This window comes from Denticeps clupeoides, chromosome 13 (assembly GCF_900700375.1).
Source record: "Denticeps clupeoides chromosome 13, fDenClu1.1, whole genome shotgun sequence".
In the NCBI taxonomy this organism is placed as follows: Eukaryota; Metazoa; Chordata; class Actinopteri; order Clupeiformes; family Denticipitidae; genus Denticeps; species Denticeps clupeoides.
In genome coordinates this window covers 11,282,964-11,355,052 of record NC_041719.1, presented here as the reverse complement: position 1 = coordinate 11,355,052, position 72,089 = coordinate 11,282,964, and the positions used below count along the sequence as shown (strand labels likewise).

General features: G+C 41.2%; 1 protein-coding gene across 1 annotated transcript; it reads right to left on the bottom strand.

Moving 5' to 3' along the window:
* Positions 1–36,246: 36,246 nt before the first annotated feature.
* On the bottom strand, positions 36,247–61,578 carry brinp3a.1 (bone morphogenetic protein/retinoic acid inducible neural-specific 3a, tandem duplicate 1). Its single transcript, XM_029001597.1, has 7 exons — positions 60,974–61,578; positions 50,713–50,903; positions 50,331–50,515; positions 43,515–43,620; positions 43,172–43,408; positions 40,590–40,812; positions 36,247–38,511 (listed from the first exon to the last, which is right to left on the bottom strand). Exons 1-7 carry the CDS (start codon positions 61,201–61,203, stop codon positions 37,395–37,397), a joined length of 2,289 nt encoding a protein of 762 aa, XP_028857430.1. The 5' UTR covers positions 61,204–61,578; the 3' UTR covers positions 36,247–37,394.
* Between the last annotated feature and the right edge of the window lie 10,511 nt (positions 61,579–72,089).

The window sequence follows — 72,089 nt, the reverse complement described above, 5'->3', positions numbered from 1 at the left end:
AACACAGCTAATGAGTTTTAAGCTGATGTCTTTTACAGCAGTAGGTCAGTTTTTGACATCTGTAGTGCGCTGACCTCCAATGCTTTATTTGCCTCAGTGCCTCTGACATTTTTTTTTTCTATCTGAACAGTTGAACAAATAAAAGAACAAACGTATCAATGTGTCCATTTTCAGGTCATTTAAGAAGTTCCTCGTAGTGAGAAACTGAGAAACTGCCCTGTCTTCCATCAAAAAGTGACTAATGAACCTACATCAGATAATGACTCTAGCTCCCTCATGGTGTCTTCATGGAACATTTCATGCTGTCTTGTGGCGGCAGCATGAACAAAAAAAAAAAAAAAAAGTCCCCACAATCCGTTTTGACAGCATGGAGAATGGTTTCAGCGGCACCCTAGGAGAAAGAGCGCTCCCCTTCCCGTGGCTCCCAGCGGCGCTGACAGAGACTGGCAGTTGAGTCTCGCAAGGTCGTCAGTGCATTAGAGCAACAGCAAAGGTTAGAGTTTACTGCACGGAGTCCAGTCTCAACAGGCTCCGGGCCGTTTCATCAGCCCTGTCCTCTCAGATTTGTCCTGTTGAAGTCACTTTTTTTTTTTTTCCCCCACCGACTGCAGCGTGCTGCTATAAATGAGTCACACGGCCGGTGTCAGAGACTGGCTGATTGCGGCGGGAGGAACGATTTATTTTTTAAGCACTTAAATGCTTGAGTGCAACGTGCGTTGCTAGGCTTAAGTGTGTATTGAATTGACATTTTAGTGGTGGCTTGAGAGTTTTAATAGAAGCACAATGTGTCAGAGTGCGATTACCAGAACGTGGAGTGACGGATTCCCCGGCGTGCTCTTCACTGATGAGAGGGACGAGAGGTTTTGTCAGCACAAACGGATATTGCGCTCAGCCTCCGCCGAGGAGATTCTGACTACGTCCGCCGTTATCCCTGTTAGTGGAAGTGGGCCTCGTCCTACACAGAAACGAGAACTAGTGTTTGAAAGGAAAGTCAGTGGCTGTCACAGTTTATTTCGTTTTTTGCTGAAGAATGGAGGAAGAAGCCAGTGCACCCCAAAAAAATATTATATTTTGGAAAAATTCAAATAGGTAAACATTCTGCCATGGAAGAGTTTAGGGGAGAAGTAGGAAGTGCAATCGTGCAGTAAATATGCTTTAATTCCAAGCTGCAAAAGGGTGTAGAATTGCATGTGCTCACCAATATCCAGCGATTGCCAAATTGTCCTTACCAGTTACTTTCATTACTGCTCATGGGGTGGCGGCTTCCCAAACAGCTTAGTGGGTGCAGGACTAGTTGTTTTACCCAAAGACTATAAAACATCACACACAAACATATGCCAAACATAAGCCTGAATAGTGTGGGGGGAGTTTTGTGTGCCATTGTCTCCTCCGTTACAGGACTCCCAGGTCATAGATTCCACACTGTGTACCTTATAGTGACTGTCTCAGACATGGAGCCTTCCTATTGACACTAATTAGGTGGTGTAAAATGGGGGTATTGAGGAGTAATTAGGACTGGGGTGGGGTAAACAGAGTCATGTACCCCGAGACAACAAAGTGCAATTGTCAGGATTGTCCGGTCCTGAAGGAGCAACTTCATGTTCGTCCTGTGATGTTCTCATCCGTGTATGATTGTATAAAGCTGCCCTGTTTTTGACTGTTCTCCGCTGGGTCCATTTTTTTTATACAAATTTCTGAAATTGTTCAATGTTTGGTAGTGTTGTAGTCAAGACTGCCAAAACCGAGACCAAGACATTGCCAACACCAGGACCGAGACCACTAAGGCGAGACCAAGACCAAGGCTAGTTCAGACCAAAACCAAGGTCAGAACAGACTAGGGCAAGAGTCGACATCACATTACTCAGACTAACTATAGAGAAAAAAGCCAATACTTGTTATCTTTTCAATTATATTGTCCATATGTCTCTCATTTAAAATCTCCCAGATTTGTCATAGTTACAATGCCTGATGGAAAACAACATTCTCAGCAATCCTCTTCTATATCCATTTTTTCTGACCTTGTCAAAAGAAAGAGATGGGATGTGCCAGAAATATGTTCATGTTAAGAGACAGAGGCCTTGGGTAAGCTATTGATATGGCTATGTAATGATCCCTGTAATGACTGTGGTACAGAAACAAGATGACAACTTGCACGCACAGGAGGATTTTTTTTTTTATTTCATGGTACTGTAGTAGTGAACAAAAACATCTCGACTGTACTATGCGTGCATACACAACATTCTTTGTCAGATTTAGAAGTTTTTCCTCATAGTTAGTCATCAATCTTGTAGTTAGTTATATTACATTTCATGGTGCTTTCTCTCCAGATACCTGGTGAATGTAGATGTTATCCCAGCTGTCTCCGTCACAGTGGTTCCACAAAATCGGCATACAGCCAGGCGTTGTTCTAGCCGTCCCAGACTCCGCTCCCTATCCTCGCATGCACACCTCGCAAATGGGCGATAAAAAACAGGCATGCAAAGAACAACTGGAAAATATACTCTTTATGCTCTGTAAAGCCAAAGTTAATTGCTGCCAACTTCTGGACGTTTCATAGCCAGCTTCGATAGGGTTCGATGTGTATGATGTGTGTGGACTGTGACGGGTTGCCAGTGTCCGGTGAAAAAATGTATACAATGTAACGTTTTTAAAATACATGCATCTGACTGGTTGCATTTGAATTTAGGCGCATAATAAATAATGATAGTGTTCTGTGAGGAATCGCTGTTTTCTCTAAAAAGAGACCTAAAAAAACTGGCCACGAGACCGCTCTCGAGAACTACAGCGCTAATGTTTGATTTGGGCTGAAGTCCTGAAATTAGTTGTGAAAACAAATGACCTTTTTCGATGTTTGGAGCCGCAATAACACATAAATCTCAACTCTCAAATCTCTGCATTTCTCCCGAAGAGGTCAAACATTTAAAGTGGTAAACAAGCGCCTGGTAAACAAGCCGTCAAGTCTGTCAAAGTCAGGCGGCTGCATCAGCCTCACATTTTGGCCTCAAGGTCTCGGGGAAGAGAGACCCCCGCAGTGTCTGATCAGCATGCGTCCCTCCCCGCATGGCCGTCCACTTTGTAAAAAACCAGCAGATGCAAAAACTGGTCCTGAGGCGTGACTGGGCGGGAAGCGAGGAAGGGTAGTCAGGGCAGCCTGTCCGCCGCTGCTTCCCAGGCTCTGCCTGTCCGTCCTTTCAAGACGACAGTGACAGTGATGCAGACAGATTTCCCCTGACTGGAGACTCCTACTTCTTGACTGGCTCAGTGACCCTTAAGGGGACAGCATCACAGGTCACATTAAAAAACTGCTTGAGCAGAGTGTTGAGGTGACTGAAAGCTATATGTGTTTTTTTTCTTTTGCTTTTTTTGTGATGTGATGACATCTGCGGGCCAAATATGATGACATCTTTGGGCCATATTAAATATTACTATTAGCAAAAGTGGCAAAATACATTATTCATAATTTTGTGCTTATTTTGGCAAATGCTAATTAATAAAGGCCTTTGGTCTTCCTACGTTTCCATTTTGATTTATCCAGAGACACAAAAATGCTGATAAAATCTGAAAAGGCTGAAAAGGAGGCTGGCAAAAAAGGTAATGTAATTCAGTATCCTGCGAGAAGTGATATGACTGTCACAGAACCCTGACATTAAATGGCACGGTTCGGGCAAGGAATAATGAACACCCTGCATTTCTCCCCCATCTCTACAGCCCCACTCTTTTTAATGCATAGTTTAGGTGACGAAATCAAGTCATATTATTTATTCAAAAGCACGCCAAGGTTATTATCAAAGGCACGCTCAGAAATCCAAGGAAAGGACTGATAAAAAAAAAATCTATACAAATGATTATTACCTGGCTGTTGCCTTTTAAAAATAAATTGCACTGTCAGGTCTATAATTAACCCGTGCAATTAGCAACAATTAATATCTTTTTATGCCCGCAAGAGTTGCTTTTTGCTGCACTGATTGATCTTGACCCCAAAAGCAGCGTTAATGCCTCTGAAGGTGCCAGAAAAGTGCTGAAGTGGCTATGCAAATCTAGCGTGAAATGAAGTATACATATACTGGCCCCCCTCATACATACAAACGGAGGCCAGAGCTCAGTTGTTTGCATACATTGTAATGATACAGGCCTGCTGCAATCTGACCGTACTGAAGCAAGACAAAACCATTTTAGGTCTGAAAAATCTAAAAAAGAAAATGAAAAAAAAGAAGCCGTGCTTTGCTGCGTTCCAGCTCCTCTCCTCACATTGCTGTTTCAACCAGACTGCTGATAATCTACTGTTCTTGTTTGCTTTTACATGGAACAATCTATTCCCAAGAATCCAGATTTAATCCATTAATCCAAATTATAATTTTTATTATTACCTGTGCTTTTTCTGAATAATTCATATAATTACCAACACTTGGTCATTGTTACCTATTATATATTTTTAAGGATCCTTTGTTAATGTTTCACAAATCATGTGCTCAAGGCTGATTGTGAATAATGATTGTGTTATAAGAGTATTCAGTTATTTTAACAATAATTTTGCAGCAAAAAAATACCCTCAAATATATATACTGGGACAGACATGGTCTTACATCATTGCCTTTCTATTTTCATGATACTTGTGAGTCTGTTCTTTCAACTTGCAGGTCGAACAGCTGTTACCATAGTAACAAAGCAATGGCATGACAGCTTTTTCCCTATAATGACATTTATTAAGGACCTTCTGTGACCCTGAATTGATCCCGGCAATTTGTTAGGACCAGCATATTTACATTTTTTTGTACATTTGAATGTTTTCGAACAGACACAACTTCATCACATTTACATAGGCTAAAAACAGTTATAGACAAGAGGAAGAAAATGACTGAAAATAAAGAAATAACAAATACATATGTAATTGTCACCTGAACATGTTATAGAACCTTTACATTGACTTACATTATCCTGTGGGCACTGATCACTAAGGGTGATGTGTTCAATGCAGAGGACACATTTTGTTGTGTGCATTATGTGCTATTTTAGTTATCACCATGACAAAAGCAATCTCAATTTACATTGTACATTTTAACATCATGTTAATAAGTGACTCTCTCTCTCTCTCTCTCTCTCTCTCTCTCTCTCTCTCTATATATATATATATATATATATATATATATTTTACCAGCACTTCTAGACTTCTGTTGTTAAAATGTAATCTAATTGAAACACCTTTTTACAAGCACAAACTTTTAACAAATCTAACAGATTTGTTTTGCTTGCTTTTAAACATTAATGTCACCTGATTTGCTTGGCATGTTGTGTCAGATTGCATGCCGCGGTGTGCAGCATGTCCTCCAGTAAGGACCATAACCATGTGATGGCATCACTCCTTCTGAAAAATGGTGGTCCAGTTAGATGATGTCAGGGGGGCTGCTCCCACTGAGTCGGTCTGTGAATTATTCAGTCAGGCCACAAGGACACCTGCTGTCCCAACAACACAGCTGGAGCGCTTCCTCTGTACCTGCCAGGCCTAACCGATCTCTCACTCTAATTGTAGTTTGGGGGTAAGAGAGCAGAGCATCTGGGAATCTGGGCGAAGGAAGGAAAAACCATTTGCTATGTTATGCCACCGTCTCAGCAGGCTAATCTTCATGTGGCCCTTCCAGGGCCAATAAGTGTGTATTGATCTGAATGTGATGTATGGTCATTTCAGAGCATACATAGGGTCCAACAAAAATGAGGTACCAAAATGATATTTTCAGCATTAAATGAAGTCAGGTCAATGTCACAATGAAAGTCTGCTGTTTTACACCAGGCAGAATGATATTAATGTAAAGCATATACACCAGTACATGCACAAAGAATAAATGAATAATTTAATGTACAATTACATTGCTTGCAATGGGGTTCAAAATCTAAAATATGGTAATATCAGACTTTTTGGAGGTTAATTGGTTAAACTGGTTGGGGCAGTGGTTGGCCTAGCACAGGGGTGAGCAAACTTTTTAGCTCACAGGCCACACTGACTTTTAAAATTTGTCAGACAGGCCGGGCCAGCACCAGATGCATAAACATCAGACATAAACATTAAAAAAGGCATTACATTCCATTAAAGGCATCATTTCCATTAACGTTTAGTGGGAACTATGTTGCTCAGGATGGTAGTAGCCTAGTGGGTAACACATTTGACTATGACTCAGAAGAAAGTTCAAATCCCACTTACTACCATTGTGACCCTGAGCAAGACACTTAACCCTATGTTGCTCCAGTGGGACTGTCCCTGTAACTACTGATTGTTAGTCACTCTGGATAATTGTGATGGGTCACTAAGGGTGATGGGTTAAAAGCAGAGGACACATTTTGTTGTGTCACCGTGTGCTGCTGTGTTTCACAATGTCAATCACTTTTCTAAATCAGGTGTGAGGCCATGGTATTCATGGCCCACCAGGTGGCACTATTTTGACGATGTGAATGTCTTGGTTATGCGTCGGTGCATTTTGTTAAGTGGAGCTAAATAGGACTGTTATTGAGATATAACCATCTCTCACTCATGGTCTTTGTCTTGGTTTTGCCAAATTCATGAATACCGTGTTTCTTTTCAATTATTAAAAACTGCACTTAAATATGTAGTGTGCCTGTGAACAATATTCTTTTTTTTTTTACAAGCTCAAATAGATTATGAGCTACACAATAAAAATTTAATGGCCAATTTTATGAATGAATTTGCTATTCATTTTGGTCACACTTCTAGTCTCACTTCCTTGTTAATGTTCGACCTCCATCCAGGAAAGACTTTGGTGCATTCGGAATTGTGGCTCCGCGTCGTTATTTCCATGTTCTTTTTTCAGCTAATATTGGGTATTGAATGAATCATTTGAGACTGTGCTTTAGTACAAAGCAGGGATGAGACACTTCGGTACTGGCAACTCTGCTTGTGCTGCACACTACCCTCTTTTTTATGATTTTTGTACACCTATTTTCGTTAACTGTGCAGCTCATCATTAATATATTAGTTTCTCATGCGTAACACATGTGGCTTAATGCATTACATTATACAAATTTCATATAGGGTCCATAACAGCTCAGACTGTATGGTTGCAGTGACATTTCGCAACTTTATGATTTGTCTGAAGAAGAAAAATATAGTCGGCTCCCTGACATTGCATCAGTGTGTCTTGCGGTGCATTGTAAGCTGCACTTGGCAGCTGGCTCTTGTTTTCTACAGGGCTTTGCACTGGCACTATTTTCAGTGTGATGACTGCCTACTTAGAGTCATATTCCTGTCACTCTGAAACTGACAGGATGATAAGGGGTACATTTTTGGAGGTTCTAGTGGTGCTCTCTGAGACAGAAACTGTATCTAAATATATAAAGAGAAGGGTGCTTTGCACACAGTAGACCTATGTAAAAGCTTGCCATTCAGTGGAAGCTATTAATTTTTAAATCCCAATGTCACTCAAAACATTTGTTCAATTGTCATCAGGATGAGATGTGAGATTTATCCACAGCTATGCAAGAAGCAGGCCAATATATTGTGCAGGAAATCACACCTGCTGTTCACCAAGGGAGATGGGATAAATGCAGAGGACACATTTTGTTGTGTGCACCGTGCTGCCCTGCTTCACCATGCTTCACAATGACAATCGCTTCACTTTCACTTTCACTGGTGCGTAAAAGTATATACACACGTGCTCTCCCATTATAAATAACCAAAAGAGCACAGTGTAGCCATTGTGGAAGATCTACACAGAATGTAGATTCCTGGCATCTTAAACATTTCTGCCTTGGCCAAAATAAATTTATCTGAACAAAATTGTTGTATTAGTATTATTGTGGGTATGTGCAATCTGCACAGCTTTAAACATCTGGATCAAAAAACAGGTATGATCACACACTCAGAGCAAACAGTGGCTTTTAGTAGCTACAGCATTATTAATGCAGTGGCATGATATTTCAGTGATACTGTCATTTACGGTTTATTAATAAACAAATACGCATGATGTTCCCTCAGCTGTTGATGCTAAATAACTGACCCCTCAGTTTAAATTAAAATATATAAAAAAATGGCATTTCTTAACAAATTACAGTGTAATTCATAGTATATCGCATTTACATCCACAGCTGAATGAGCCCAGTACAAAAGGAATCAATCCAAAAGTTTTCTGAGCTTTTAGAATGTGCAGAAATGGGTGTCTCTTGGCGGGGCCCCGTCTTGAGGGACAGGCTGCGGTTTTTGTTTGCTCCACTGATGTGTCCGCCTCGAGTGACCTGTGCAGCTCAGGTCATCAGTCCTGGGGATAGCAGGTGTGTCTTGTTTAATCCGGTGTTCGAGTGATTTAAAGTGCCGCGGTGTGTCTGCTCTGCGGCGCAGCACAGAAAACCGAGGCGGCGATGCCCCACACCTGCACCCTTCCTCCCTGACCTACTTGCAACCTCATTTGCGCTGGGTGCATGTCCATTTTCACTCAAATGGAGCCGACACTTAAGGGTTGTGAGGTCATGCATTTCTGCAAGGGGCTTGAGGAAAAGGAAGCAAAAAAAAGCATTAGCTGCATCAACATTGCGGTTAAAACGAGTTTTTGGTTAACAGTCGTGGCGAGTGGGTGGATTCGGGTGTCATGTTTGCAGCTTCGCTGAAGTTAACTCCAATTTCTCGGCAAAACAGTTAGGTTGACGTCCAGGCTGAGAGATGCGCGAAATCGGCGGTGGAACTCGCAATTAGGGGATATTAAATTAGGGCCCGGATTTACAGGAATGGCGAGGCACGTTGCGACACTGTGAGGAAGACTAGCGTTAGGAATAGATGGTGACAGATCGGGGTGGCAGCGCCGCTGCTCAAAAGTGAACTAATGAGTAGTGATTTGGGGTGAAGCCCAAGATATAATTACTGTAGCCACCTCTTCTGTTCAATGAGGCCTGGTCCCTGTGGGAGAAGCCCATTTGTAGGAGGTAATGGGGGATGGGGTCCAGGCTGCCTGATCAAATTGTCTGCGCTGTGGCAGCTTTTTGCTTTCCTGATTGTCCCGAAAGACATAAAGAGCTGACCCAGGGATCTTTCTTTCTGTGGGAGCGCAGTGAATTTAAAAGTAAAGCTCTCCCCAGATGCACTGTTTGTGTTCCAGCTCTGCTACTTTTGATTTATGTGGGGCTACGGGGAGGCACGAGAGTAATGCACTCCTTACAAATCCATGTTTGGGCTCGGAGGAGTGTGTGCACCCCGAATAAAATGCATATCTAACTGGTTCATCATTGCCCCAGCATGTTGTAACATAACAAATGTTCTATAGTGTGAACAGGGGTAACCCAGTTTGCCAAAGAACCATGGCTATACCATCTGGAAGTAGGTCCCTAGTGCTTTCCTCTAAAGGCCTGAAATATTTTGTTATGCAAAATTCAGTCAAATCATTCCCAATTTCTAATTCAGGGTCCACACCATTACGATTTATTTTAGGAAGCTGTTCTAGCCTAGCTAGCGGAAGACAAAGGAATGGATTTCTGGATAGTTTTATTCGTTTTGGAATAAAATCTATGCGTTTATGACAAATTTTTTTTTTACCTTTTTTAGGTTATAATCCCTGTATAGCTATGTTTGCCACAGTTGAGACTTTTATTCCTCTTTAATTCTGTCAGGTCTGTATTTTTGGATAATAATGAGGTATATTTTTTATATTCAACTTGTAACACAACCCAGCCACTGGGGACCCAAGTGACTATATTTCTTGGTGCCGGTCCCAAGGCCAGGTAAATGGAGAGGGTTGCATCAGTAAGGGCATTCGGCGTAAGACCTTTGCAGACCACCATCCGTTGGGAAGAAAACCACAGAAAGAAGAAGAAGTTGTAATACAGAATTGTTGCAGCTCTCAACACAGTACAGTGCAGTCCATTGTTTGTGATGGTTCAATAGCACGGATCTTAAATCTATTTTCTCCCTTCTCACAAGCACCCCGGGATTTCAGGACCATTCTGCTTCGACCCTTTTTGTCACTGTCATGACAACATGAGTGAACACCCTTTTCCCCTCTGTTGGATTGTCTTTAGATCCCTGTGGAAATTAATATCAAGCATTTCCAAAAATAAAACACATTTTATATGTCATAATTGAAATATACTTTAAAATGTAATTAAAAACCATAACAAAATATACAGCTTTAATTTAAATGCATCCAATCAGTTGACTTTGTCCTGTTTTATGTCCAATGCACTGGCCCATTGTTCGTAAAGGTCGTGAGTGGAAGTGAGTGCCTTCATTCTGAGTGGATGCCCCTTATGCCCCTGTGGCCCAGATGAGTATCAGGTGAGAAGATCCATGCGTCTGAAATGCTGCATATCCGCTGTCTCACACCATTCATCATCTTCCCCATAATGTCTGGAAGAAATATGCTGCTGGAAGTGTCATATTTCATTGGAGTCACAAGTTTTGAAGACCCCATTTGTTTTGTGGACATAAAGTTCTTCTAATTCTATTTGAAGAACCCACAGGGCTGTGGGGCCCCCGGTTAAACACCTTAACTGAAAAGGACAACCACTAGCATAAGGTATGGCAGGGAGCCACAAGATAATAAAAGTGGAGCTACAACTGATCAGTTGTATTTCTCGGGTACAGTATAACCTGATGAAAGTTTTGTGTTTTTGTGACTGGAATATATTTTATGGGTCTCGTCCGGACTCCGGCTTTGCTGTACACGAATGTGAATGCATTTGTGAATGCATGTCTGTGTTTTTGTAGGCTTTCGGTGAATGTTTCTTTGGCAACTGACAGCCGTGTTCTCCTGTCTGAGGCCTGACACCGCGTGGATCGACTGGAGCAGCGATATTCCGACAGATGTAGGGGAGCTTGAAAGCGCAGTTCTCGGTAAGCATACAACTCAGGTGATGTAACTGAAAGAGCCTTGATCAGCAAACAACTTGATAACTCTGCAAATTGTAGAGCAAATAGAAACCATGCAAAGAAATGTAGAAAAAAGACAAAACAATTGGAGAAAAAAAAAAAAAAGATCTCAGTGAAGCACAAAATACATCAAGAGCTAATTGCAAGAAGACGAGCATTCGCAGAAGCACTCTTCACATCTCAGGAGGAAACGGATCTGAGCGAGATGACAATACAAGAAAAACAGACGGAGAATGGCTGGCATTTACATTCAGTTTTTTTGTCATTAAGTGATGCTGGTTTATCACTTAATGTGTTTTTTTTGGTTCACACACAAGATGAGATATAAGCGCATGTCCCATCTGTACTTTTTTAATGTTTTGTAGTGTATTATTCAGTATTAGTTAATATAATAGTATTTTGGTATAAATGACCTTGCAAAATGAAAGCTGTAGTCCTGGGTTTCTGGTTCTGGTATTTTTGCCTTGTCTTGATTTGAATTTTACCTTGATTGTTTGCAACTTCTCATAAGTTGGTATAAATGTGTCCATACTGTGTCTCGTCTATGTCTTTGTAATGGCCCTTATTCCATGTATGGTTATAAAACACTGTGATCTCGGTTGAGAAAATGCGTCATTGTGAATAAATGTATTTCTCTTTTTTACTTCAGGCTTTTGAGACAGTATATGGCATGGTTTCCTAGCACTGCTACACGTCAAGGTTCTAATCTTAGCTCCAATGTCTTTTCAGGATGTGTTTAAAGCTGCACTGACCTATGTTGGGATGGGATTTCAGTGTGTTTATATTGCCGGTTGATATACTGTTTGGTATGCCCGGCACATACACACACACACCCAATCATTTTCCACAGAATTCTAATCATTCAGCCATCACCAGCCACACCCACTTCACACAGAGCACCTGTGCCAGATCCACTCACTCCCACTACAAATCCCCGGCGAGCCCGTCACTGGGTGTCCATTCTTCCGTGTGCAAGTTCAAGCCAGCATTTGTGGGTCTAGTCCAGATTTTTTGCTTTTTTGCAAATTAACTGCTGCTGCATTTGGGTCTCTTGCTTTGCTCGTTCAGCATTACACAGTTCAGGTAAAAATTTATATTCTTAGGACTCTGCAACATTATTTATAATAATGAAATTATTGAACACCCTGATTTTACACATAATGAAATTGTAAGCATTAACATATACAATTGCCGTAATGTTAGATTTCAGAAATATACTACTATCTTTTCCATTTATGTTTTGTACTTTTTTTTGGACAGCATACTTCCCGATCTTGCCAAGTGAAATTTCATCTTGTCAATAATTACAGAGAACATTTTAATTCCCCATTTCAGCATTTTCCAGTATATACAGTATAGTAAGTGAAATTCTAACAAAAATCTCTAGGACTGTATACAACATAAACAAGAAATGCTATAAATGCCAGAATGGGAATGTTTGCTACCAACTAGATGGATGGATCCCTAGAGCAGCAGGAATGGATAAAACCATAAGCGCAATTAAACCTAAGCGCCTATACCGATGCTTGCTGTGTTTTTCTATTCTACACAGCCTCCCAAGATTAGTGACCTGTGAAGGCTCCAGCAGTAATATCCCAGAATGGCCACCAACATGGTCAAAGGTGTGCGTCATACACCAGTGTGCAGGCGGACCTCTCCTTCTGCTTGACCTTTTCAGAGAACATGGCTCCCGTAGTCTGTAATTATGCATATGAAACCGTTCTGTTGGAACAGTCACATCTAGTCTTTATGGGGATTTTTTTTTTAAATCTTACTTTTCAAAAATCATTTGTATTTACTTTCTATAGCGATTATAAAAACAACAGTGTGTCCTTTTTGTGTATTTTGATCTAATAATGGATCTTCACGTATGGATATTAAAAATCTGGTTTTCGCAGTTTCCTCTGTGGATATAAATAGTCATTTGTCTTATTTGCTCTGTGGGTGGACTTTGAGTGACTCGCAAGACATTAAAACATGACTGCCTCTATATCAATCTCAACAGCAGGAATATATTGCCTTAATAAGAAAAATGGCTCATCCAGGAGCGGATGGTTATGAATTACCATTTCTGAGCATCAAGAATTCTCATTACGTGGGTAATCCAAAATAAGCAAATGAGATCAGACAGCCTGTCAGATATTTCATTTGCCTGTCAGTTCAGAGTTTTCATTTAATCCAGAGTCGAAACAATAACTTTTTCAGAGACAAAACATATAGAAATATAATCAGAGATTATTTTTTACATATAATGACAATTAATTACAAATTCTTATTTTTTAACACAATATATATATATATATATATGAAATAATGCATTATATAGCAATATAAATGGTTAAATAGATAACTTTGGATTAATTACTGCACATTATATACCATGCATTGTTGTTGGTTAAAGGTTATTTTATATGGTTCTCACCATAACACCATTCAAAAATCTTGGAACTTGAGGATTCTAGAGATGGCTAATCATCATTCTACTCATCATTGAGATCTTGAGGATCCACATCAGAAGAGAGAATCTTCATCGCTTTTGGAATGGACCTTGAGTTGTGAGAGAGTCACCCCCCCTTCTTGGTAAAATCTGTGCTGATCTGGGGTTGTGACCTTGCACTCTCTGGACACTTGTGGTTAGTGACTGGGTTTGCGGAACCTGCAACCCACTTTGTGTCACTTGTCTTTTGCTATTTTGGGTGTTATGCATTACTGTGACATGGGGGCATTTCTGGTTTGCGGCTGTTGTGCTCTACTTACTTGCGGTCTCTTGGGTAGCACTATCTTGTTGATGGGAACCCGTTAGCTCACCTTGCAGGTTGCCTTTCTGGATTTTGTCAGATTGTGCTCTTGGTAAGTTGCTTTTGTGGCCTGAATGACAATCATTTTTCTAACTTTCTGACAGGCCTGTGTTTTCCTTTTTTTGTGCAATTTATTGAAATGACACTATCCTTTCAAGATGTTCTTTGAACCACATATTCTGTGATTGAAAAAATTGGTAATTGAAAACATTTGGCTGTGTATTCAATTGATTTTGTACTTGTGTGCAATTTGTGAGGTTTTGGGGGAGATTTTCACAGCATTTTCACCCATGTACAGTGTTCATTATGAGCTAAGAAAACAGGGAAAGAGTGGAGAAAGAGAGAAGACGGGACCTGTAAAGTACTACCGGGGCAGATTTAAATCCAGAATGAGGCTGAAGGATTTTTCTTCGCATAGAGCTGGATGAGTAGTTTCCTGTCTTCAGCACACTGAAAATTAGCAAGCTGTTCTTTCTTGTTTCGTGTATCATGCAAAGCCAAAATATATACTTGATGATATATTAGCAATCACTTCCTGTGCTCTACCAATCCAACTTTATTTATATGACACTTTCAAACCACAAGTAGGCCAAAGAGCTGGACTAAAAACAATAAACAAAGTAAAAACGCACAATAAATCTAAAATAAGAAATACAATAATGCATCCACCTCAATGCATGTCAAAAGGAAAAAGCTTGATTTTACTACTAGCCTGATCTGACTGTCAAGCTTAAGCTTGGGGCAGTGGTGGCCTAGCGGTTAAGGAAGCGCCCACAAAATCAGAAGGTTGCCGAATCCCGATCGAATCCCGATCCGCCAAGGTGCCACTGAGCAAATCACCAAGAGTGATGGGTTAAATGCAGAGGACAAATTTCACTGTGTGCACTGTGTGCTGTGTATCACAAGTGACAATCACTTCACACTTTATCACTTTTATCAGGGTCCATTTTAACACATTGATTTGCAATGACTGTCAATGTACTGTGCCAAAGAGCCCAGATTGATAGCAATTATTTGTCATATGTGATAAACAGCACTCAGTGAACAGAATGAAATTCTTCCTCTCCAATTGTGAACAGTGGGCAGCCAACAACCAGGGGAGCAGGTGCGTGGGGACCTCAGTGGCACCTTGATGGTTTGGGGATTCAGTCTTGGTTTGTGAACCTGCAAACTTCCAAATATACTTCCTTAAAACCACTAGACCACCACTGCTCTTAAACTCTTAATTATATTGGGGAATCAAACCCGGCCTCCAGAGTGGACGGTAAACCCATCCACAAATGTCTTTTTTTTTTTTTTAATTATTAATTTTTTTACATTTTAAATGCCATCCAGGGCTTCATATTCCAGTAAAAACAGACAGAGGACACCTGTCTAATGTTTAATGTCTTTCCAGAGTATCAGCCCAGTTCTCTCTAAGCTTAAGCTTGGTTTTAGGCATATCCAAGAGCAGCTGATCAGCAGGTAAATCCACAATTTTTTTTCTTATTAATTTTTTACATTTTAAGGTCTATACAGGGCTTCATATCAGAAAGACACCTGAGCAATGGTCTCACAGTGTACATATCTTTCTTTTTGAGAGGTACATAAATCTGGCTGTCGTCTGTGTAGCAGTGGACCGTAATGCCATGTTTCCTGAAAATGGAGCCAAAAGGGAGTAAGTAGTGCGGGAAGAGAAGGGGGCCTAGAATGAAGCCCTGTGAGACTCCACCTGTGAGAGGTGCAGAGGAGGACATACGATTTCCAAGGCTAACACAGATGGTGCGCTCTGCCAAGTACAATATGAACCATTTCTGGGATGTGCCCCTGACATCCATCCAATGTTCTGACTGAGAAGCTAGAATTCTGTGACGGGTAAATCTAAAAGCATAAGAAAAACACAATCAGTTGAGCCTTGTTGCTAAAAATGTGATGTTACGCAAAGTTGAAATATGATTTTTTTCTTCAGAAAGGAATTGACTACATCTTCTCCAAAACATTTAATAGAAAGGGGATCTTTGAAATTGGTCTTATGTTTTTTTTGTTCTTCTTGGACTCAAGGATTCTATTTTCTTGAACTACAGCTGACCACACCCTTCAGTTGTTAACTGAAGACCACTGTTTTTTTTTTTCAGAGGAATCATGAATGTCAATAAAAAATTTTTTTAATCATTGTAAAATATCCTTTTATTTGATCACTGCTATGGTAAGAGGTGGCTTATTGTTTGCCCCTAGAGTGCAGCATAGCATTCAGTCTTATAGTAGCCGTTTGCTTTTAAATTGGTGTGTGTATCTGTGGTGCACAGCATCAATTCTTATTCCAGGCAAAAGTGAGAGTGACCACCTTGTTAAATCGTGCTCCTCCATTCGCTTTGTTACAAACTGAACTGAGGGGAAAAAAGAAAAGAAAAAAAAAGCCTTGTGCTTCCTGGGACGTCTGAGACTCCAAAGCGCATCTCCCCATCAGTAAAGAGCACTCTGCGAAGACGTATGCTGAGCACTACCCTTCACCTCCGCTGCAGCAAGCACCAGAGTGCTCTCCTTCACATTTTAATTATTTCACATGGCTTTAGCTCGCAGCCTGTGTCTGTGCCCTGCATGCCTGCCACGCTGGTGGAAAATGCGGCCGTAAGGAACAGACTGGCTGAGCGTGAACTGACAGCTGTCGCAACAGGAGGTGGAGGGTGGCGCTCTCTCTTTTTTTTTTTCTCTTGCTTCCCCCCCCCCAGACAGACTGGAAGGCCCAGGGAGTCTCAGACAGGCCCCCTCTGCTCCCCAGGACCATTGCACACCCTGTGAAAGAAGGTGCGAACAACTCGCGACTGGACAGCGCGGGCACTGGGGGGTCATGGAGCCATCCTCTTGCAAAGCAGCCTGCTCTTTCCTGTAGGCACCATTGGGTTCATCCTCCCAGTATGGTGCAGAAGGGGAAAAACAGTCCCAGGGCATGTCAAAGTCCCACACCCACCCAAGCCCTGGCCAGCCACGAACAGAAAACACTTGTCAAACAAGGATAAACATACAGGCTTATGGATCCATAATGCACGACAGGGAACTAAGGCATATATGAAGTCCACATGTTTCCTGTGTAGATGCAAGTTAAGAAAGCATTTCTGGGTGCACGGGGCCTAAAACAAATGGTAGAATTTACCAAAAATATCTATTTTTTCATTGTGTTTTAAGCATTCATATCTCAAATAGAGTAAATTCCCAGATGACCCATGATATTATGCTGAAACAAATGTCCATTGAGCGACTATATTGTACATTAAATATTCCTGCGGGGCGGGATGAGGAAGGAGAGGCGCAAATGCCTTGTGTGATTCTTGGACATTCACTCTAATCTGCCAGTGGCATAAGAAATTGTGCAAAGGCACTTTCCTTGGACTCTGGAGATCAGGAAGTCCATGGATTCATTAGTGGAGAATAAAGATAAGCAGCGAACAGAACTGCGCAAATGCATCATGCTGGGACACATTCACAGCAGGACTTTTATTATTAAAAACTCAATTTCACCTACTGAACATTGGTTTTATTTCAGAAAGCAGTATGGACAGCTGTGTATGATCCTGCCTGGGGGTCTCATTAAAGTGTTGTATGAGGTCAGTGTGTAATCTGCAGAGCACATTAAAAGTCAGTTACCAATAAGCAATCTGTATTCTGCGAACAGATGGTCATCTCGCAGATGCAATTGGAAATATTCTAATCTCTCTAAGCCAGTAATGTGGACCACATTTTCTGCCCATAATTCTAAATTGTTGAGCTTGTTGGAAGATGAACAAAATGTTGTTCGCAATATTGCATGATTACGGATGCATAAAGAATTTTACTATTTGGAATGAGTTACAGTGTATTTTGGTCCTTGGTACCTAGTACAGAGACATGGAATCTGGACGATGTCATGATTCAAATATTTGTATATTTCAGTATATTTCAATTCACCATTGTGAAATTAAAAACAATCATCCCCTAATGAGTTGGATCCTTGACTGATTATTGCTTCACAGACAAGACAGCACAGTGATCATTTGACAATGCACGTGGGGGAAACAGAATTCTGGGCATTGTTGAATCATGAGCTCTTCCCAAGAAGGAAGTAATAAAAATAGCATTCATTAAGATTCATTCAACCTCACTTGGGGTACAAGGGTCAGACTGAGCCCCAAACAACAAATGAAGAAGCAGGTTGAACGTAAGGTTTCTGAGAATCGGATACTTGCTCTTTCCAACAGACTCTGCTGACAACACAGCAGACAGCAGTGGATTTGTGACCTTTAAAAAGTCTTGGTTAGATGTTATTGAAGAAAGCTGAGAGGATGGATAAGCCAATAAAGTACTACTCAGTTGGTCAGTGGCAACACATGGGCTTCTGTTGCGAAAGAAGCTGTGAGACAAAGACAGAGCGTGCTCAACAGTTCTATAACATTTTTGCTTAGCTCTGTTTTTCAAAAAGTAATAAACCTTTATAAATAAACAATGAATTATTTGAACAGTAAACAACTTAATCCATCAATGTAGTTTGTACAATTATTTTGTGCAATTAACAGTTTCAAAAGGTCAAGCAGTGAGTAGTATAAAAAAAGAAGTTATTTGCAAGGTCCACAAGGTACAAAAGATATTCATTCTGCAATGTCATGTGCCTCAAATTTTGTTTAATGTTAATTTAAGTTTTGATTATTATTATTTTTTGTCTTCAGTTTACAATCCATTGTCACACCCGAGATGTATACGGAGCCAATTGACACCAAGGGGTATAACAAAAAAGTTTAAAATTACACAGGGACCATCTCGGTTAACGTGAGAGAAAACAGCTCTGATGATCTTTGGATCACGCTATCTTAAATTGGGGAGCCGATTCGATATAACAGGTCACACCTGACACTGAGGACCCCTATCCGTGCTGCAGGATCCTGAATTGTGAGTAGGAGCCGACAACGGCAAGTGCACACGACGGGATGAGGACTTACCAGGGACACACGACACACGGGTACAGATATAAACCCTAATACTCAGGGGAAGGGGGCGTGTCGTGGGGGGTGGAGCCGACGCGGACGTGACATCCATTTTCAGTCTCAGTTTGGAGGTGCAAGACTCAGTGCAAAGTTTTTAGAAAGTGAACTTTGTGCTTCACTGTGAGTACAACAATCTCCCATAATGTCCCACAGCCTCGCCAGGCTGTCATAAAAATCTGTTTCACCCAACCAACGTGTACTTCATCTGTGCAGAGAAACTTAATTGGACAGATTGCTCCCGGCAAGGAATCCCAGGGTACATGCTTTTTCATAGCATGCAGTGATCGGCAAGTGTAGTGTGTTCTATTGCCTGCAACGTAAACAGCCCTTTTCACTACCACCCTGCAGGTGCCTCCAAACAAAAAGATGCTTCTTAGGCATGAGATGGCGCTACATTTGTACCCTGCCGGGAAATGCACTTGGAATTCCCAGACTTCTCATCCATGCCACTTCTGTTGATAGCCCATTGTCACACATACCTCTGGAGTACAGTTTCCATCTTCCAAATATCGAGCTGTTTCCTGGCACATCTCCTCCTCCCAGAAACCAGAGGGATGGAGAAGTAAATGTCAAAACTCCTCTAGACATGTTGGATTCTAGAGGATCTGGGTCTGCAAGTGAAGGTCAGGTGCCACCATTGTTCCATATTCAGCAGTGGCTTGGGCCTTTCATGGCTGCCCACTGCTCACCAAGGGTGATGGGTTAAAAGCAGAGGACACGTTGCACCGTGTGCTGTGCTGTGTTTCACAATGATAATCACTTCACTTTCACTTCAAATACACGTCACTGTTGCTAGTTTCTTCAAGATACTGACCAGTCTACCTGCATTTAGTCCATCCTGCCAACCCAGTGCACGAGTTGATCTAATTATAGGCTGTTCTTATTGGGGATCTTCAACAATAAGAACAATATAACCCAGATTAAACCTTAACCCGTAATGGAGTCTGCCATCTATAAACTCTATAAATCGATACATTTTACACTTGTTTTTGTATTACGGATCAAAGAAGATTTAAAGGTTAAATTGTTCTACAAATAAATTACAGCCCTTCTGCTGCTCTTCTTGGTTGACAAACCTGGCATGTCGCTATGAAATGGGAGTTTTTCCTTTAACTGTAAATTTGCCACAAAGGGATTTTCATTTATCTTGAGTTGACGGCATTTAAAATCATTTCACATTCTTTCTTTCCCCTGACATTCCTCCCTCTGTTTTCCAAACCAAAATACCTTATACTGTCCCGGGGCTATTTTGTCCCAGAAGTGTTTCTTGTGGGACCTTTAGTAAAAAAACTCCGTATTGCACCTTCATTAAGATGATGGTATGCATTTTTTCAGAACTTGATTTAGAACGATAGGATAAGTAGAGGATGTACTTTCTGAGACAACTGAAAAAGCTCTTGTAAGATGGGGCCTTCTGCAGGACCACGGTACTTCTGCAACTTTTGTCTTGTGGAGAGGCAAACACCTCATTGTTCTCGTGGCCATTTGGTGGTGATGGTCCATGGGGGTTGGTCTCCTGTTCTTTGTTCTTGTGACCATTTGGTAAATAATAGGTGTGAAGCGCCAGCCATGTTTTTTGAGATGGCCTGCTCTCTTTGTCTGCCCCAGAAGGGAGACTCAGAGGGCGTGGCGACAGAAACAACAAATTCTGATTGGTCTGTATCAACTTCCTGTGGGTCAAATGTATAAAGAATGTTCACTTGTGCTTTTTGGGGAATTCCATTTTTTCTTTCCATCTGAAACTTTTCTTCTTTCTCTGTCTCTCCTAGCTTTCTCTCTCATTTCTCTTATCTTTTCTACTTTCTCTTAATTTTGGTTTACTCTGTAACATTGGTACCTTTTTACATGCAATATTTACATGGAACTACAATAATAATGTACTGGTGTTAATAAATTAGAAACTGTTCATCCTTTTAACCTCTATTGTTCCATGCCTCTTTCTGCCAGGTAACATCAAGTTGAAGTGGTTTGAATATAGTGCTTTTGTGTGCAGAGAGAAAGGGGTTTTGTACTTTTCTCCACAGTTTTACACTCTACACCACAGTCACTGAATCGGTCATGCGCTCCTCCAACACAATCTGGTTTTGTTCTTAACTGCCCTTCCTTCAGGACTTCAAGCAAATTGGGAGGACAAATCCATCTCAGGCTCCTTACATCCAGGACACAATCTTTTTGGCCTCCTCCCCTCTGATGATACAGAAATCTGCACACCAGAACCAGCCAAAACAGGAACAGTTTCTTCCTCACGCCATCCCCTTATTACTTCCTGCTACATGTCTACAACACTACACTTCAAATCTCATACAGTCTCATGCACACATATTTATTGATTTTAAATTGTACTGTTGGTATTGCTTTTATTTTATATGTTGTATTGTGGCTTAAGGGACATAAACAGCCGGAACCTTGTGTGTTTTGCTCAAGAACAGCAATGAACAGATTGTATGACTGTTTCTTCTTTGCAGCACCATCAGTGGACATCAAAAAGGGATTTCTGCTGTAGACATGTCGGAACCATATCCAGACCACTTTTGAAAAGGTCTTTATTATGATTAGGGAACAAGTGACATTCACAAGCACCCCCAATGTGCCACATCTTATATAACACAATCAAACTCTTTCTATTTGGCCAGGTTGACCTTAATTATCCTGATTTGATGCGGCTTATTGAAGGATATACAAGCAAGACCAGGCAAAAGACATGCACCTTAAATGTGTAATGCCATGTAGGGGGCATTAGGGGAAAGGAGGAGGCATATGCGCATGACATTGTGAAAAGTGGTGAATTTAATATGGACAAAAAAAGGTCACGTGGGCCAGAAAACACATAGCAGAAGTAACAACTATAATACACAGCATACATAAGGTCAATAAACAACTGCGAGTGAGAGAGGGCACACCCATATACACCTTCTAATCACACAATTTACAAAAGACACTTATAATAACGAGAATGTAATAAACGAGTTGGTGCCACCTTGTGGGCCAGCACCACAAAAAGGCCCAATGATTTTCAAGATCAGTGATCACGAGTAAGAACATTATTACTGTTGTTAAATATGAGCAATTTATGTGTTCAGTGCAATAAAAGACTAATCTTCAAATTAAGATACCATCTCAGAGTAAGAATGAACAGAAGGCAATTTGATCAGTCTGCCAGATGCAGAGTGAGAACATCACTGGATTTGCTTTTGTGGAGTAGTGATTTTTAAATACTGTTTGCCAGATGCAGGCTGCTTTTTTTTTCTCTCAGAGGAGGCTGCATTAAAAATGTAATACATTTGTATAGTGTTAATGTGTGCGCTGTGGTTTTTGCCCCTGTGGCTAAGAGGATACAATTTTCTTTGGCAGACTGGTGTTTTTGCACAGCACTATTGATGTTGAAGAGAGATCCATCCATGCTTTTATCTTCCAAACCAGGGTTATTGAAGAATGCTAGTCCATCACAAAGAGACTGGTGATTACATGTCAGATATAAAGTTTGACAAAAATGAACTCCCCAATAAAGTGCAATGGTTTGACCACAAGGCAGCAAGTGCTGAGTAAGTTACTGAGCAGAAAGGGATTAAAAAAAAAAAAAAAAAGCAGACCTCTTCACTTTCTTGCTGCCAGCCGTATGGATGTAGAAACTCCTGAAACAGTCTTCAGTGGATGTACACAGAGTCAAGGGAAGGTTGTCACAGCAGCTGTTGGTGTCTGCGGTGACAGTGCTGCTCGTTGGTCTGTTCTGCACACAGCATGGAGCTGCTATTCATGCTCAAAATGTGCGTCCCGCTGGAAATGTGGCAAGTTCCTCTGCTTGGATAATAAGATGCACCAGTCCCGTAACAAGACAGGAAATGTGTGTGCTGATAACGTGCAGAAATGTTTTTTTTTTTAATTATAATCTAAAAGCAATAAAAAAAGAGAACAGACCACCAACATCGACTGAGAAATTTCAATGCAGTTTTCTTTATTATTATTCCCCTATTTCTCTGAACATGTGAAAAGACAAAACAGGGAGTAGTCATTTACAATATTGTCTTAGATGGGGAAAAAGCAGAAACCCTAATATGTTAGACCATGAGCCTGGCCTCTCCACTTCATCTGTGTGTTGCAAGGGCATCAGCCTTGAACGTAACAGTCTTTTTTCAGCCTCTTTCCCAGTTTTCCGGGTTTTCAGACCCCTGTTGGCAGTACCAACACATCCGGTATGTCGAATCATGTGTCTTTTGCAAGGCCTTTGGATCCTTGATTCCTTTGATGGCTACAACCGAACACGTGTTCCCAGCGCAATAATAAATGATCTGTCAAACCAACAGGCCCAAATTACTACACTGTGTGTAAAGACACTGCAGCTCTGAAAATTAACAATAATCTCAGAGACGTCTGTGCCACTGGAGAATGTCAGAGTACAGTGTGTACCACAGTTTGAGAAACAAGGCCTTAATCAAAACACTTGCCATTAACCCTGTCTTCATTTGTCTCTTATGGCAGGGATGCTGCATCACCACACCAGTCTTCTTGGTTCCTCAGATCTGTAAGTTTTTTTTCCTTCTAGATAATACTTTCTATAGACTGCAGTTAGAGTAAGCAGGTTAGTTAAATGGGTGGTAGCACACTGATTGTCATCATGGAAAAGGGCATCTAATAAATGTGTAAGAATGGACATCGCAGGAGCCTGTTTTTGCATTGCATAACAGATGTCTGCAGGGGGAAGTGTAACATTCCTGTGTCGATGGTTGAGGGTGAAGATTCGACACCCCGGTTTTTACATGCCTTTGTCCGACATCAACGTGCGAAGTATCAGCCGTCAGGACCGCCCACCCTCTTTGTCTTCACCAAATGGGAGGCACCGGGGGCGTGACATCAGAAACAACAGGTTCTGATTGGTCAGTGACAACTTCCTGTAGGCCAGTGACAACTTCCTGTAGGCCAGTGACAACTTCCTGTAGGCCAGGGGTATAAATGTCTGCACACATGTGGAAAAGGGACCTCTGAGCTATCTTGCTCAGGGGGGTTTCCCTCTCTTTCCCTTCTCTTTCTCTTCTCCCTCTTTACTCTTTCTTCTCATGTTTACTTTCTCTGTAACCTTGGTACCTTTTTACATTCAATATTCACATGTAACTACAATAATTATTTACCGGTGTTAATAAATTAGAAACTGTTCATTTCTAACCTCTGTTGTGCCATGCCTCTTTCTGCCAGGTAACATCAAATTGGAGTGGTTGAATACAGTGCTTTGTGTTGAGGGAGAAAGCGTTTTTTCTACACACTCTATTCTCTTCTCCAACGCCACATGGTCTTCATGTGCGTTTTTTACAAATGGTGATCCCGACGTGATACCTTTGCTCGGATGTGGATCTGTGACCGTAAGTCTCTTTTATCTGAATTTTACTGCATAGGGAAGAATAGAATCTATGTGCTTTAATTTAAATAAAAAGGATCTACATATCCTAAAAGCCCGGGACCGTAGAAACCGAGGCATTTCTAAATCCAGATCCACTCCGACAAGGTATAAAATGAACATAGACTAATTACTGTATCACTTACAATGCGGCATGTAGATATGGCTGGCACAATAGATGAACCCACAAACCAAACTGTTAACCAGGATTTGTGACATTTTAGATTACTGTTATTACATTGAACATCATAAACCATGTCCCACGGTGAACAATTTGATAATAACTGATCAGGGATTGGAAATTGCACTGTTAAACTTAAATGTTTTTATTTTAAAGTCATGTTCAGTATGATCAACATGTTTAGGATCAGAATTTAAATTTATGTGAAACTGTTTCTCTTTCTGAACACCTCAACAATGCCATAATCTCAAATAATAGCTTTTAGTGATAAAGGTGTAATTCTCTAATCACATGGCAACAAGCGGGATTTTATTTGTGTTTATTTTCCGGCCACTGTTGTTGATTGAACTTCGTTAAGCCGATGCAAATTCGCAGAGTTATGAATTCCCTAATAAAGGTGTAATTCTCCAATCACATGGCAACAAGCGGGACTTTTTTATTTATTTGTGTTTATTTTTCCGGCCACTGTTGTTGATTGAACTTCGTTAGCCGGTGCAAATCCGCAGAGTTATGAATTCCCTAATAAAGGTGTAATTCTCCAATCACATGGCAACAAGCGGGACTTTTTTATTTATTTATTTGTATTTATTTTCCCAGCCACTGTTGTTGATTAGACTTGATAAGCCGATGCAAATTCGCAGAGTTATGAATTCCCTGATATCATTTTAAGCCTCCCACTATATTTACATGTTTTTTGCATTACAGTATCTGATCATTGTTGTCATTTGTTTTTCTGGTTTGGTTTTAATGTACGATGAACACTGTTTTTCTACATGCACAATCTGTATGCAAACCTCATCACACTCCAGACAAAGAACCCAACCAAGTGTGAAAAGCCCTGGATCCAGTTGAATATTCTATGTATGCTGCTGTGTTTGATCTATGCCAAGAAGACAGGTTTCCCTACAAGGGTGACCTCAGATGCCTGAGGATCACAAAGGACACAGAACCACAACTATCGGCTACATTTGAATTCCCGACTGACCAGGAAGCAAGCAGATACACAATCATGACCCAATTGTGATCCCCATGGACCCTGAATACTCGAGTGCCCCAGGGGATCAACCGGCCGTCTGTAAGAATGGACATCGCAGGAGCCTGTTTTTGCATTGCATAACAGATGTCTGCAGGGGGAAGTGTAACATTCCTGTGTCGATGGTTGAGGGTGAAGATTCGACACCCCGGTTTTTACATGCCTTTGTCCGACATCAACGTGCGAAGTATCAGCCGTCAGGACCGCCCACCCTCTTTGTCTTCACCAAATGGGAGGCACCGGGGGCGTGACATCAGAAACAACAGGTTCTGATTGGTCAGTGACAACTTCCTGTAGGCCAGTGACAACTTCCTGTAGGCCAGTGACAACTTCCTGTAGGCCAGGGGTATAAATGTCTGCACACATGTGGAAAAGGGACCTCTGAGCTATCTTGCTCAGGGGGGTTTCCCTCTCTTTCCCTTCTCTTTCTCTTCTCCCTCTTTACTCTTTCTTCTCATGTTTACTTTCTCTGTAACCTTGGTACCTTTTTACATTCAATATTCACATGTAACTACAATAATTATTTACCGGTGTTAATAAATTAGAAACTGTTCATTTCTAACCTCTGTTGTGCCATGCCTCTTTCTGCCAGGTAACATCAAATTGGAGTGGTTGAATACAGTGCTTTGTGTGGAGGGAGAAAGAGTTTTTTCTACACACTCTATTCTCTTCTCCAACGCCACATGGTCTTCATGTGCGTTTTTTACAAATGCCATGGCTAGACTAAAAAAAAAAGAGAAAAGGCTCAGTGAAATATTCAGTCATTACCTCAGAAATATGTCATCACTAGACAATGTCCCTTAGGCTGTACAGGTTGAAATTGCTCCCGCTATCCTGCGGCGCAATCAAGAAAAATCAGATGCTTCTGACGTGTCACCTTGCAAGTTCTGTAAATACGAGAGCTATATTTATGTCTGTAATGCCCAAAATGAAACTATATCAGCTCTAACTATGCTGTCAGCATGCCTGGAACAAAGCGCGCTTGCTGACATTTTGCCGTATTTGTTGGAAAATGTTGTTTTCAAGTTGTCTGCCACACTGAATACATAAGGAATGTGTGTACATAAGTGGCGCGCGCACAAGAAAATGTGTCATAAACGACTTCCCCTCGCCTGGAAGAATATGGGGCATTATCATTTAGAGGCAGAGACGCTTAAATACCTCAGCAGGAAGCAAATCCACAATCCCCGAAGCATTCATTTAAAGACTCATAAATTACACATTAGTCTGACTAAAACCAGTCAACACAGGGTTCACGCTGTGCACTAGGAACAATGGTGACTTATTATTGTTTTCCCTCCTAATCATCCTTCCCACATTACACTGTAGATTTCTTGATGTGGCGCCGGAATTGCATTTAAAGCATGGCTGTAACATCCGGAATGCAATTCTGAATTCGCATTATCAAATCAAAAGTGAGCAGCCTTCCCGTCCCGTGCTCTGCCAGCAATAAATAAAATGGGTGAGTATTATTTTACTCCCTGTACATTATTCACATTTCTGTTATCAGTTTTCATGCAGCACATTTCACCGAACCCTTAACAGCACTTTTATTCTTTCCAAATGAGGGACAAGACAAATAGTGATTGCCTGTGTGTTAATATTCAGCCCCAGCAACATTTTTGCTTTTTAACATGTTCCTGTGTGCTCCATCATCCCTAAGTGGAGAAAGAGCAAAGACAAAGCAATAGTTCAGATCCCTTCAGATCTGTCTGCACCACCCAACATGACACTGGGGTTGTACAGACTACAAAAATGACCTGAGGATTTTCTGGTGATTTGGCAAAAGTTGGGATAAAGGCATAAAATAAAAAAAATAAAATAAAGGATTTTGACCCAACAGACTGGGCTGTGTTCTTTTACTGGAGCCAGACAGCAAAAAGATATAATGCTTGTTTAATGCACATGGGATGAAAAGAAGCAGTTCTATCTGAAGGCACCCATGCAGCGTCTCATTGATATTCATGCCAACAAAGGCTTTCAACTAAAGAATAGGTGAAACGGTTTATACACCCGGGGCTGAAATTCATAATTTTTTTCCCAACATGGCATTCGAAGGGATCTCACATTATGCGCACACGCCTGTAGGATGAATGAAGATGGATGAGAAGGTTTAGTCATAGAGCACGTAATGGAGATCAGGAAAATAAGAGCCATCAGGAATTCTCAGAAATGACAAAGTTTGCTTCAAGTAACACGAGGCAACAAAGAGGGATGTAATCAGCAATGTAAACCCTTCAAAACATGCAATTATTCTTCAAAGGCCGTCGGAGATGGCACAAGCGATGCTCAGTAGGAACTGCAGCCGGCTTCTCTGAAAGGAAAATAATTGGTTGCATTGTGTTAAAGTATACATCAACTCTTACATGCATTGACAGCTCTAGCAGTCCTCAGGTAAGCAGAAGAAAAGAAAAAAGTAAAACAGTTCTCGTTTGAACCTGACTTTTGACTGGCTCGCAAACTTGAACAGGAACATTAAGACAACAAAAAAGGAAATTGCCATGGCGATACTAATAGTACAGACTTTCATTTTGATGGCTTACTATGTTTGTATTTTGTCATTTTCATTGTTGGCTCTTCATTATACTAATTAACTGCAATAATGAAAAAAAAATTGTTCTTTCTTTCCCTGAATGATGAAGTGCTGGACTGTAATGTTAAATATTTTTACGTGTACCTAACTTTTGTCAGGTAACTCATCACCTCATGGTTTTCTGTGTGTACGTGCAGCACTTTAATTCAACTTAGATTGCGAGACACAGTTGGAAATGACAAAGAGACACATACTAACAAGGTAAAAATGCAGACACACATGGGCAAGAGGTAGATACAATCTACAGCACACACTGGGTACAGGTGCAAACAAAGCAGTCTGAGGAGCATGGGCAAAAGTCCACAGAATGGACCAGTCCCAAGGATAGTCCAAAAGCACGTAGACTGGTGCCTTTATATTTGATCCCCGCCGGAGGTAGTCATTCCGATATGTGTATTTCAACAAATGAACATTTTAGAGACAAAAATGTGCACGTGAACTGAATAAAGCAACTGTGGTATGCAGTCGTATTGATGCAGTTTAAAAATAATACCCTGCCATTCATATCTGGAATACCGTGACCAGTCAGGATAGTTTCATATATTTAAAATAGATTAGTGAAGAGAGTTTTGTTTTGAGCTGAAAAGTAGTACCTGTAAGCGGAGCTTTTTCCCACATGGAGCTTTTTCCCACATAGGACTATTCCACTGTGATGCCCATTATTTATTGTCTTTGTAAAAAAAAAAATACTACAATTATAGTAAAAATAGTACAATTCATTCAAATGTTTGTTTTTTTAATTAGATGCTTAATTTGCCTTGTAATTGGTTTAAAAAAAAATAATTTTCCACTCCTGGCATTCATCTTATGAACACTTACATCACTAGTAGTTTCAACTAAAGACACTCTAGTCCTCTAAACGAGATGTTCCTGAAACTACAATAATTCTAATTCTAAGAACCAGAAGACCCAGGTTCAAACCCCACTTACCCCATTGTGTCTGTGAGCAAGAGACTTAACCCTGAATGTCTCCAGGGGGGGACTGTCCCTGTAACTACTGTAAGTTGCTCTGGATAAGGGCGTCTGATAAATACTGTAAATGTAAATCTATTTCTGCAAACACACCACGAAGGGGGACCAATAGTGAAGAAAAGTGAAAGTCAAGTGAGCACAGCACATGGTGCACACAACAAAATGTGTGCTTTTAAACCATCACCCATGGTGAGCAGTGGGCAGCCATACCAGGCAGCCGGGGAGCAGTGTGTGTGGACGGTGTTTTGCTCAGTTGCACCTTGGCAAATCGGGATTCAAACCGTCAACCATCTGATCACGGGACCTCTTCCTTAAACGCTAGGCCTCCACTGTCTTTTAGTAGTTCTTAAAAAATAAAGATTTATTTTGCACCATCTGCAAACAGTGCGAAAGGTCCTGTCCTCCATAGCTTTACATGATAAAAATAATATTACATTTGGAGAAAATTTGGCCAGCCGTTAATGAAAGCACAACAATTTCACCCACCGTGAACAGCCCATAGCATGCTAATTGATCATTTGACTATAAATCATAATGACTGTAATGTTGATCGGTTTTAGGTAGCACTACTTAGTGCTACGTGGTTAAGAAGAGCCGTCATAACGCTGGGACATTCAAACAATGGCTACGTTCCTTAACTCTGATCTCAGGCGAGCTGGAGCCACGCTCATTAAGTGCGCTTGAGCGTCGGCAGGACATTTCGCCGGTTTCCCACTCGGGAACCGGCTCCTGTGGAGCCACGTACGCCATCCACATTTCCCACCACCCTTGTTAAACAGAGCAACACATTAGTCTAACTTGTCCCTCCTCCGAGAGTTGGAGGCCTGTCAGCCCCGAGGTTTAGTTAATCACTCAGTAAGTATGGCAGTCCGGCAGCTCCCCGCTCCGGCCCGGGATGCTAATAAAGAGACAAGAGAGACCGGATACGAGTGCGAGGGCCTCGTTAGCATCGCAGGTACTTAAGGCAGCGGTCCATTTCAACCCCAGCTACAATCTGTCTTACGCCCAAGCACGCGTCCGTGAGCCTGGATAACAGATGCGTGCCCGCCCGCCAGGTGCTGCGGACCGGCCGCGTTGACACCCTCAATTTGAGGCCCGATAAATATTTCTACCGTTAAGGTGGCGATTTTTGCTACCGCCAACAATACGGGACAATTTGTGATGTGGAGGGCGTTTCGCTGACTTGTGTTTTTTTTTTTTTTTTTTGGAGGCAGGTGCAGAAAGACAGACTCAGTGATGATAAAGCGCGCCTTTCATCGACAGCGTGAAATGGATGAGAATAATGGAGGATTTCTTCTCCAGTCGGGCTTCAGGCTGTAGAAATGATCGGCGCAAACAGCCCCCTGCACTGCCAGCGTCTTCAAATCGATGCGTGCTCCGTTGAAAAATATCAATATCGGCCCCGGAATAAATGAAGCGGCGTATTTTGATTCATACATTACTCGACCGAATACCCGCAACTCTCTGGGAGTAAAAATGCGCCACGCAGACGCGCCGTTTATTATAAAGTTGTTTGTGATTTGGCTCTGGGCCGCTGCTCTGTCTGCCAGGACCTGCTCTCAGGTGAGTAGCCGCGCCGGTGTTTTAACAGGCGGCGTGGCCACGTTAAAAATGTCACATTGGCGCCGTAATGACGCCCCGTTCCCCCGACTTCCTCCCCGCTGCAGCCGGCGACGAGGATCCACACACTCGGCTGCCCGACCCCCAGTCCCTGTCCTCATTAGCAGTGGCAGGTATCGGAATGCAAATAATGAAATGCCCGCCAGTCAGACAACAGACAGAAGTGGGGAAGGCGAGGAGGAGAGGGGGGTGGGTGGGTGGAGAAAGTGCCACGGGTGAAAAGCAATCATAAAATGTGAAAATACCCCGGGGAGCACGGACCGCGGATCGTAACTGCAGGGGTGCGCGGCAACTTGCGCGAAGGAATAATTTCATTTGCCTCCGCTGGCCTTCCTTCCTGTCCGACCTCCCGATCAGCATGTAGTGATGTCAGTGCTTATAATTGTCAAAATTGCGCGGCCCACAAAAGTCTTGAATGTCAACCTGCACGTTTTTTTTTAACAACTGCTTTCAGAGAACTGTGCATCTTGTCCCCTGACTTTCACTGTTGTTGCCTTTTTTAATTCATCACAGTCAGATGGTGTCCAGATTGCTTCTCAGCTACAACTGCAAGTCGAATGTGAGGTGCATTTAACATATCAACATATTAAATGGACATATTAATACCTTTGGGGAGGAAAAAGTCTTCTCTTCACACACTTGTCCAGAAAGACACATGTTTCAAGCACATGTTGTTTGCTGTCAACATCAAATATATTTTCTGGAACAAATAAAAGATTTGGATTTAAGTTTACTACCAAGCCAGTCTTATGACTTTAAGAGGAGGGTCTATTTACTCAGCCAGGCTTTTCTTGTCTTCTATCTGAACAAAGTTCAAGGAGGAGAACTCTTGTGCCTTGTGTACATCAAGGATATGAAACGAAAAACAAATAAGATGTGCCATTATAGGCACACATTCTCATGTGAATCAATTCAACTCCATCGCTAATCAATTTAACATGACGTACTGCGAACCACATTATGCCCCTCGGCCTCGATATTCCCTCATCCACCACAATTTTTTTTTAAACAAGCAACACGAACAGTTACAAAAAGTTCTTTGGAAGCCGTATCATGCTTGACAAATCATTATTTTCCAGTTGTCTTTTGTTAGGTTAATCACACCCTAACTGCATTTTGTGCAGTATGGTCAAAAAAGCCCAGATGACTGGGACAAAAAGCCCAGTCATCCTCTTAAAACACCCAGTGTGCAAGAACGCTGCAAAATACAAAAGAAAAATTGAGCTTTTTAAATGATCGACTATGAGTAACATGGCTTTTAAAGTGGTAGTTGAATTGAAAGCCAGGGTACAGAAAGCTCTGGGTCATGGCAAAGATTTAAAAAAAGTGTTTTTCAAGAGTGGTTTATTGAGTCTATTGACTCAAAGATACTCTGTGACCCATGCCTCTCGTTTTTTTTTTTTTTCATTTTTAGAATGCTGAAAAAATGGATTTGGAGTAAATATTCTCACCTACAGAACTATGTGTCTTGAATTGTGTCACACCTGAGAGGGATAGAGAGGGAACAATGGACTCCAAGGGTTGAACGAAAAAATAACAGAGTTTATTTGGGGTAAACACAAGGGGAATCAATAAGGGGAAAGAACAAATCCCACAAGCCATGCACTGAAGTAGTGTTGCCTGTGTCAGTGGGTGTGCCAAGGTCCACAGCCAGTCAGTCACCGCTACCCGCAGTTAAAAGCCTTGTGATGGCTTAGCAGACTGGTACAGGGGGTCCACGTAGCTATGCATGATTCTGTATGGTACATAGACAGTCACTGACAAAACAAGCACTCAACACATACCAGAAGTGAGGAACCACGGGGTTCATGTTGGAGAACAGTTCTGTAGACTCCAGATCACACTGGGCTTTTGTAGGGGAGCTGATGAGACACAACAAGCCGCATCTGCTGCACCTGGGGGTGGGGAGGTGGTTGTGGAATGGATGTGACAATTTGATAGATATATTTTATGATGCTGTTATTATAAACAATGTGGAATTTTCTATAACAAAAATAGCTGACTGCCAGGATTGAGTGTCAGGTTGAATCTAATATATACTAATGTACATTCTTATATGTACATGCATACACATGCATTATGTACATATTTACATGTGATATGCATATTTGTACAGTCTTTTGAATTCTAGTGTAATTAATCAATTATGCATTAATAGATTTTTTTTTATTTTGACAGTATGCATTTGAGCTGCATGGTCAATCATGTACAGATAGAGTTGTGCCATCAAAGAATGGTAAAGATATGGATTTTGTAAAAACCTTATTTTGACCTAACAACTACATTTGGCTTTGGCAAACAGTCTTTTGTAAGGAACATACAGCATTTAGAAGATGAAAAGCTTTCAGGGTTTAGAAAAATTGCATTATACTGTAAAGAACTGTAGAAAGCTTTTTTTTCCAAGTGCGGACTGTATTTCTGCATGGTGCCATAATCCGACACCTGAGCTATTTCTAGATTTTCCTAATCCACTGAAGTCAATTGCTACATCTGGACTGCAACTGATACTGCTCTAGCAAGGGACGTATTTGCATTTGGCCGAGCGCATCATTATTTTTATAGGTCCCCTTTCACAATTACATACTCTCGCTGTTAATATAACTTTCAGACAGAATTACTTCTTTATATGCTCTGATGCTTGTACTCCATTAATTTAGTTTTATTGGCACTAAATTAGTTTCACTTACCCCCTCTGGCAGCCAAACTTAATGTTCATAAATATAATTTATGCACCTAAACACTTTACTCCAAAATATTCTGCACAAGATATTATGCCACACGAATGTCAATTACTTCCCAAATGCACTCAACCTCTGTGCCCTTAAAAAGGAATGCAGTTCGGCCACTTCTATTTAGGAAAGTTATTCTGGTAGAAGTCTTTTCACCGCTGGGACAGAACGTCTCACGACACAGATAAAGTTTCCCAGGAAACAATTTTCCCTGAGAATTGTGTTTTCATAATAGTCACCTTCACCTACAAAATTCTGCCTGAGCTGTTTCACTTTCATGCATGCACATTATATTTTAGTGCCACTATTAACACTGTATGAGTGCGCATATTACTTTAGTTGGAAACGAGTGGAGGAGGGTTGATGTCACTTTGAGAGTTTTTCATTATTTTTATTTTTATGACTGCATCTGCAGTGGTGTACAGGTACAAAATAATATACTTTGGTTAGACCTTCAACACAGCAGTAATATACATCAATCATTACATCACTCTGAGCACAAGACAGAAACCATGGACCACTGGTCCAAATCAGCGGTGTGGCTGTTAGCGATGCGGCCTTGTGAGTTTGAATTCCGGCTCAGACCCGTGTGTAGGGTTTGTTCATTCTCCCCGTCTGATGTGCGTTTCCTCTGTGTTCTTCCTCATGGCCAAAGGCATGTAGACTAGTTGGATTGGTTACTCTGAATCAACCATAGTGAATTGTGTGCACGCCCTGGGGTGGGCTAGTGCTCTGCCCCGGGTGTCCTAAGATGGGCTCCAACAGTTTTACATGAGCTTGTGGTGCGTTGTGGCCTGACTCGCCCAAAAGTTTTTATCCGGGCTGTAGCTTTATGTGTAAGGATTTGGGATATTCTCCTTGTATTTGCTTTGTTTTTCCTCCATGTTCAGTAGCTGTACTGGTGTGAGTATGCGTGCGCACCCTGTGTTTAGTTCCTGCCATGCAACCAATTTCTCTGGATGGGATCGGGCATCCACTATCCACTGAGTGACCCACTTTGGAGTAACATAAATACATATCAAATGTTGTAATTAGTAATATAACATATATTTTTTTATATTTCCATTTAGAATGACATGAGCCGCTGGGCTGACACAGCCCATTAACAATCGAAGCTGAAGCCAATTAAGCACGAGTTATCAGGACTCCTCAAAAGACGCCTTGTGCCTGTTTATTTTGTATTCGTTATAAAACCCCATTTGTAAAAATGTCCCGTTCTGTGCCTCCTTCACCTTCCGACCACGACATGCCCATGATAATTATGAATAAAAATTCTACTGCAAGATTCATAAGACATAATGCACAAAATGTAAAGATGTTAACACAACCAAAAACTACCAGCAACTGGTACAGACAGACCTATCCAACATAACAAAAGCAGCAGTTTTAAAGGCTTTGAGCAATTTGGACCATTGAAAGTCTGACATTTGGTACGCTAAACCCAAGCAAGTGCAAAAGAAAATTGGCCTATTTTAGTGGCCCTCTCTGAATGGCGAGAAAGGAAAGTTGGTGAAAGTACACACAAAGACATAAAACTCCAGATTGCGGTGGACTGGATCGGTCTAAGAGGAGCACCTGCGATAATGGGCTTTGATTCTGTGCCCATCTCTCTTTCTTCAGCACCCATCCGTCAATGTAAATGCAAAAGGCAGAGTAGGTCCTGAGAGAGGTTATTCTCTTCCTGTCACCATAAACTAGATTTTGCAGACCCGAGTGACCTGCGGAGAAAGCAATTCTCGCCTCTTGTACTGTCGCCACCGCTCATGGGGATGAGCAGTGTGACCTAATTTCAAATGTCCACCTTGCATTAATTACAAAATAAGTAGCTATCCAAACAAAGAAAGTTACATTAGATATCTAAAAAAAAACATGCCACATTTAATTCCAAGGGTCTGTAATTTTACATTTAGTTCCAGTTATTTTTGGACCACTTGAAGAAAAATTTTAATATCTTAGCATCTTAACATATAATGCATTTGAGGTAAAAAATAATCACATAGCCATAAATGTTTATGGCCAGTCATAAAGTGGCCAGTGGGAAACTGTAACCAATTTATGAGCAACAATTAGCAGCCAGACTGTAAATCAATAAATGTTGTGGCCCAGTTCTTTGTCCTTCAAAGATCAGGTGACTTTTCTTTAGTAAACTGGACAATTCTTGGAGGAGAGTGTAGGGTAGTCATGAACACAAAAAGCTCAGATTCTCTTTGAGTCTCTGATTTAATCCATCAATTCCAGCCTCTGACACAGAGGTAAAAACATACGTTAAAATGCAGCCACCATCTTGTGAATAAAAGACACTTCTAACCTTAATGACAAGACTCTCAAGCCACAGAAAAGTGTTTCAGTGTTCCGTTTCAGTTTTTTTCTCATGGGCTACAAAGTAATTAAATGACTTTTTGTAGGGTACTATAATATTGTTTCATAGGGAAGCAATATTAGGGCTGTAGATCCGGTAGATCCAAAAACGTAATCAAAGAAATGAACTGACCGCAGTAAGACGCACTGTGTTTCCAAATGTCACCTGCATTAGAATTCCTGTCCAAATTCTTATCTATGTGCATGTTGGTCGGTGGTCCTGAGAAGTCTATAGGGGTCTGTTGGGGGCTTCATGAAAAAAAAAAAGATATTTGATTCCTTAAACACCATATAAGACAACAGCTATTGAAACAATAATACATTTTATCATCAATTTGAGACCCTTCAATAGCTTAGTAGATAAGATTACAATAGAATAGATTAAGAAAAAAGGGGGATCTTTTGCAATGGTCCCCAACATTATAATATATGAATTGGCAGGCCTTAAAACTGAAAAAGGTTACATCCAACCGAACCAAACTTTGTGTTTAAAACGTAATACCTCCTGTACTTAGCAATTACTGAATCATGAGGAGCATTTTGCTTTAATTAAAAACGTGATTGCTACTTTTGGTAGAAATCACAACTATTTCACAGCCAAATTCTTTATTTATGTTCCGGCCACACACACAAGGTCCCATTTTAATTTACTTTAATACAAAAAATATTGCTCTGACAGACACAAATATGAGAACAGTATGTAACTGCAAAACATTTTCAGACCGCACATAGAAATGAGTTTTATTTACCTTTTTAACAAAGTCTGTACATTGTATGGATATTACTCTGGAAAACTTTCACAAACAAAGAGGTTTATAAAAAAAAAAAGTAACATGTAACAGAATGTACAATAGTGACCGATAAGTACTCTATTTCTTGACAGGATGATTTGTTTCATTATATGCTTACAATTTTTAATAGTACAATCAACCAAAAAGTAATCTGCACTCTATTGTACTGCTTTACAATGTGAAAAAGAAAAGAAAAGAATATATCATATCCACTGGAACACGTCTGGAGTTGGACCAGACACACGGCTGCTGGCCTGTCTGTACACTGGTAATAGCATTCGCATCTGCTCTGTAAAACATCTTCATTTCTAATGCCTGAAGTCACATACGATAGGCAACTGTTATTCACATGAGCACAGAGTTGCCGCCACGATAAAATGGAAAAAAAAACCCATCAATATCCTGTTATTACAAGAAAAGTTTGCAAAACAACACGTTAATTAACACCATTTTCTCATAATAAGAAGATTTTTTTCCCCATAATGACAAGAAAAACAAGATCAGATCAGAAATTGATAATAACAACAAATGTTTATCTTATTGTGGTAAATGTCTCATTATAAACACAACTATTTTTTGTTATGTTTTAAGAACAAATTATACAGACAACATTTTATAAACTGCCCAGGAAACCGAGACCACAGGAATGTGATCAGTAGTTCATAATATTGAAGAGGGTGTACACATAATGCACATGATATGACTGCTCATGAAACCCTTTTATTTGTTTTATATGGATGGGTCTCCTCTTTAATTTTTTGGTAAATTAGTTGTAAATTTTTAATGCATGTATATTAATAATACAGGAGAATCTTTAGATGTGTTTCATCATTGAGCTGCTTTCTGTGCTGCTTATTATTGACTTTTTGATTCAACCTTTTTATATGAAAGGCCCCGGTGACACATTTCTGAGCAGTTCATTTTCTGAGAACTAAACAAATTCACAAAGCGTCCTGCCTGATCAGTGGTATGGACGAGAAATGTAATCTTGCCAGATTACACTTTGAAGCAGTGCTGGCAATCAGGTCCATGTTATTCTGGGATTAAAAAGAAAATGTCCAGAAAGTGAGATTACCTTGATGTATTAACTACACAATTTGGTTGTCTCGTACTCCATGGAGTTGGGCTGCTTGGCTCTGAACGTCTGAAGCGCTGCCTGAATCCGGACCACGTCCACCGTGGTGAGCTTGAGTCTGTGCCGCAGCAGGCAGGAGAAGAGGTCCAGCGGCTGCTGGCCCGGCGGAGAGAGCCGGTTCACTCGGTCCCGGATCTCCAGCAGCTGCAGCAGGGCCGAGTCCTGCGAGCCCTGTGTGTACGGGTAGTCCAGCTGCAGGATCAGGTCCTGAATGGCCTCGGGGTCAAAGTGCATACTGTAGCCAAACACCTGCATGCTGTTGATTTTCATGTAGCCCAGATTCTGTGACGAGTCCATGACCTCCAGGGGCTCAAAATAAACTGAGCTGTTGCCGTGAGCAGAGGGCACCTTGATGCGGCTCCTCAGATAGAAGTGGACCGTCTCAAAAAAGGTTTTCCATTTGTTGCCTAAAGTCAATGTCCAGTTATAACAGTCAAGTGGTATGTCTAACTTCGTCCTTTCCCAGTCTGGATAACTGTGCTGGTCAATGGGCATGATCCAGCTTTCTGAGTGGCTGCCACCAAATGGGTTAATGTAGACTGAGATCACAGGCTCCAGAGTGCTGTTCTTAGTGAGGCAGATCTGTAAGGACATTCCGAGCAGCATGTGGACATGACTGGACTTGTATTTGTTGCTTTTCAGGGTCAGCAGCATCCTTTTCCGCCAGGACGGGTCAAACCAGTTGTTGAGGCGGATGTCATTGCTGATGAACATGGCGTGCACAGATATGCGGCTGTCCCGTTTCTGCAGCAGGTAGCGCATCTCCAGGTCCTGCAGGTCTGTCTCAAAGCCAATGTAATTGTCGGTGGAGTCGGGGACCGTGTTCCTGCAGGCCCCCTGGCTCAGCATGAAGCCTGGGTTGCAGCTCGCGCACCGAGACCGGTTCTCATAGGAGCAGACAGCACAGGACGGGCCCTCCCCCACCATGCAAGGAATGACCCCTTGGCAAGTGGGGTGCTCATAAGGACAGCTGCAGCTCCGTGTTTCCTCTATGTAAGATCCGATTTGGTTGTTCTCACTGCAGTACATGATGGACAGGATGTACGTCAACCAGTAGACAAAAGTCCTTTCAGAAGAGAGATGAGGTTATTATTACTTTTCTAGTTCTACACATGCTATAAAAAGTAGTGGGGGCTGAAGAGTGATTATATGTTTTCTAGAAGTACTGTGAATACATTATAAAGTACTTGTGCAAATGCACAGCTGTTATAGTGAATTTCAAGGTGAAATTAATTGTCAATTGACAATTGTCAACTGGCAACTCAACATCAGCATGCTGATATGCCAAATGGAACGTGCCTACATGAGATTAATACATAATACATATATTAACAAGAAACAAGAATAATGTATGTGTACAGCAGGTAAATTATGATTTGGAGTATATTTAATACAAATAACCTGTTTATTATGCTAAGGATATTAACCTGTGAAGTTGGGCAGCATTGAAAATGAGTGCACATCATATCAATATGTGTTAAAGCAAAGAAAGCCAATGTGCCGCCCCAAGGCACAGCAGACATCAATTCATTAAATAAAACCAATATTTCTCATGCAAGTCACCAATGTTATTTAAAATGATATTTTAAATAAAAAAGGTGAGTAGAATGATGAGTGATGGAATGAACACATTTCTGTAAAAGCAATAGTGTACAGCGCTGTAACAATGTACTTGCCCAGGAACGAACCCTTCATGGAAATTATGGCGCCGTTTGATGTCTTTGATGCTCTGTCCTCTTAGACAAATAACTCATTACGGCAATTGAGAGGCAGAGAGTTCTTCAGCTGGATGTTGGTCCAGGGAGCACATTTGCATTAACAGTGTGTTACGTCAGTCATGCAGAAAGCTGCTCTTCTTAGTGGAACTTCTGCTCAGCAAGAGGAAGCCGCGCTCCAATCTTCAAACGTAAAAGTACGTGAGTGGAGTGTGTAAATATTCATGGAGACACTCTGCCTCCGAGACAGGAAGTAAGTAGGTGGGTGGCAATGGAGGAAATCTCTCCCGCCTGTCAGCACTTTTCATGGGGAAGGGGATGGGTACATGAGACGAGGTACGAGCTTGCATTCATTTTCTGTGAATAACTTGATTTTTTTTTTTCTCGTCCAAAATGCAATTTTGAAAGGACCACAGAATCACTATCACTTCTATTACTCTGATGAAATCATGGGGAAAAAAATCTTTTTCAATATGCTGTCATTGTATCTAAATATCATTAGCCCCAGGCCTGAAAAACCTTTGCAATATTCAACAAATGAATGGATTTTATGGAAGGAATATTAAACGGTCTTTGAACAGTTAGACGTTCTGAAGCGCATGCACACTTGAGAATGAGCTGCACAAACAGTGAAAGGCACGAAAATAAATAAAGGTGGTGGCGGCAGTGTACGTTAACAAGGGAAAAAAAAGAAACTCGAAAGCATCTGGGTAAGTGGATGGAGTGACTGATAAAATTGTGTTGCTTTATATTATTTTCCAATTTTTTAGGTCTTATGTAATGGGAATATTTGGATTTAGACATTAGTCTTTGAAAGGTCTTGAGGAACCTTGTATTTGCAGAGCTTTGACCACCAGAATTTGTAATTGTTGCAACCCTACATGTGTTATGAATTGAGTTAGCAGCATGCAAATCACTATGATATGACAATTCTTTTTATATGTATATGATTGTTTGTACAATTCTGTTTGACTCAGCTTTACAGTGTATCCAGAAGTTCTTCCATCCGGTTGGTAAATCACACTTATTAATGCAGCAAATATAGCAAAGGCGCGATCACATGTGCATGCATTCACTGATCTAAAGAGTTCATAGAATTTAGCCAATACAGGGAAATAGGGCTTTTCTTAAAAACGATATTCTGTGTAATAATAAATGCAGCATGCTTTTGCATACATGTATAAATTGATCTTACTGATAAACGCAACAAAAATACACAAACCTCTCTTGTTTTTTACAACTTTAAAACACAAGTTTAGTGTCACTAAAATTCTTTTGTTTTAATTGAAGAAACATCACGCAAAATGCAATGATGGGAATGTTTCTTGAAGCTCAACACAGCACTAATATGGTTCTATTTGTGTGCACCCTCTTCTCATGCTTTTTTTCCTGTGTAAAGTGCAGGGTCTCAGCAGAGCTCGTTTCTTACCTCTCTCTGGGAACGACTATTCTGGGCTGAGTCCGACACCTCTTGCTGAGTGTGAAGAGCCTGCTGACAAGTCGCCGTGCTTTGCTAAGGAGCTGCCTGGTGCTGATCTCCAGCTGCTGGTAGCGCTGATGAACGCCAGGGTCCATCTTCCAGAAGTACTGAACGGCAGATGTGTTCAAGGCGTAGAAAGTTGGCAGTCGTCGTACGAAGTTCTGGAACTCATCTGCAAAGCACACAGGCATGGCAATGCTGTCACCCTGCCATTTGTCACCAGGTTTCTCTCACTCTGAGATTCTAATCAATGCAGAGCTACCAAAACCAAACATGTGCCAAATTCTGGAGGACAAATGACAAGTGCTCACCTTATTGGCATGAGGGGCGACTGGGCTTAACCAGGAAGATGCTTATGGGAATTTAATTTATATTTTCCCCTGCAGAATCGATAGTTATATTATCACAGTGACCTACATCTCCGCCAAATCAATGGAGCCCAATGATAACTGTATTCGATACTTTCAGCACCACTAATCACCATGGTGATAAATGAAACGGGCCATTGTTAGTGTTGGCTTTGAAGCCATTAGACATACAGTAGCACAAAGGGACAAGCATGTTTTATTTCCTAATGTGCCCTGCCATGCCACATTCCGTTCCAAGGGTGGCATTAAGAGAGTAGTTAGTTATTTTCACACGGCGCATTATAATTGTTTATTTGTTGTCTTTGCGGTCATTAGACTGCCATTTTCACATTTTCAAATCAAAAGCTCGCTGGTGCACGTGCTGAAATTACGGCGCTCTTTTGCTCCCCGAATAAACCTGCTTACAACTGGCATGTTTCCCAGAACAGGGGACATGAAATGCTGCCAAGTCCAAAATGCTATTTTACCATAATGACAATTACACTATTTCACTGAAAGGTAGCTCTTCCCACCATTTCCTTGTCAGACAGCGAGAATAACAAGGCACGGTGCAGTGAAGCCGTCCCGGCAGCTGGAAACAGAGCAACTAAAGAGGCACAATTTTCAATGCCATTCAAATTTCAATCTCAATTCGCTGTCTGGTAGTGGGGACATTTACACCTGTCAGGTCTGATGAAATTTACAGCACATAATTGTCCCCCCACGCCTTTGTATAAATCTTTTGTAATAAGCATTGTAGGTACTCATTGCTACGCTATGCTGAATGCATTTAAATACATTAGTGCATTTTAGTATAAGATTTTTACTTTCCAGAAAAAGTGGGAGAGCAGTCCTGTAATTTAATGTTGCATTTCCACTGCAGTGAATCAAACTCACAGCGAATCACTGGACCTTTCCCCCTTGGGAATGCTTAGGATATAAAACATTTTGTAGAGAATCAAGTGAAAGCAGAGATGGGCCATATTTCAATTATGCACAGTATGAATCTCTGTGTGTATTTAATTACTGTATTACTGTAATGTAACAAAACTTCAAGAGCTTGCAAATTGTATATGCATTATTCAATATGTTGTTTTATTCTCTCATAGAATTTGAGTTTAATGAAGGAATAAAATAAAGAAGAAAGAAAAACAATAATTGAAAAACAATGATTGTGCCTGTGGATTAATGCTGGTTGTTGGTTTTAAGGGTAGTTAAGTTTCTCTTCTTCAGCATACAGATAACTACCAAGCAGTTCTTTCTGGTTTTTCATTATTCATGTAAATTCTCCACAGTTTGCACTATTGAACAAACCCCATGCACACCACACATAGTGCTGCGCTTAGTGCCAGTTCAAAAATAGTGCCTTTTGCATCCACTGCAGTCCCCCCACCTCTATTGTGCAAAGGCCTTCCCATTCTCTGCCTCTAATTGGCTCTTTCTCATTTAGTTATCCATTGTCTCACTCACTCACTATCATGTCAAAACCTAGTAAATCCAAACCAGTAGATGTAATTAAAGTACTCGCCAATCAGGGGCAGAGTGTGTTGGACCATTGGGTCTAGCCATCACTGCACTGTGTGTTTTGTTGCTGTTCCCTGTGACCTTTAGCTTGAGAAAAAGGAGCCACCCCACATCATCAGAGACCTTGAATGGGCGGCACGGGGTGGCTGTGGCTCAGTGGTTTGTGATGGACTTGTGATTAGCTCAGTTCCCAGGGCTGGAGACTGTTCAGCCCCTGAGCAAGGTCTCTGTTGACTATCGGCACTGTGAGAAGGTCCAGCCTATGATCTGACCTCAGATCATATACCAGCAAAAACAAGGAAGTCAATTTGCTTGGTGAGATTGACCAACTCTAGCCCAAACCATTGGCAAACACATTCTGTAAACTATACATGACAATCTCAAATGACAAGTAATTTGTTTTAATTAAATCCATATCAGAAATGTGTATTTTTTTTTATATTTGATGGGCATTTGTAATATGTTTGACATATTTGTGCCTAGCTCTGCAGGGATGCAGTAAATTGTGTAGTTATAATAAAAAAAAAAAATCACTTGAAATCCTTATTGAATATCCCTTAGGTTTATTTTGTAATTTTGTTTCCCCAAAATTAAAATTCACAGAATATAATTTTGCATTTGCTTCTCTCCACCCCATAGTGTTGATATTTCAACACATACCTGATTCCTCAAACTCCTGGTTTACTTGGTCCCATGACTCCTTGATATGTCGAAGGCTGTCCTCCATCGACCTCAAATCCACGTCTGGACAGTTGCACTGTGGGAAGTCTCGGGCACACTGGCACCAGCAGTCATTGTCCCTGCACACAAAGTCACCCTCCGAGTGGCAGCCAATGTAGCTGAGCGCTGCTTCAACAAAGCGGCTCCGTAGGTATTCCGGCAGAATGGCCTGAAGCCCTTTATTAGTGACACAAATCACATAAATGCATGAATGTGGGAAGATATACCTTTTAAAATTCAGATAAAATTCACAATGTGGTTGCATGAATTATAAGTGGTCTACCTTGCAAATGAATCTTGTTTTCAGGACTTTGAACCAGAACTGAACTGACAGAATCCAGGTTGTCATAGTTACTGCATCCAAGAGGACCTGTCCTTGTTTCGGTCACCTAAAGGGATCCAAAAGGCATATTCTATTGTGTGACAGTCACTCAGATGATTAAAAATGTAGATACACCAGCTGAAAGTTATGTGAAAATCACATTAACAATAAATTTTTAAGCACTTATGGGAAGAACAATTGTGGGGTATGAATGGTTTCCTTTGGCAAATGGTCTAAGCTGTGTTATGAAAACCAAATGATTTGAAATATGGAAGAACAAGGAAATGCATAATGGAAGATTTGAATTATTTAAGGGTTATGTGATCCACAGAAAGGCAGCAATATATTAAAATATATATTTTAACACCAATTCTTTATTCATTGTCTGTAGTAACCAGTAATGCTGGCAAAATATAGAATATTTTCCTGATAATAGTATTCATAATGATATAATTAAAACCGTGAATATTTATAAACAGGGTCTTCAGACCAGGTGTGTATAAAACATAATATTCATGAATATGATTCATGATATTGATTTGTTCATATTTCTTAGTGATTTTAGCATGTGATTTCTTAGTGATTTTAGCACTTGTCCTAACCATTGTCATATAACTTTACCAAACAAAAGTCAAAAAAAAAAAAAAGGGGGTAATGCCAAGGTGCTCTTTAATCAGGAGATAACACCACTGAGCTAGTATCACCTTATATATTTCCCCTAAATAAATAAACAAACAAATAAATACATAAATAGTCTTGGCATTTAAATACCGCCAGTTGTAGCTCACTAAAAGTATTAAGAATAATAACTCATGGAGCATGGTGCTGTCTTCTGCAAACATCCTGATTGTGTCCCGCTGACCCTCTTTATATAAGCTATCTTTGTCTGCTCTTTGTCAGGCTCCAGCCGGCCATCTCAGATTTCTGCTTTCCTTTGAGCCATAATAATCAGGACCTTTTGTCTGTTCTTTTGCCATTGGTTCAATACAGTAACTTGATCTGGAATACGCACTGTAAAATTCAATCAGATGTACCTGCACTGAACAGTAAGCAGTAAGCAGAATGGCAGGAGGTATGTGCTGAAGCCCTGAATAGGACCTGCTTGCATTTCTAAGCATCACACGTAAGCATTACAGACTCCATGCTGACACACTCGACTAGATCTTTGTTCTCCCCTGAGACTTGCGCTAGACTTTGCACAATCACAACTCAATCATCGCTGACAAAGACTCTTTTAAAACCCCCCGTAGATCATGGATCCACTGGCATGCAGTAAAACAAACTGCCAAACTTGGGGCACACATACACATATATATATATATATAAAATATACACCTCTCCTATACACATCAATCGCAAATTATTCACAGCGGAACAACAGTCTCCTTTAATATTCTCCCCAAAGGCCAATAAAAGTAACCACACCGCTGTTGTAGATTAATGGCAGGCTGTGATTGTGTTTAAACAAAATAAAAAAATTAATAAAATGGAGGTCAGCTTTTTTATTCTTTGCACACAAAGTTACCTTCCTTCAACGTCTACTTTAAGGTCAGTGAAAGTGATACTGTAAAATGGATGAGTGGAGCGGCAGACCCATACCTGCAGGGTTTGTAAGTAGCATGGCTCCTTTACAGCTCGGGGAGCACTGGCCCATGACTAAGTAAGTAGACGGGCTCAGGAAAACCTCATTTATGTGTTACACAAATAGAGAATATCCATTATCGGAAAAGTGCTTTACTTAATTTTCACCGACTTTTGTGGTCTCAAATATGTATGGGGTTAAAGAGAGAGAGAGAGAGTTAGGTTAGCGGCTAGAGCTCCAGCAACCTCTGCTGGCATTTCTATTCCTCTTATTGATGCATCCACGCAAATTAATTAAAATCCAAGGGGCCTCGACAGGGATCGGCAGATTAATTTCTAACACAGACAGATGTCCGACTTAAAGGGAAAATTGACCGAATGCAAATATAAAGATGGGTTTTCTATGCATAGCAATGAGACCATCTGCAACAAGAGCCCACTGGAGCAGAGCATGTGCATAAGTTAGGCTTTTCTATTAAGGTGGCAGACGAATCACATTGTCTGGGGCTTTGCAATACAGTGGCTTCGATATTGGTTATTCAGCATTCATTAAAGTAATTACGGGGCAGAATACAAATCATCTGGATTTTAAAATATTTGTACAAATTAATGCCCCGTTATCTGTGGTAATTAATTCACGCTGACTAGATCAGCAATACCAACAGCTGCATTTAATGAGACTGGTAATTGTTCTGAAAATGACTTCCTGGAATAAACAATTCCGGTTTATTGGTTTTAATAAAGAAAATGGGTCAGCATGTCACAAGGCATTCTGTCGCGATGTCGGGAAAGTTCCTTGACAGCTTGGTTTATTTATTTATTTCCCCCCTTATCTCCTTTCAGAAGATGCAGTGAATCACACATCATACAACACGTAGACGTAAAACCTGCCACTTCTGTCACTTTGGAGAGGCACCTGCATATAAAGTACCTACAATCCACCAATCACACATGGTCACTGAAGCCGTCATCATAACTCTAGAATTACTGTGAACTTCACATAGCATGCAAAAATAAATAAATAAATGAATGAAAATCCTGGATTTAAGTCTGTGCTGCAGATTTGGTCTAACAGAGGCTTACTGAGATTTCTACCACATGCCAAGACTGAGAATGGTTTGATTAAATGGAAATCAGGAGCCCTTTTCTACAGCTTTTGTGAAAGCTGTTTACACGTCATAAAATACAGCTATCAACTATTGATCAGCATCAGGCTCTCTTTTGAAAATCTAAAGAGCATTTTAAAACCCCTATTTATGATGATATCAGATGGTGTGTGGCTAATTTTCTTCCCCTGTGTCCTCAAAAAAAAAAAAAATTTTGTGTATGGTGCGAGTGGCCTGTCAACTTACTAACCTACAGTTGTGGCCACAAATACTTGTTTTCACGGTTTGCTGGTTCAGTGTTTTTAGATTTTTTTTGTTAGTTATTTCTGTGGTGTATTGAAGTATAACTACAAGCATTGTATTGACAATTACATCATGTTTATGCAAAGAGTCAATATTTGCAGTGTTGGCCCTTTTTTTTTTGAAGACCCCTGCAATTCGCCCTGGCATGTTAAACTTCTGGGCCAAATCCTAACTGATGGCGACCCATTCCTTCATAATCAGAATTTATGGGTTTTTGTGACCACAATTGGAAAGTCTGGGGCGTTTCCTGGCCATGGACCCGAAATTTTTGTGATGCCCCGGGGGCCCTGGGGCTGTCACGGCAGGTGCCCATACACTGCATTATGGCGTCCTCATCCCTCCCTGCTGGCACCAATTGGGCTTTAATTGATCGCGACTCCATAAAACCGAAATGCAGAATGCATTCAGGGCTGCTGCATTAATGTGGTCATATCCGTTACCTTTGTTTTGGTTTGGCTTCTAGGATGTCCAGTCTCTGCGCTTCCATCCCCCATCAGCCCGTCGTTGTGACTATTTTGTTCCCGAGCCACTTTTAGCATAAAATATTGAAAATATTTTACTACAAAACTATAAACAAATTAAATTCAGTGAATATTATCTGGCAGTGCTTCTTTTGTCCTGACTTATTAAGATCATTAAAATGTGTTGCAAAAGATGTTTCTTGAGCTCTCTTGAGAGCCATGCAATGCCACTGATGTTTCATAAAGACCAGTGTTTGTTTTAAATCGCTCGATTTCCTTTCACCAAAGAGAATCTTGATTTAAACGTCAATCAGCAATATATATTTGCATTAAAGATGTGTTGATGCACACTTTGATGAGTCTGCCAGTGTTTTTTTTTTTCTTTATCTCTTTACAGAAACCAAACTTGCTTTCAGAACCGAAAAAACAGAACCTTTAAGAACTTTTAACCAGCAGGAGGCTTCAAGAGAATCCAGTTGCCTATGAGCCCTTTATCTGAAATGGCAATACGAAGGGCTCTCAACCGCCTACAGTGGCTGAAAAATGATTTCCCCGCTTAATCCCACAGTTGCTGCCCTGGTACATGCCAAGAGGGAAAGAGAGAATGGGAGTGAATTGGGAATTGGCAAGTGTTGAGTTCCTCACAGATTGCAGATGAGATGCTTGACTGATGACCCTGACAGACTTGAAAGACCTTCCAGTGGCAAGATGCCATCTTATACCTCATATTCTCATGTTAATTCATACTTCTCAGAGCTCACTTTTTAATACTAGATTGAAGTACACACACTGCATCATTTAAAAATATATATTTATGTACATGTGCCATAAAAGAACAGGGGCAGGAATAAATTAATAATAATTATTTTTCTAATATTTATGCTATTTTTAGGACAATGCTGATGTCCTTAAAAAGGAGACTCACTTTAATATACAATCTTTCCATGCTCCTACTGTCAGGTGTAGCACAGGAGGATCCAGACCTTCAGGAACATTTTCTACCCACAGGCGATCAGGCTACTGAACTTCACACCAGAATCATACACACACCCCAATAAGTGGACCCTTAATCCACCTTTTCCTCCTTTAACCCCTCACTTTGCTTCACTATCAAAACTATACTACAGTAAACATTTGTATACTACACTGTATGATTTGTATATGGCCCTCTTCTACATAACCTCTGCAAATGACAATCAAATGCTGAAAGCTGAGGTGCAACTAAGAACGTTAAATATTGAACCGTGAAGCTTCAGGCAATTAAAAATGTTATCAAGACATAAATTTAATATAAAACATATCACAAGGCATATTTTGTAACACCTGTAAAAATACATGGTGCAACCATCACTGCTATGATGCCATCTGCATTGGGCTGGGTGTATATACGATCTCAAACCATGATCATGGTAAAATTCAGCTCAATCTCGGTGATCAGCTTTGAACATTTTTCATGATCACAATAAAATGACAAATGTATCTCATTTTTTTTATTTTAATGCAATTAAATGTATTATGTGCAATTGTTCTGGTGCATTTCTAACGCTATTGTCAAAACACACCTTTAGTGTATATACAGTATTGTCACTTTTAATTATTCATCCACTCTGTATATACTTATCAACATCTGTACATCTATACAACTTGCTCAAGTCTACATTTAGTCTTAATTACAGTTTATATACATATATGGATATACTGACAATAGAAATGTCCACATTTATATTCCTAGAATTTATACTGTACATTATTTTCTTGACTGTACATTTGAACATTCTATTTTAAACTGTGTTGGGACATAGTACTTTACTCTATTAGATTGTTCGATGTGGTAAAGTATATTGTGATAATTTTTTTTTCATATGCCCAGCCATACATCTGCACTCCTGCCATAGAACACAGCTTCCAGGAATACATATTTTAATATTAGATATGGGTGCTGATCCAGTGTGATTTAATGTAGGATGTGTACGACTTATGTTGCATAAATCAGTGTATTTTCCAACATTTCTTTGGACTATGTTTGTCCAGCAAGAAGTTTCATCAGAGGAAAGTGCTGACCGGACTTCCAAATTAATTCACTGCAAAAACCTCCAGTTCACCATGCCGAGGTCCAGCTCTGTGATGGATTCCAGCTGAGATCTCTCGTTTTAACGGGTCTTGGCTCTGTATTAATCTCCTCTGTAAACCCAAATTAAAAGAATTGAATAATGGCCACCAACTCCCTAAGCATTTTCTTTCATGTCTTTGCTCAGCCGAGTTATTGGTGGTACAGAAAATGCTCTTCATAAGTCTCCAATTTATTACAGGGTGACACCTCGCTCATATTCAAAATGGCTAACAAATGTGATAGGCTCTCTACGAAAATTACTGAAACGGAACAGATCATTTGTCATACTAATGCATAATTGTCAGGGCACACTCATCGTTATTTATTTTAAAATTCATTTTTAATAAAACGAGCCAACCTTCCCATTGACCGACACTAAAAGTTCTGAGCAAGTTCAATTGCCACCTTTCTTCAATTATTAACATCAGAAAACACATGCTGAAGATTAAGCTTCTTCCCTCCTACATATTGTACATAATAATAATCCAAAGAATTAAAACAACAATTATATGCATATTTTAATGGATGGTTTGTTCAATTAATGCTCCATATTGTTTCGGCATAATGTTACTGTGTAATAAATTAAATCAAACAGAAAACCTCAAACAGCGGGGAGCCACCAAAGTGCTGAATCCTTCTGCTACATTTTTGCTCCATATGTGAAACACAATTTCTCAAGTGAAATCATGTCTCTTGCCAGAGGTCGCTTGCCAGCGGTGGGATAGATTGTACACCACATGAAAATAAATTACTGCTGTGACAGGGGCACCCTGACCCATCCAGGGGCAATTCTGAAATCATTCACGACACAACTGACACATTATCATGTTTAAAGTGGTCTGAAATGACAGGAAGGAAGTGTTTGGGCCGAATAGCGATGGCGCCTCTTAAGCCGGGCACCGCGAAAACACAAGCGAGGAGCGCTTTTCTCTCTTTGCTCGCAATCATTATTAACCTTAAACCTTTCACATAGCAAGTGCCCTGCGCATCTGAACGGCTGCTTTTACTGCTGAACTCCTTTTTTTAAAAAGAGCCATTAATGGCAGTAAACAGAATGGTGAACTTGTGAGGAAGGAACAGTTCCCTTCTCAGCATCAATTTCCCACCTAGCAATTCACTGAATTTTTTTTTTTTTTTACGTATTGCATTACGGTCACAGGCTTCGTGTTTACTAAAAATAAACAGAATCCCGGTCGGGGGGAGGCCGCGGGTTTACCTTGATGGCGGTGGAGGCGATCTGGAGGTGGTGCAGCCTGCGCAGCGTGCTCTCTCGGTCTATGAAGTAGGACGCAGCCAGCTGGTGGAGGGCTTCCAGAGTGACCGCCGTGCCGTTGGAGTCGCCCAGGTCCGCCGCCCTGCTCAGCCTCCGCTTGTCCACAAAAATGGTTAAGGCCTCCTGTCCTGCAGAAACCAACACGGCGGCCACAGCTGATCAAGAAAAACACGCCTCGCAGCAGAGATGAGCCACTTACGTGAAATTAACATCCGCGGACATGGCCATAGGAAGAAGCTTATCACGCTCACAGTCAACACAGGCGGGTGGGGGACACTGGATGTAATTTTCCGAGACAGTTAAGAAAAAAGAAAAAGGCCTCTACCTCCCAGCGTGGCTGACAGCAGGAAGTGCGTGCCATATTTCCTGATGACGTTCTCCGTGATGGCACTAATGCTAGGCCGGCGGCCCAGCAGCCTGATGGTTTGCATGAACTCGGGGTCGAGCGGCAGGGCGAAGCCATTGTTGTCCTGTCTCTCCATCGCCAGGCTGTTGACTTTCCAGCGACCGAACTCTCTGCAAAGTCACACGCCATGCAGTCGGTTAGAGAGACGCCCTTCACTGTTGACTGGCCAGAGGAAAAAATGGCCTCCATGGCACAGGGAGATAAAAGAGCGAGCATAAAACCAGAGGTATGCTAGTCCAAACTTGGCCTCTCAGGGAAAAAGATTTATCCTCACATTTTACCTGAAAAAGTGCCGTTGTCTTACATCTGCAAATGCCAGCGGAAGACAACAAATATGTAAAACATTTAGCAACGAGGGTCTTGAAATAATGGGTGCCATCTTATTTTCAGGGTCAGCTTCATCCAGTGTTACAAGCCACCCCCTTATTTACAGTGAATGGACCATAGCTTTTACATTTTTTTTACATTTACGGCATTTATCAGACGCCCTTATCCAGAGCGACTTACGATCAGTAGTGACAGGGACAGTCTCCCTGGAGCAATTTAGGATTAAGTGTCTTGCTCAGGGACACAATGGTAGTAAGCGGGACTTGAACCTGGGTCTTCCGGTTCATAGGCGAGTGTGTTTCCCACTAGGGTACTGCCACCCCTGTGCAGTTGACTCATGTGTTCATATATCCTGCAGGGGGAGAAAATGCGATAACTTCATGACCCGACTGTCTGCCATTCCATTCCTTTTTTTGTTTGTTTGTTTGTTTTTCACTTTTTTCTTAAGATGAATAGAATCACAATGTTTCAACTGTGTTCAGGATATTTCCCATCACAGAAAAAATAAAGTTGTTTATATATATATATATATATATATATATATATATATATATATATATATATGTGTGTGTGTGTGTGTGTGTGTGTGTGTGTGTGTGTGTGTGTGTGTGTGTATATATGTATATATATATATTTTTTTTTAATGCCACTTTTTCCTCTCATGCTTTTCCCTGACAGCGGTGAAGGGCAATAATAAGTTGTTTCCAGTGATGAGGTGGGTGCCTTCAAGACAGCCCTTTTTCTCTCTACCCTGCAACGTTCATTCAGCATGCCAGGTAAGAATTTATGCTCTAAACCATCTTTATCAATCTGAATTTTATAGGTCACATGTGCTCAATTTACTGTTCATACAGAAGAAAATAATATATTTTACTGTGACCCCTTTAACATATACAGTACAGGCCAAAAGTTTGGACCCACCTTGTCATTCAATGTGTTTTCTTTGACCATTTACATTGCTAGATTCTCACTGAAGGCATCAAAACTGTGGAGTTATGTACTTAACAAAAAAAAGGTGAAATAACTTAAAACATGTTTTGTATTGTAGTTTGTTCAAAATAGCCGCCCTTTGCTCTGGTTACTGCTTTGCACACTCTTGGCATTCTCTCGATGTGCTACAAGAGGTCGTCACCTGAAATGGTTCTCCAACAGTCTTGAAGGAGTTCCCAGAGGTGTTTAGCACTTGTTGGGCCCTTTGCCTTCACTCTGCGGTCCAGCTCACCCCAAACCCTCTCGATTGGGTTCAGGTCCGGTGAATGTGGAGGCCAGGCCTCCACTTTTTGTTAAGTACATAACTCCACATGTGTTCATTTATAGTTTTGTTGCCTTCAGTGAGAATCTACCAATGTAAATGGTCACGAACATAAAGAAAACACATTGAATGAGAAGATGTGTCCAAACCTTTCACCTGTACTGTATATCTGTTGAGCTGTATAGTGAGGTTAGTTAGTTTCTGCAAATGCATTTTAAGCATTTAAACATCTGCTTTATGGATGGACGTAAGGCTCATCAAGTTCTAAGAAGCATTTCAGGGAAAAATGATATGTTCAGCTGTCTGAACCTTCAGCCTCTGTTACAGTTGAACGTTTGTTGTGTCCAATTTTATATGTTCAACATGTATAATTACACTGTATCTGAGTGTCTGTCCTTGCCCTGTCAGTGTGCATAAAGCAAACACACAAAAGGTTATTGGAGGCTTTCAGTTGTCTTGTTCAAGTTTCACAGCAGTAATTTTGTAACACATAATTTGCATAATGTACTGTAATAAAGGTTTGACATAGCCATATAATGTTGATCACAGATTTGAATCCTGATAACCGATCATATGCAGAAATATACAGTAACATAAGCTAATCAGAGCTTGTTTCACACCCACATTTCTACATAAGGAGATAATTATGAGTAAGCATGCAGCTCAGAGTTATAGAGGCACAGAGAGCTTAACTGTGATGGACGCCACGCTTGAGCTGAGGGGGAACTGATCGACAGTTACGTATGGCGCCTCGGGCTAATCCACTGTTGGCCCCTCGCGCTGCGGAGAACTGTGGCGGGGACTGGGGGGGACGCTGGGCTCTCTGAAAAACTACCTGCCAGTTTTCCCCACTGAGACCTGTGGCAACATGGATCCGGAACTGAGCGGAGCGTGCCGGCAAAAACAATCAGGTCGAGGGGAAAGTGAAACCGCTGCTCTCCACGGAGTCGGGGGCCTTATCAGAGGCGTACAGAAACATGCCACATTACACCGCTCTAATTCCTCTGGAATCATTTTTAGAAAGACAAGGGGTGGGGGGCGGGTATTGTGTTTGTCGCCGTTACACATTCACTGTCCTTTCACCCTAACAAAACGAACAATGTGACCGCTGTGTGAACGCTTTCGTGTATTCGTTTTTCCTTTTAAACATCTCAAGTAAAAAAAAAAAATCATAATTGAAACAAGTCTTTTTTGAACCTGGCACTATCATTGCGTAAAATATAATTTAATGTCTAATGAAGTCATGCAGCCCCCCCCCCTCCTATTAAGCATGCGGTGGCAACAAGGCCATGATTTATTGGAACTTCAATAAGAGACCAGTGCACAAATTACTTCACATCATGCTACAGTGTACAGTGTTTTGTCCTTGAATGTGCAGGTACAAGAGCACTCTAGGGATGCTCATGTCTTGAAACATAAATAATGGCACAATTAGCCAGGGCCTAACTGTGCTCCCCTCATTTCTCCATGTTCACCACAACATGAGGCCTAACTGGCTTTTGTAAATGGCTTTGCTGCAGGACACTTCAGGTACTGTCTGGGATATTATTTGATGTTCTCCAGCCTGGATGGAGTACACGCTCATCCACATGGATCCTACTAAACAGAAAAATAAATACAGATATAGAATACAGAACGTCCTGATTAGTGTTTCAAAGGTGTTCTCGTACTTGTATAACAGGTCAGAAAAAAGACAAGAACTGAGAAGAAAATTAAAATTCAAATGTGGATGATCTCAGAATCACCATTCACTCCCCCAACACAAACCCACTGCCATTTTTACACATGCCGTCTGCTCTCATTACATTACCAATGCTACAACACTAAAATACAGCTTCTTCATTCAGGGATATATTCCTGTATATTCCAGATGTTTACAAATGTCATGTCCACTAGATCTCCCATCTGAAATCCTGATGATACATTCATGCACAAGAGGTATAACCATTAGGGGATTTAAAACATGTGCCACATGTTATATGTGGCAGGATGACAAAAAAAATTAAGTGTGAAGTGCGAGTGTAAAAGTATATTCCTGACCTTCTATGTTAACATGGTAATGGAAAATATCAGTGTGAGCACAGTGTGAGTCTTTATTAAGAGCTGTACTATAGCTATTAAATGTCTAAAAGTCCTCACCACAATTCATGTTACATCGATGCAGTTTGCACAGTTTAAAATAGCGCCACTTTTCATTTTGACACACGCCAATGGATTTACATTACAGACATTCTGTCCCACTTAAGGTAGTGTTCCACCCAAAATACTTATTGGAACAGTCACTTTCTCCAATAGTCTAGCTATCGATTGCATAAGCAAACATTCAGGAAAAAAAATGATACAGTTTATTGATTTAGACATACCCGTATATATATATATTCCTATAATTTGCAAATTACCTTTGCATCATTCCTGAATCATTCTCTGGGAGCACCAGGATTTTTGTACCATTTATTATTATGGCAGAGTGTTGTAATGTAGTGAAAATAATGCCTGTCAGATACAAGCTATACATGTCAGACCTCCTCTCAAGCTCTGCCAAAAACTGACGTCCATGCTCCCATTCAGAGCAGCACAGAGACTCCGATTCCAACATAACGACTCAGGAACCAAATTGACATCAGTCTGCATTTCCCTCTTGTACGGCAGCTCTTGTATGGGTTCCGTTCACCAACTCACCAATGGATCTTTTCCCATCAGCTCTAAAGGGTGAACATTTTGCTCAATCTTGCAACAACGAGCCAAGAGAATTTGACAGGATGGTCTTGCACCAGCGAATGAGCACTGTCATTTAGGGCAGATAGCATGCCACCGCTCTGGAGTTGAGCACAGTGACAGGATGAAAGTAGATCATTGACATTAGTGGTCCAGTCTTTCCATCCCTTTCACTTTGAAGTAGTCTACTGTGATTTATTCACTTTTTTTTCAGGCATATGATAGAAAATTCCACTGGCAAAATATTTGCACAACACAACTACTATTCACATTATGATGAGATGAGACCTGTCGGGAACATTGTACCATTGGTCATAGGCTGGCAGCTGATGTGCAGCAGTTGTAAAAACTGTTAGATATAATAATAGTTATATAGAAATAATAAAAAAAAAGAATGATTATGATGACTTGATCAAAACATTTTCAGTATTCTGTGTGCACTTTTTCTACTGGAAATGTTCTTTGGAATTAATTGCTTTATTTTGCCTTTTTAAATTCCGTTATTATGTTTATTTATTCATGTTTCACTTATTGTTAAGTCTGTTTTCATTCACTCATTGTTTATTCATTGAATTATTTACTGGCATTTAACTGTTGTATTTATTTATTTACTTTATTTTGCGCTGAATACATAATGCATTCAGCCAAGTTCTCTTTAACAGTTCGAATGTGACTTTGTACAGGATTTACGCCCAAAAAAAACACAAATATTGCTGCTGTGAGGAGGGCTCAAAGTCAGAATCTGCTTAGTGCCCCAGAAAGTCTATGCTGCCAGCTCACTCGCAGCACAACATATTGGTGGAGGGTAAAACCCTGCAGAGTAACAAGCATTAACACAACACAGGTTGTCTATAGTGGTAGAATCCGGTTGTTATGAGGTGCATTATGCATGGAATTTCTTCAGAACTTTCGGTAAACTAGTTCTGATAAACGTCTTATAGCACTTATGTAAGTGGTAAAGAATATCTGCCATGTTTTAAATTAAATTTACTGGTTTAGTGGGTGAAACGAGATAAAAGAAGGACGGGGAATACAATGAAACGAGTAATCCTAGCAGTCATTGGTTTAATTCTCATTCCAGAAGTTTAAAGAATCCCTAAAATTGAACTTTGTGAGACTATTTAACATTAATACGAGTTCCTCTTGCCTGTCTACGATACTGAAGTGGCTAGAACTGGCGATTGGTGTAAAGAGCGCTTTGGCTATTCTGTTTCGCAGTTCAGACGGTTGGACAAATTCAGGGAAAGGTTACCTCCCCTTTCTCATGCTTTTTCAGGCCAGAGAATCATTATCTCCACCGACCGTCATGGCTTCCAAACTTGTGAGGCATTGCAGATCATCTGTGATTTGTAAAAATGAGCACAAGTATATTTTTTATGTCACCTCAACTTCTATTTGCCAGGGGAGCTTTAATAAAATTGCTTGATCTTTTAAACTAATCTGTCTAATTTATGCTCAAGATCATTTTTTTTTTACTTCACTACAACTATAACTTTCAGCAGGTTTGTTTGGTTTATTTATGTCAATGGTAAAATATTCGATGTGACAGATTACTTTTTTTATTATTAATTATTATTAATTTTTTTAGTTTAGACAGTGTTTTCTTTTTCAGTGCAGATAGAAGAAGACACATGATGACTGAATAGATGACAGATGATGACTGCTGAGACAAACCAATGTGACCTTTTCTCACAGAGCATAGACAAGGTCACTTTGTTCAATGGACCAAATATGGCCGGGTTCTTCATGATCATCCAGATGGGAACAATGAGAGGTGAGGATGAAGAGCAGGATGCATTGAGAGCGATTTCTGGAGGCTCACTGTTATCAGACCTCCTTACATTTTCTTCTTCAAAAGGTAACAACGGTATTTTCTAGATAATTTTCTTGTAGCTGTGTGAAGATACAGCAAGGAATTTCGATACTGAGTACAGACTGGGTACAGAGCACGAGAAAAGCGAACACCCCCACATGACTCTTGGCCAATCATTGTGGGTATGGAAGTTATTGTATGACTTCATCTAGCAATTGGGAGTTTCTAAAGGCTTCATGGGCAGAGGTGTCAAGTAACAAGGTACAAATACTTTATTACCTTACTTAGTAGGTAACAAAGGTTTGGTTATCTATGCTTTACTGGAGTAATTATTTTCAAATGATGTTTTACTTCTACAGTTATCTGTACTTTCTACTCCTTGCATCTTAAAAATAGATGTAAGGAGCTTGTTTTCATTCTGGCTCTTTTTCATTCCTAGACAAATCGTGCCGTCCGGATGGAGTGAATTTCATTCTGGTTAGATGAGAAGCATAAATATATACCACTCCAACACCGTACTGGTTTCTTTCATGGCAGCTGCACATAACACAGATTATGCCACACTTCACCACCCTCCACCAAGGACGTTACAGACATCGTGTCAAGATGTCCATGACCTGGACGTCCCTTGAAGGATTTTTTTTTTTAAATAGTTGGATGCAAAAACAACTCATTTTGAATGCACTGCGTGCTGTGCGCACCCAAGTACCACAAGCTAATGGCTTTCAAACACTCTGTGTCTAATTTAAAAAAACATAATTAGGTAAGCTGAAAGTTTGTTATTATCATTCGAATGTTAACACAGTAATGGAAAACCTGCAATATTTGCGAAGTTTGCTTGGTGGGCTCTGTGTGAGATTTGAAAATGTTATTGGAGCTTGTATTATTTTTGCTTTTTTTTTTTCTTCCTTGACTAATTTTACAGTTGTTTGCTACATACAATATTTATGAGATAATTGTGCAAAGCTATAGCCTCCGGCTGGATGATAAAGCTGATAAAGCAAGGGCAGGCCACGTAATTGCACAGACCAGTGTAACTGCTCCCTAGCTTGTACACAGACCTTCATTCTTGAACTTCCAACATGACATTTAATACAGTGGAAATCCTGGATAGATTGTGGTTTGAAAGAACAAAATATTAATCTCAATCTGTGCCTGTGCATTCATTTCCCCACAGAAGAAACACCCCACTCGTCTACACAGAAACATGCAACTTACTTCAGCAGCCCTCCAAATGAAGTCATCCACTGAAGGTTTTTTGGCCCCACCCTCCAAACAAACCAAGCGGTGGGAGACTTGAATACAGTAGTCCTCAAATTTGTTGTCCAAGCCTTGCACCCACCACACATTTATTTTTTGGGGAGGTGGGGTAGTGCACTATAGGCCCACGCGGAAAAGCCCCTAAGCTTTCGTCCTTAATGGCATTTTCCTCCATTACATTACTTTTACTTATAATGTTTCAAATGAAAGTGAAGTGATTGTAAATGAAATGTGTCCTCTGCTTTTAACCATCACCCTTGGTGAGCAGTGGCCAGCCTGACAGGCGCCCGAGGAGCAGTGTGTGGGGACGGGACCTTGGTCAGTGGCACCTTGCAGGTTCGGGACTTGAAGGGCAGCCCATTTCCTTACCTGCTAGGCCACCACTGCCCAGTACTATCCAGTACTTTTATACTTTTACTTAATTAAAAAGCTTGAATTGATACTTTTACTCCTGCTTGAGTAATGAATGTGAATACTTTTGACACCTCTGTTTCTGGTTAAAGTTCAGCTGCTTTGAGCAGCGATGTCTGTGAACAATGTGTGGAAGGCACCACAGAGCCGCCATGACAGAGAGGTTGAGGGTCATAAACAGCAGCAGCAAAGCCCGTGACAACGTGAGAAAGAAGCACATTTTCACATTCTCACTCGGCAATTCTATTTCCAGGTCAACTGACGTAAATAGCCACACATTCAAGTTCCTGTGCGGTTTCTCCTTTAATGAAGTCCTTCTGAAAACCAGCCTAACAGCTCAAATCCCGGCCTGGGTCTTGTGCGCGTGGCGTTTGCTCGCTCTCTGTCCGCGCGAACGCAGATTTACTCTCCCGTTTCCACCCGCTGCCCAAAGGGATGCACGCTCGGTCAGTCGTCCATGCGTGTGAAATAGTGTGTAACTGCCCAGTGTCCCAGGATACGACCCCTGAGTGGGACGAGGCAGATAAGGACGGTGAGTGAGTGCGAACCAGTCCACGGTCTACATGCGGTGAAAAGGGAAGTCCGGGTCTTCGCTACGTCTCCGGCTGGTCTTAGGCATGTAACAACCTCCAGTACTGCTCGCCTGGTCCCTCCATCTCTCAAGGTAAAAGGAAGACATTCATCTAGACTCTTCTCCGTCTTGGCCCCTCGGTGGTGGAATGAACTTCCCCTCGAGGTCAGAACAGCTCAGTCACTGAGTATTTTCAAGCGGCAGCTCAAGACCTTCCTCATTAGAGAATATTTAGATGAACTTGTAACCTTCTTATTGTCGGACTTGTGTATAGAAACTACAACAGAGTGAATAAAAAGGTTGTATTCATAGTTGGGGTGAACCGGAATTGTCTCTTCATCGATGGTAACTTGAGTGCACGTTGTAAGTCGCTCTGGATAAGGGCGCCTGCCAAATGCCGTAAATGTAACAACGAGTTTTGGATCAGAAATTATCATCATTTTTTTTTTTTTTTCTTCAACACCTCAAAATCATCATCGACATTTTAGCTTCAACCCAGCACCACCTATAAAAGTTCTGGACAAGGTTTGACATGAAACAGCGAAAGATGGCACCCGTCTTGGCTGTGGAGGCACGACAGGACACAGAAAGCCTGTCTCTTACGAGGTTGTTCACGGGTCTAAAGACCTTCTAAATACGTTTCAGCTTATTATTTGCATGTCACCTTCTGTAACAGTAAATATGTGACGGCTGCCTCACTCTTGTGCTCTCGCGGGTCCTCGGCCTTACAGAATGTCCCACAAGAAGCAATTTACGCGGAGACAGGCGCTTCGCAGCCAAGTCTCCTGTCAGACGGCATGTGTGGCTCCTGCCGCCCGTCCAGGAAGGCCTGACGGCGTGAATACGTAAATACGGCCGCGCTCCACGTCCCTCCCTCAGGCTGCTCTCAGGTCAGCCAATGAGAGCCGTCATTACACAGGTGTCAACCCCCCCGCGGACCTCGTGCTTTCACCAGAGCGCCGCCACCGCAGCCATTAACACTGCGCGTCAACTTTTGACATACTGGTCAAATAAAAAAATCTGGGCACGGCTAATTGGAGTGATTTAAGCTGGTGTTCGCACGTGCCCACGGTTAAGTGAAGTGAAGTGATTGTCACATGTGACACACAGCAGCACAGCACACGGTGCACACGGTGAAATTTGTCCTCTGCATTTAACCCATCACCCTGAGTGAGCAGTGGGCAGCCATGACAGGCGGCCGGGGAGCAGTGTGTGGGGACGGTGCTTTTCTCAGTGGCACCTTGGCGGAACGGCAACCTTCTGATTACGGGGCCGCTTCCTTAACCGCTTGGCCACACTTTCAGGCTGATGGTCCAAGCAGGGCACCTGTCACCGCGGCGATGCACAGATTTCGTTCACCGCTATTCAGTCCCGATGAATACTTTCACACACACACACACACACACACACACACACACACACACTGCGCATCCAGGTCCGGTGCCACCAGCAGGGGGAGATCAGACACTGTGGAACCACAATGACACTCCTCTTGACTCCACTTTTCAGGAGACCGGCCGACGGTGCGTTCGAAAGCGTGCGTGGGCGCGGGAGACCGAGCCTGGCGGCGTGGTGGCGTGTGGCTGCCAGCAACCCTGTGCCGGTCCAGGCTCGCCCCCCGGGGCCACGTTTTTTCATCGTCACCCAGCTCACCTGCAAAACTTCCCAACCGGGGTCCTGCTTTCCTGCTCTGCTACACTTCTACAATACAGACCTCAGCGTCAGAGACAAATCAGATTTCTAACTATTCTTCATAATTCAAGCGATGATGATGATGATGATGATGTTTCCACATGGATTTGAACCTCGAGAACCTTGAGAACTGTCTCACCTGTAAATCTTGTACTTGGTGGTGAAACCCTGCTGGTGTCGCTCCACGAACTCGGCGAACTCCTGGGAGCGGTGAAAGGGCCCCTTGTCTGACAGGAGCCACCCGAAGGGGCCGGCGGCATCACCGGGGCCCGCCGCCGAGGCCGAGACCCAGCAGTAGAGGCTGAGGGCGACGCACTCCCATAGACACATGAGATAAGCCGGTCTAGATGCGGCACACCGGCGGCCCATGCTGCACACCGGGACTCGTCATTCTCCCCCCAACTTTCCACCGGCGACCTGGAAGGCGGGGTGCAGGGGCGGGCGTCACCTCGGTCCGGCTGGGGGTGACCTCAGAGGAGATCGCGGGGTCCTGCCGGGCTGCGCGTCCCCTCCGTCACGCCGGGAGCAGGGTCACTTCCACCGGAGGCGGCTTTTCGCGTCTCACTCATAATTACGCACTAAGAATAGAACCGCGGCGATAAACCGGGTTCGGGCCAGTTGGGGGGTCCCCCCCTGGTGAAACCGCGGCGAGCGCACCGGCCGCCGGCGAGGCTCCCCAACTTCGGAATCAATATCCCACGTCGTCGGACGGAGGCGGCAGCAGCGGCGCTCGGTAAAAAAAAAAAAAAAGAAACCCGCGGAAGTGCGCGCGTCCGGTGGGTCGCGCGCGCGCGCGCCGCCAAGACGCCTCATTTATTTCCGCGACTCTGCCTGCCCACTCCCTATTGGCTGGGGAGAGGCGAGAGAGGGAGGGTGTCGCTCTGTGGCTCAGCCGAGATGGAACAATGTTATTATTGCTGTTTATTTTTTTTATTGTTATTGATAATAACGATAGGAATTATAAGGACTATCCTTATTACTATTATACAGCCTATTATTAATAATAATAAAATGAACAAGCATCATCGTACATCTGGCCGTGGAATAGTTCTAACATCCGCCTTATTATTATTATTATTATTAATGTGGTTGTTATATAAAATCCTGTAAGGTTTGCAAATAGACAGGTATTATAGCGTGTACTGTAAAATAAGAAAGTGGGGGGGGGGGGGGGGGGGGGGGGGGGGGGGGGGTAGTGCGTGGGCACTATTTACTAGCTTTTTATTATAAATATGTTTTTTTTTTTTTTTTAACTCCAGTATTAATGAGCTGGTTCGGTCATTACTTTCGGGAAAGTCACAGGAGACTGAACACGCACACGGTGAATATGCATACAATGCATCCACACAGCTGACACCCACCTACACACATTTTATATACAGAATACACACACATACACACACACACACACACACACACACACACAGAGCGAGCACATCATATTTCTAATATAGGAATGCCTTTCGGAAGACTCGATGCATCCCGTAGTGTTGTCACCTTATTATTCATGTAGAAATAAACATTATTTTGACTCAAAGGACTTCGTCTTTCCCCATCTATACCACCCCCCCCAAAAAAAAGAGAAAAAGCTCATGTAGTCAAAAATGGATTTTGCAGTGATTGCCTTTTTATTGACTGTGCGCACAACAGTGATAAAATGAACAACGGTCGGCAGCGGTAGTTAAAAAAAAAAAAAAAAGAAAGCTCATTTGTTGTGCGAGTCCTGATACACAAGCCCTCTCTCCCTGCGGACGGCCCCGGCCCGAAGTGCGGCCTGGATATTTTCGCACGCCGGTCAGGAGCCTTTACGCGGCGTTTCAGGCACGACGCGACTGGCGGGGATGTCCTTGCGAATCTTTCGCGATCTAGAACGGAAGATACTAGCCACCTTGACGCCACTGACGGTGCATCTTCGAGGTTTAGCTTCCCCTCTCGCTCCCTCGGCCTTATTCCGTCCTGGCTGCGTTTGATGACGCGCTTCCTTGAAACAGAGCTGAAGCCGTACGAACATTTATCAGCACAACAAAATCAATTATCTGTAAGTTGAGCATTTCAAAAGAATGCAAAGGAAACGAGCTCCAAAAAAAAAAAAAAGACGCAGTAATTGCTTCGGCCGTCCAAGTGAATTTAATCTGGTTAAGTGTTACTCTGGAACCTGGCAGCTAATTTGATTTCTGAGAGACAAGTGGAAAGCAAAACAGGTTAGCCCTGCCGAGCTAAACACTCTCCAAATGAGAATGAACGCACAAAAGCGCCGAGGGTATTTGTCCCCGGCAAAAGTGCTCATTTGGATGAAATTCACGGCTCATTTTGTGCGGCGGCTTAGCGTACCGAACCACAGTTTGAACGGAGCCCTAGTTTCAGTAGCTCGTATGAAGGGTCCAGTCGTCTTCGTATCGTCTGATGTTGAATGAAATGCCAGAGTCAGGATGAGGTCAAACCAGCGTCGGTTTGTGCCTGTTAACGACCCCGAAAGACGAGTTCCGCTGCAGGAAATGTGGGTGTCCTGAAATAAATCAACGTTTTTTTTCCCTTTTTCTTCCGAACGCCTTACGTTGGCATTGGGCAGTCCTCAAATAAATCCAGCTAATTAAGAAAGACTTCATTGTACACTGAGGCATTGTATAGGCTGGCAGAAGGGCCTTAAATTCTCTTCTGAGACAAAGGAAACGATCCAATGGGACGACTGGAAATACGAGCATTTGAAGGGGATCTTAATCCTGAGGGCCGCAGAGATTAGAATGAGAGAATGACAGACAAATCTGAAAGGAGGAGGAAAACGAGGACTGGGATAATTAGAAATACAGTGCATCTGGTCCTGATCACGACCATTCAAAGCTGAAAATAGAAATCGATCTATTTTCATCAGTAACTACAATAAACAAGAAGCAGGAAAAACTATGGCCTTTTTTTTTTTTTTTTTATGACCCAGCTCCACGTTCCCTCTGCGGCCAAACCTAATGTGTTTTAAATGGAGCTGGCAGGAATTACTGCATGATGAATTATTGGTGATTAAAACAACCAAGAATATTCAGATAAGCAGACAACATGGCTGAGGAAATTGACCAGTGCTATTATTAAATTATAGAGCAGGCAACTAATCATGTTCGGGAATAGAATTTAAAGTGTCTTTTGCAAGTCCCTGTTAAGGCGAACACCTGCAAAAACTTCATAAATTGAGAAACGTAATCTCATAGCATGATTGAGTGGCATGAAACAATGTCAAACGTGTAGAAGTAAGATGTACATTCAGAAAGACACATCAAAACGTACTGCAGCACGGCGATCCAAAATTCCGTGTATTTAATTAGCATGGTTAGCGGTTAGCATTTATCGCACTTGGTATCATACGAAAGGAGCGAGATGGCGTTTTCATTTCGTATAGGCCCTCTATTAATTGGACGTGTTTTTAAAGGTGTAAAAGACACACTCACTCTAGTGACTTTTCCCCCCCCTAATGACAATGTATAAATGCTAGTTTATCATTTGCTTGCACAGGCTGCCATTTTCATATCTGGCCCGTATGTTATTGCTGATATCTACATTTTATTCTCCGTTTTGAAATGAGCACGACAGGGTTAACGCGCCATTCTGAACGCAGTAATGAGGACGAGTGCTGATGGCTGATGTGTTAAGGGGTTTTATTCAGAGACTGATGGTGAAAGAGAAGGAGAACGGATCATGTAAACAGTGCCCTGAAGTCATTAGCGACTTAGCATGGCCCTGTCAGTGCCTCCCACTCCTCTAATGAGTTTCAGAGCGTGCTCCTGCTGCGAGGCCGACCTGAGATCGGAATTCTCCGTCCACTTTGCCTGGTGATCTACTTCAAATGGCTTTTTGGCTAACCGATTGCCATGTATGAGCTTTACATTTCTCAAATCCAAATCCCCTGTATTAAACTAGCTATTGTCCACACTGTGCAAACCAGATCTATATAAATATATATAGATATATATTTCATGGTATTCCAAGACAGCAGAATCAATTTAAAGTTTTAAAATCCAACACAGTCAACAAGACATCACTTAGCAAGAGTGGCCTGAATAGCCTGGAAAAAGGACCTGTAAACTGAATCTGGAATGATAAAGGCTGTAAATGTGGGTCAGGGCAAGCAACTTCACTTTAGGAAGTAGAAGATATTTTCTATTTTCTATCTAAACGTATCGCCAGTCATTAGTTGCAATTTTGGAAATGGATCCAGGCCTCCCGTGAAGTCTGCAAACAGGTTGCATTTACAATGCAGTAGTTGACACTGAACATATTTTAGTTTAATATTAGTTTCATATAAATACTTTTGTCTGTATGTTCTGTACAATCCTGAACATAAGCAGAAATGTAAGCGCTATCTATCTAGTTCAAACAATTAATCATGTCCTGCCCCTTTGGGAACTGTTTTAATTTTGGGGGACATTTGGTATCTGGTATTTATTTAAAACTGCATTGGGACAAACTACGTCAGCAGCGCTTTCGCGTAAAAAAAAAAAAGGTGTAAAACTCTGTTTTGCATGCTCATTAAACCACCAATTTAATTATTTAACTCCTCATTCATGCTTTTCACTCAACTTGACAAACGTGACAACCAGCGCGTGTGACACCGCAGGCAATGGCAGCCATAGTGTTATGCACAGATGGGTCCAGGCACACTGCTGGCTGCAAAGGGTGACCAGTGGGCATTTTATAACAGGGGCAGCTGCTGCAGTATTTAGGCCCAGAGTTCTCCCTTTTAAACAGATTACAGTTCACGACAGCGTTACGGAACAGAGCGAGAGATCCTTTAAACATCACTGAAATGCGACACTGGAAAGCGCAAGTGACCTGGGCAAGGTTACAGTACTTAACCGTGGCCCTCACTTAGATCAATCAAGTGTCCTTTGTAAGGCATGACTAAGAAATGGAGGGGCAAAATGTTTATTGCAGTATTTTTTTTTTTTTACCTAAATGAACTGATCAATTAGCAGGCTGAGAGCTTTTAGCAGGTTCAATGGTACTTAGTTCATTGTGAGCCGTGAATAGATTCCCATCGCTAGGTATTACATTTCTGCTCATTATCATGGTGTGATAATGGTGTAGGGGTGGGCAAACAGAAAGTACCCTTTTTTCCTTTTGATATATTTATTTTTTTATTCCTTTTTTTTTTAACTATGACATCTTGTCTTTTCCACAATATAAAGGTGTTTTTTTTTTTTTAAGGACACTAAATTTAAAAGGACAACTGTAGTAAATGAATAAAATCACCTTGCACACGTGTGAAGCACTGGTATTCCAGATTACCCTCTAATTCAATTTGGTCATATGACACCCTTCGGTGGCTTTAGGATCACATCTCTCATCTCGCTGTTTCCTTTTTGGGACCAAGGACAAGCTTCCTTCATGCTCAGTTAGTGGCTGTTATATGGCCCTTCTCCACTTTTATGGCCCGAAACACCCTTTTTTTGCCACCAGGCTGCAGAGCAACAATGTCTTTATTTCAACTAATGTCAACAAATGTGCTATGAAGGCACTAGTCCCAGAAGACGGCTGAGCCTGCTGTGCGTTTCTTCATTCGTATAGCCTCACAAGAAGCATGGTAAACAGCAGCACAACCAAACCTGCAGAGCAAGCTGTGGAATACATTAACTTCCAGAGGAGAAGAAAGTCATTGTTGGGATAACAAGCAATATGTTTTCTTCACCTAAACTATTGTCGGAAAATTTGCATAGTGTGGGTTGCCAGTGGGTTTTCTCAAAGGCGACTCGCTTGCAGTGAGAAGGAATAGGAAACAGATCAGGACTTAGAGCTGGAACAGGTGCAAATATCCTGCACAAAGAGGCCAAACAGAGGAGCCAGTGTTTGCCTTCGACGGAGGAATGAAATATCTGGGGAGCTGGAAACAGTGAATGTACTTAGACTTCACAGCAGTCAGTGGGAAACTGCTGGATTTGGCCAAAAGAGAAGTTGCTCTTATCCCAACCCTGCTAGCAAGCTTTCAGTTTTTTTCTCACATCAAAAAGGGAAAGTAAAATAAAATCTGTGAACAAATTGGAACTACATCATTCCATGCTTTGCTACATGGTATACAATGCTGTATTTAACAGAAAAGAGACATATAGCAAGGGCACAGTAAAATATAACTGTTGCCAACACTGTCTTTGAATTAAATGACTTTTAATATGACCATTTTATGGTAAATCTAATTATCTGTTGTATAATATCTCTTAATTGGGACTGTCTTACAAAACCATGCCACATTAGTCCTACAATGCACTGAGCATAACAAGGATTTATTAAATGTAATGTTATTTTCATTCATATGCACTGTATTTTTAAGTACTTTTATATGAATGAGGGTGGTGGACGGAATATTTAAATAAAGTCATTGTAACTCTGTATCAGCATATTTCCATCATCTTGAAGCTGCACTTAAGTCTATGCTTGGCATCAAAGGAGAGTAATTGTGTAATAGATTTGCTGGCATGATTTAAAAAAAAAAAAAAATTTTAAATAAAAATGAGACACTTTTGATGTCTCTTTTTGATTTACATGTAATGTGCACCATCCATCCATTTACATGTGCATTTACATTTACTGCATTTGGCAGATGCTCTAATCAAGAGCAACTTACATAAGTGCTTTAAATATCCATCATTGCAACCAGTCCTTTGGTTTACTAGGATTTACTAATACGGTTCACATAACTACTCCATACATTATATATAGAATATACTTTGGTCCAAATATTTTCTAAACAAGAAGGTTTTTGTTAGCACTTCAAGATCTTTAATGACCCACCTGACATCTAGTGGAAGTTCATTCCACCATCTAGGAGGCAAGACAGAGAAGAGTCTAGATGAATGCTTTCCGAGTACCCTGAGAGATGGTGGTACCATTCGAGCAGTGCTGGAGGATTGGAGAGATGGAGGTGCCGAGCATGGAGTTATGAGGGATCTGAGGTAGAAGGAGTGGATTTTTCCTTGGCTTTGTAGGCAAGCGATCAGTATTTTGAATCTAATGCAGGCACATAAAAGGTGGCCAGTGGAGGGAACGGCACAAACAGAGGAAGAAAAGTGTAACATTCCACTATTTTTAAAACTACTTGGAATTACTGTGTCTTAATACGAAACAAACAAGCAATTTATGTACCTATTATGTAGCTGTAGCAATAATAATGATATTTAACTTCCCGAAGAGGCTACCACGGTGACAGTGGTGGCAGTTTGGGTCAGGACCGAATAGGTACATCAAAATAGAAGATCACACCCATTTGGGAGAAAATAATCTGCCACTTTTGGTTTCCTTTGGATAATTAAATATTTTGGAGTCCATTTTTTATTCATGTATGATTTAGTAAGTAGCATTAGTTCAGACATTTTGATAACTGGTATCTGCTTAGCCCTACTATCATGCACCCTGTGCCACAGGTTTCATATCAACACCCATATGTACCTTAGTGGCATATTATGAAGTTGTTGCTGCCTCAGATTTAGCACTTTACGTGTATAAAGGGCTTTCGGTTTGTTCAAATTAGGGCTCTGGCAAAGTGAGCCAGGAACACTTCCCTGCCTTATGGCTCCCTGATTTCCTGAAAGTGTCTGGTTTTCCTCCAGACGAGTGGGTTTCCTGTGATCTGTCACTGTTTGTCCTTAACATATTTCTTAAGGTGGTGGGGGCAGACAGTGACTGTGTGGACCTGTATCATTCAACCGCCATGCATTGTTAAATGACACCATTTCCTGTTGCACTCGTGGTCATTGTCTTGGGATACAATTATCTGTTAAGGATCCAATGGGCGTGGACTGAGAGACCAAGGATACATGAAGGGATGTAGCTTACAAACGTGTTCCCTTGCTATAATGCATTGTTTGTTCAAATACAGCCTCATAAGGACGCACTTCCTGAATCTAGACATGCCCTTTGACTGCTGTTACCCTTTATTCCTGTTGCAATTTGCTGTAAGGATCATATCATTACTGCATGATATCACAACATATGAGACTAGTAACACAACAAACATAAGACGCACAATATCATTATCAGGTATGTATAGCATGACTATATGTATAGAATTGATTTAATATATTAAATAAATTTAATACATAAAATGGATTGACGTGTGCCAGCAAAACTGCCATAAATTGTGTTATCTGCCTTCAAACTGGAACTGCCTCTGGTTCTGAATGATGATGTAACAGCTCGGCTGTTGTGTTGTCATTACGTTAAGTGAGTGATGGGATGCTCTGCTGGAAGCAAATGTTGTGGAAATCTGAGGGGATTGAATTTTCCCTGTGACTCTCTATGAAAAATTCTGTTAGCGAGGGAGTGCTACTGAAACACAACGTGGCGACGTGACAGAAATCCATTTATTTACTGTCAGTGCGTTAGCCTGCACTTCGCTTTTCTCACAGTGGTGCAACCGCAGAGCTGCCGATGTAGTAAGATTTTTAATTTAGTTATGTTTTAAAGTAGAAATAATGTTTCTGAGTGTGACGAGTGTGACGTGAAGCTTGTTAAGTGGTTGACAAAGTGTTTCTTTTTTTTTTTATATCGTATTTTTTTATATCGTAAGTATACATGTATTGTACAGAACAGGCTGAACGTGTGAGCTTATGGTTTGCCTGTGTAGGCAGTAATTGAAATGTCCATGCACATCTCCCTCGCTCGCTCTACTCCACCACCCGCGCCCACAACTCCCTCGCTCTTTCTGATGGCCAGAGAAGGTTATGCTGACGACGTGTGCTTTAATCATGCGCGGCCATTGTGCCTTTCTGACAAAATACGGGAGGGGAAGCGCTTTGGACATCAGGCAACAGGCGCTAGGCTGGCCCGCTGCTGTTATTTCCTGTGACATACGGTGTAAGAAGTGACGAGGGCGTCGTGCAGAGCCTTTCAGGTCGGGTGTCCAAACTAATCACACTAAAAATTATTCACTTTTCCTTTTCCGGGCACTTCTCCTGGCTGCAGTTATCTGTTTAGAGCAGCATGCATTCTTGATGGAAATTTCTGGGAAGTGGGTCTTTCAGGACAGGTTGCTTCTGTATGTGTGTCTCCTTTATTATTAGCCAGGTTGAACAGTCATTTTCACATCATTTGCCACGCTTGACATTTTGTTATCTAGTGCTACCATTCGGTACCATTCCACCTTACAGCTTTCTATTGTCCCTAAATGTCAAGATCTTTTACTGCACAGGGGGAGCACAAATTAGAAGTTTTTAATTCCAGGAATATTATTGTACAATGCCTGTTAATTTTGTAACACTAACAAAGCTTTAGCACAACTAATTGTCAACCCAAACGATTTACATCAGAAGAGTGCAGATCAGCTCTCTCTACAATTATCTGGTTGTGGTACCAAACATTTGACTTCCAAAACATCTATTGATTGGTTGAAATCTGGACCATGCATTGCAAATGAGATAAAATACAAAGTCTGGCAACTTATCTTCATGCCACAGTTTGAATATTTGAGAAATAGAAGGAGAATGTGTCGGTTTTTGTGTTGTCTTTGTGAGAACCTAAAGCTCATAGCACTCAAATGTTTGCTAAATATAATACTTTAACCTAAAAAAACAGTTTTGCTTCATAGAGGTAGTTCCATTAAAAATGCATGTTGTGCATTTTCTGCCCTAGGTCCTCACAAAGTTATGCATGCCTGCAAAAGACATGCATTAATTCTCAGGCATGAAATATTGCTCACAGTATTCAATTACCACAGATTGTTCTGGCAAGTTAAGATATAGTGGAATAATAAAATGTTTTGCGCGCATAGGCTTAGTTGTCAAATTGTTTTCCAGTAAATATTTCATAGCATTTTTCGTCAGATATACATACACCACGTATTGTGATTGTAAAATGATGTCTGTAAACGTACATATTTATGGGTGCGTTTATAGATTAATGTAAAACATTTTTTTGATGCATAGACCTTTTTATATGTTTATTTACTGTACATGCATAAGCATTTTTCAGCCAATAGACATTTCAGCAAATGTACAGGGAATTGTTGCAGATACAAATTATTCTGAGTGTGATGGCATGGCATCCAACAGTGTGAATAGCCCTTCCACGACTTCCATGTTTATTCAAAACCGTGCAATGCTTCTTGCTCAGTGTGACAGAGGCCTGTTGTGAGAGTTGATAACCAGCACGAGTGACACTAGCTGAGAGGCTGCTGGTGGCCATCTACAGAGTAATTTTTTAGCTATACTTCACCCTCTATCCCTCTTCCCTCTGTTTGTCTACATAGGAACAAGCATAGCAGAGCATTATAGGAGGGCAAAATTACAGCGGCACACATAATCACCCCTCAAGGTAACTAGTCTATTTTTTATGTAAGGTGCCTCCAATCAGCACTCAGAGCACTTTAAGTGCCAAATAGTAAAAAAATTAAAGATTCATGATAAAACAAGGTATGCTGATTAAATAATCATCATGCCGTTGAGACCCGTTTATGCACATGGCTCCTCTGATTATATGCAAAGTCACACTTAATTTAACTGGATGCAGGCAATATACATTTTAGGAGAAAAGTGCTTCTTGTGCTCTTCTGTGAATTTTTGATGACCCTTGTGACATCTAATTGTTTATTTTGATGTGTTCAAGTCATAAAAAATCTGACAATACGATTACTGCAATCAAGTCAAAAACAAGGAAATAGCAGCAGCTGCTGATAGATAGTTGGACTGCAGCCATGTCATATGTAGAAATAGCTTCCTCTATGTCTGATAAACTAACTATGGGAAGGCTATTTGTAGTATTCTTTTTCTAACATGATCCAAGAAATCAAAGCAATGACATCAATTGAATGAGCTTTTACTACAATTTTTTGAAAATTACCTTTCAATGTCGATAGCAGTTTCCTAAAATAAATAGCTAACAATAGATTAGCTAATGCTGTAGTTAATGTTGAATTTGTGGTTGAAATGCCACTCATGTCAATAATGCATGTGCATTAAGTAAAATTTCCAACAATGATGGTGAGTGATTGCAATACTTCCTTTGTGCAAAATGTTGTACTGCTTACTCTACAAGATGACATTTTAGCAATGGTGCAAAATGTGTCAATCTGGGTTGAGAAGTCTTTCCATGTTAGCAAGATAGAAATCTAATTTCTCTTGACACAACTGAAGAGGTTGGACTATGTGGGATGGATCAGTGAATGTCTTGAATAAAGTACAAAAAACTGTATACAGCAAACACATTACTTCAATTTAGCTTTAACTGATAAAATCAGTTATCAGTTAAAAACTACTGAGATTTCCAGATTTCCTTTTTGTAAGAGC

What these genes read in the sequence shown, in the direction of transcription:
- brinp3a.1 (XM_029001597.1), bottom strand. Translation starts at nt 61,203, where the DNA reads ATGGGCCGCCGGTGTGCCGCATCTAGACCGGCTTATCTCATGTGTCTA. An exon ending in ACCAAGTACAAGATTTACAG is followed by an intron (nt 50,904 to 60,973) that starts GTGAGACAGTTC and finishes GTGACTTTGCAG; the next exon opens with AGAGTTCGGTCGCTGGAAAG. An exon ending in ATAGTCGTTCCCAGAGAGAG is followed by an intron (nt 38,512 to 40,589) that starts GTAAGAAACGAG and finishes CTCTTCTGAAAG; the next exon opens with GACTTTTGTCTACTGGTTGA.